This window comes from Barbatula barbatula, assembly GCF_947034865.1.
Source record: "Barbatula barbatula genome assembly, chromosome: 23".
Classification (NCBI taxonomy): Eukaryota; Metazoa; Chordata; class Actinopteri; order Cypriniformes; family Nemacheilidae; genus Barbatula; species Barbatula barbatula.
In genome coordinates this window covers 770,447-841,559 of record NC_136786.1, presented here as the reverse complement: position 1 = coordinate 841,559, position 71,113 = coordinate 770,447, and the positions used below count along the sequence as shown (strand labels likewise).

Genomic DNA, 71,113 nt, shown 5'->3' with positions numbered 1-71,113 from the left:
TTGGACCTGTGTTGGTGTGAGTGTGGCCGGTTGTATGTTTGGGTGTGTGTGTGTGCCTGTTGGACCTGTGTTGGTGTGAGTGTGGCCGGTTGTGTTTGGGTGTGTGTGTGTGCCTGTTGGACCTGTGTTGGTGTGAGTGTGGCTGGTTGTATGTTTGGGTGTGTGTGTGTGTGCCTGTTGGACCTGTGTTGATGTGAGTGTGGCCGGTTGTGTTTGGGTGTGTGTGTGTGCCTGTTGGACCTGTGTTGGTGTGAGTGTGGCCGGTTGTATGTTTGGGTGTGTGTGTGTGCCTGTTGGACCTGTGTTGGTGTGAGTGTGGCCGGTTGTATGTTTGGGTGTGTGTGTGTGTGCCTGTTGGACCTGTGTTGGTGTGAGTGTTGCCAGTTGTTTGTGCGTGTCTTTGATGGACCTGTGTTGGTGTGAGTGTGGCTGGTTGTATGTTTGGGTGTGTGTGTGTGTGCCTGTTGGACCTGTGTTGGTGTGAGTGTGGCCGGTTGTATGTTTGGGTGTGTGTGTGTGTGCCTGTTGGACCTGTGTTGGTGTGAGTGTGGCTGGTTGTATGTTTGGGTGTGTGTGTGTGTGCCTGTTGGACCTGTGTTGGTGTGAGTGTGGCCGGTTGTGTTTGGGTGTGTGTGTGTGCCTGTTGGACCTGTGTTGGTGTGAGTGTGGCCGGTTGTATGTTTGGGTGTGTGTGTGTGCCTGTTGGACCTGTGTTGGTGTGAGTGTGGCCGGTTGTGTTTGGGTGTGTGTGTGTGCCTGTTGGACCTGTGTTGGTGTGAGTGTGGCTGGTTGTATGTTTGGGTGTGTGTGTGTGTGCCTGTTGGACCTGTGTTGATGTGAGTGTGGCCGGTTGTGTTTGGGTGTGTGTGTGTGCCTGTTGGACCTGTGTTGGTGTGAGTGTGGCCGGTTGTATGTTTGGGTGTGTGTGTGTGCCTGTTGGACCTGTGTTGGTGTGAGTGTGGCCGGTTGTATGTTTGGGTGTGTGTGTGTGTGTGTGTGTGTGTGCCTGTTGGACCTGTGTTGGTGTGAGTGTGGCCGGTTGTATGTTTGGGTGTGTGTGTGTGCCTGTTGGACCTGTGTTGGTGTGAGTGTGGCCGGTTGTATGTTTGGGTGTGTGTGTGTGTGTGCCTGTTGGACCTGTGTTGGTGTGAGTGTGGCCGGTTGTATGTTTGGGTGTGTGTGTGTGTGTGTGTGTGTGTGCCTGTTGGACCTGTGTTGGTGTGAGTGTGGCCGGTTGTATGTTTGTTTGTGTGTGTGTGCCTGTTGGACCTGTGTTGGTGTGAGTGTGGCCGGTTGTATGTTTGGGTGTGTGTGTGTGTGTGTGTGTGTGCCTGTTGGACCTGTGTTGGTGTGAGTGTGGCCGGTTGTATGTTTGGGTGTGTGTGTGTGTGTGTGCCTGTTGGACCTGTGTTGGTGTGAGTGTGGCCGGTTGTATGTTTGTTTGTGTGTGTGTGCCTATTGGACCTGTGTTGGTGTGAGTGTGGCCGGTTGTATGTTTGGGTGTGTGTGTGTGTGCCTGTTGGACCTGTGTTGGTGTGAGTGTGGCCGGTTGTGTTTGGGTGTGTGTGTGTGCCTGTTGGACCTGTGTTGGTGTGAGTGTGGCCGGTTGTATGTTTGGGTGTGTGTGTGTGCCTGTTGGACCTGTGTTGGTGTGAGTGTGGCCGGTTGTGTTTGGGTGTGTGTGTGTGCCTGTTGGACCTGTGTTGGTGTGAGTGTGGCCGGTTGTATGTTTGTGTGTGTGTGTGTGTGTGCCTGTTGGACCTGTGTTGGTGTGAGTGTGGCCGGTTGTATGTTTTTTTGTGTGTGTGTGCCTGTTGGACCTGTGTTGGTGTGAGTGTGGCCGGTTGTATGTTTGGGTGTGTGTGTGTGTGCCTGTTGGACCTGTGTTGGTGTGAGTGTGGCTGGTTGTGTTTGGGTGTGTGTGTGTGCCTGTTGGACCTGTGTTGGTGTGAGTGTGGCCGGTTGTATGTTTGCTTGTGTGTGTGTGCCTGTTGGACCTGTGTTGGTGTGAGTGTGGCTGGTTGTATGTTTGTTTGTGTGTGTGTGCCTGTTGGACCTGTGTTGGTGTGAGTGTGGCCGGTTGTATGTTTGGGTGTGTGTGTGTGTGCCTGTTGGACCTGTGTTGGTGTGAGTGTGGCCGGTTGTATGTTTGGGTGTGTGTGTGTGCCTGTTGGACCTGTGTTGGTGTGGGTGTGGCCGGTTGTATGTTTGGGTGTGTGTGTGTGCCTGTTGGACCTGTGTTGGTGTGAGTGTGGCTGGTTGTATGTTTGGGTGTGTGTGTGTGTACCTGTTGGACCTGTGTTGGTGTGAGTGTGGCTGGTTGTATGTTTGGGTGTGTGTGTGTGTGCCTGTTGGACCTGTGTTGGTGTGAGTGTGGCTGGTTGTATGTTTGGGTGTGTGTGTGTGTGTGTGCCTGTTGGACCTGTGTTGGTGTGAGTGTGGCTGGTTGTATGTTTGGGTGTGTGTGTGTGTGTGTGTGTGCCTGTTGGACCTGTGTTGGTGTGAGTGTTGCCAGTTGTTTGTGCGTGTCTTTGATGGACCTGTGTTGGTGTGAGTGTGGCTGGTTGTATGTTTGGGTGTGTGTGTGTGTGTGCCTGTTGGACCTGTGTTGGTGTGAGTGTGGCTGGTTGTATGTTTGGGTGTGTGTGTGTGCCTGTTGGACCTGTGTTGGTGTGGGTGTGGCCGGTTGTATGTTTGGGTGTGTGTGTGTGCCTGTTGGACCTGTGTTGGTGTGGGTGTGGCCGGTTGTATGTTTGGGTGTGTGTGTGTGTGCCTGTTGGACCTGTGTTGGTGTGAGTGTGGCTGGTTGTATGTTTGGGTGTGTGTGTGTGTGCCTGTTGGACCTGTGTTGGTGTGAGTGTGGCTGGTTGTATGTTTGGGTGTGTGTGTGTGTGCCTGTTGGACCTGTGTTGGTGTGAGTGTGGCTGGTTGTATGTTTGGGTGTGTGTGTGTGCCTGTTGGACCTGTGTTGGTGTGGGTGTGGCCGGTTGTATGTTTGGGTGTGTGTGTGTGTGCCTGTTGGACCTGTGTTGGTGTGAGTGTGGCTGGTTGTATGTTTGGGTGTGTGTGTGTGTGCCTGTTGGACCTGTGTTGGTGTGAGTGTGGCTGGTTGTGTGCGTGTTGGACCTGTGTGTGTGCATGTGTGCATGCGTGCGGGCGAGTGGGACTGATAGCCGGTCCCCACAATTCAAATGGACTATTGAACATACTAAATGTAGTTTATCTGAAAATGTAAAAATGCAGAACATTTTCTGTGATGGTTATTTGGGGAAGGCAATAGAATAAGCAGTTTTTCCAGTATAAAAGAAAATTGCGTCCCCACAATGTATAGAGACCTGTGTGTGTGTATTTGGCATGTCTGATTTATAGCTCACTACACTCATCAGGCGACATCCTTAGGGGACGATGTTCTATTCTGTTCTCTAATGACTCGAGCCGAAGCATCTCATCTTCTCCCAGTCCTACACAACACAACACAACATCACAACATCATGAAGAGCTGATTGATTTATAACACACTCCTCTGCAGCAGTCAGACCTGTTACTACAAGCTTCTGTGCATTAACAGAGAAGACTTCATTTAATATAAAACACTCCATTAACTCCCAGCTCAGAGATTATACTCCTTCAGAGTTTATTGGAGTTTCCATTAACAATTCATTAACGTTTTAACTGTTGCAGAGTCTTTGTCAAATATAAAACAGAACATTTCAGTCATTGCTGACAAGGTTCTAGAGACATGTGGATAACATTCTAAAATAATTCAGATGATTTGATCAAACTGAGATCTCAAACTGTTGATTGCACACTTTGACAACTTGGAGTCTGAGACAATGTTGAGATTGTATCTGAAACTGAGTTTAGACTAGGACTTGCGTAGAGTGCTCTGATAGGAAAGGTCTAATTTTCCTAATGTTGTAGAGGATGAATCTACATGACTTGTGAGGTTAAGTCGATCATCGATCACCACCCCCAGGTTTCTGGCTGTGCTGGACGGTGTGATAGTTGATGAGCCTAGTTGAATGGCAAGGTTGTGGTGAATCTTTGGGTTGGCTGGGATCACAAGCAGTTCCGTTTTTGCAAGGTTCAGCTGCAGGTGATGATCCTTCATCCAAAGCGATGGCATGCCGCGATGCGAGCAGAGACCGTCGGATCGTCCGGTTGAAATGACAAGTAGAGTTGTGTGTCATCCGCATAGCAGTGATAGGAGAACCCATGCTTCTGAATGACCGAGCCGAGGGATGTCATGTAAATGGTGAAGAGTAGCGGTCCAAGCACTGAGCCCTGTGGCACCCCGTGTTGACCTGTTGGGACGCGGAGACCTCAACACTCCAGGATACCCTGAATGACCTACCCGAGAGGTAGGACTCGAACCATTGCAACGCCATTCCAGAGACACCCATAGCACTGAGAGAAGACAGGAGGATGTGATGATTCACAGTGTCAAAAGCAGCAGACAGATCCAGTAGGATGAGCACAGATGACATGGATGATGCTTTTGCCAGTCTCAGGGCTTCGATGACTAAGAGCAGTGCAGTCTCTGTGGAATGACCGGTCTTGAACCCAGACTGATTGCTGTCCAGGAAGTTGTTTCGCATGAGAAAGGAGGAAAGCTGGTTGAACAACTTGTTCCAGAGCTTTGGCAATGATCAGCAGCTGTTAACTCCGACGAAGGTGCGGGAGCAGGCAACAGAGGAGAGCAGAGAAGGTTTCGAAGAGCGTGCAAGAGTCCGGAGAGTTGCAGATCTTCGAGTGGTAGTAATCAGTTTTAGCAGAGTTGACGTCAACAGAGAAAGTAGAGAGGAAAGACTAGTAGAGAGAGAGGTCAGCAGGGTCTTTTGACTTGCACCATTTCTCTCAGCTGACCGGAGGCTGGCGCGATGCTCACGCAGTACATCCGATAACCAGGGGGCCGACAGGGATGCACGGGCTGGTCCAGATGTAAGAGGGCATAGGTTGTCCAAGCAGGATGTAAGCGTGGAACACAGAGTGTCTGTGGCACTGTCTGTATTCAAAAGAGAGAACTCATCAAAGGGGGGGAGTGCAGGTGACCATCGGTAAGACATCTGCGATGTCAGGATATATTGTATAAGATGTGTTCCTTACAAGACAATAGATGTCTCGTTCTCTCGTCTCTTCGGTGCATACCCCCAGGGGATAGTCCACCAAGGTTGGGCGGCCTCGGGGTACCCCGGCCTGTGAGGGGCGATGGGGGTATGTAGTGAGGTAGGCAGGACAAGAGCTGGGATTCGAGGCCTCAAATTACGGAGGAGAATGGGAGCATAAGAGGACGAGCGACCGGACCGTCCGTGAGAGAGGAACAGGGTTGTAGTTTATGTCGTGGTTTGTGTGTGTCTGTTTACGTTTGATTTTATTAATTAAAAGTTATTTTATGTTCGCCGGTTCCCGTCTCCTTCCTTCCCTTTTATGGATCTTGTTACAAAGATATTTAGAGAAACGTCTCAATGGTTTTGTGTTCATACAAAGGAAGTCAATGGAGTTCGACATTCTTCAAAATATCTTCTGTTGTGTATTGAAGAAGGAATAAATTCGTACAGACATGATATGTAGATGAAGAAATGGTGAAAGAATTCAAATTTTCAGGTGAACTATCAATTTAATAAAATTCATGTTCGTGCCTTTAGTAAATCAGCTTATGAAACTTGACAAAAGAAGATTTATAATTTCAGATATTCAGGCTGACCCCTGTTTTCAGGATATGTGATTGTTTGTTTTGAATGAATCTGCTCTTCATTTCTGTCAGTATGCTGCATGTTTGCAAATATGTCAATCTGCTTTCGCTGCTGGAAAAACGACATTTACTTCAAACAAATTCAGAACTCAAAGCGAGTAACATAAAAGCAGAAATGAAAAGATTTCATCACACACAGAAAATCAATAACAAACACAATAACAAACACACATCATATACATGTGAAACCTTCAGACCGAATCTCTTCACACAGCGCGTCTCATATCTATAAACAGAAACATAGAGTATCTGTGTTGTGTTTAATGCACATCATCATGAGTGCACAAACACATGTACTGACCTCACGCCGTGTGGGTTTATATGATCAGACATGGATGATATCGACCTCAAAGCCTCAAACACACCGACAGCATCTCAGGACATTCGGCACGGCTCTCTCTCTCCGGCTCGCCCGCACACTTTGACACAGATCATACTGAATCTGATCATATGAGTCACACAAACTCTTATCGTCTGCAGGTCAATGTGAAGTTCATGAGGAACAACACTGATGTGGCCATCACATACAGCAGACGCTTTGTTTCGAGTCTCGTTCAACTCTATTCACCACCCTTCTCTCATAACTTCATTTCACTTTATTTCTGTTAACGCAATGAGTGTGCTTCATGTGAAGCATGTGTTTGTGTTCCATAGGAGGTCTACTGCAGTCTGGCTTTACATTAATGTACCAACATTATCACTGCAGACTTTATTTGCATTCTCTGCCCCCCCTCCCTGATGTATTGTTATTCAGGATGCTTATATAATGCAGACGTCTTACGTAACATGTTTAAGATGTGTACAATATGAGCGGGTGTTGACTAAAACCGTACAGGAGAGCGTCTAATCCTGCAGGCTATAAATATAACAAATATCACAGCCACATGACTGCATATATCATTATAGGACACTTTTTAAGTGAGCGAATTGAACTATATGCTTTTGCACAGAAACAAATAACAGAACACAGGTTTAGAATGACATATAAATCATAGGGTGAATAAATATGAAATAATAATACATTTTCATGAACTATTATTATGTTTTCAAATGCACCGAGCACCTATGAAATATAAGGAATTGCTATTATGTCAGCGTGTTTTTCCTCTTCTGATACAGAGCAAATGAACCGCACGTGTCAAACGTGTCGCTCTTGTGGGAAGGATGAGTGATTATCATAGAAGATTTGAATGTTGATTTATGCTATTTTTGGTTCTTTCACACGAATAACGTTTCATAACCATACATCAGCTCATATCTTTTAAAAACTAAATACATGCATTGAGCATTCATTCATGAATCTCACTGAATTGAATTGACAGCAAACCATCTACAGATTCACAGCCCTAGATTTGTGCATGTGAAAAGCTATTCTCAGCCCATCTATAGAGAAACACACGTGAAGACTTTTTTTTACCCTTAAATCAGTGTGGATTTACACTTTCAGTAAAGAGGTGGAAGGGTAAATATTATTCTTGCTGTGAAACAGCGGCTAAAATGATTTTTACGAGTGTCAAGCTGCTTTAAATGCACAGCGGTCAATCTCAGAGCTGCAATTACGCTTGTGAAATGACATCTATTCTGATCGCCTTCAAGAGAAAATAACAATACAGGAGTTTTATGGGGAGATAAAAACCATTTCCATGTGAGCTTTTACCTCGCTGAGCAAACACACGAGCAGACCTGATACGACACTCCGGGGAAATCAACCTTTCATAGATGAAAAGTCAAAGTCACGTTCTCCACAAAACTGCACGTGTTGTGACCGTATGCATAAATAATGTATAGGACTGGAATCTTTATGTGTGTGTGCGTGTGCGGAGACGATCATGAGGTCTAAAGCATGTGACGATCACATACTGAACTCAGCTTTGTGAAGAGAAGATGCTGCTCCTGGAATAAATGCAATGAGAAAGTTGATTTTACAATATGAATTCAAATCAAACCATTTTTGTTATTTGTGAATCCAGAGAGGGCGATAGACATCAAATAAACCCCACAGGCCACAGAAACCATTTTGAAAAAAACAGCATATGCTGGTTAGGTAGGTTTTGAAGCATGGTAGCTGGCCATGTGCTGGTTTAAGATGGTCCTAAACCAGCTCAGGACCAGCTTAAACCAGCACCTTTTTCTAGGCGCGTCAACACCAGATCGAGATGGAAATATTTCACATTTTCAGAGTGCCGCAGGTCATTTGACAAGAGAGCGCTGTTTTAGAAGCGAAATGTGAACCGTTCCTCACACACTTCACAAGATGTGCTGTAGGTTCCACAACATCAGCTGCCATGATGCATTCTGGAGTCTGTTCGAGAAAAGCCTATTAACATCAAAATCACAATAAAGTCACAGAAAATACATGACAAACACACCCCATGAGATCCTGCTCAAACTCATCCTTTTGTCCTCAACATTTAACAGCCTGCAGTCATGTTTATTAATGAGATCTTTACAACCACCATTAACATAAAGATCGCATGTGTAAGATTTCACGCTAACGGCCTCCAGTTCATAGCTGGACATTCAACTTTAGAATGGAAATGTGAGACAACTTTCATGTCATGATGAGGACGATATCTTCACCCGCTTCCGAAGTTTTTATTTTTATGAATGAGATGAAGAGAGCCCATTACATTTATCCTCATCTGATGCCCCACCGTATAGAATTGATTGAAAAATGCTTGAACTTTTCAAGCGCATAACCAGCTAAACACGTAAATTATTTAGCCCCAAAAAAAACCTTTTAAAATTCCTCACAATAATCAATGATCACGACACAAAGTGGAAATAATTCTGCAGTACGGCCGGTTAATGTTACTGCGGCTTCATGCTGCTTTCCAAAAGCATTAATAGCCCATTGAGAATCAATTACCTTCCTCATGTGAAGCTAAACATGAAATGTCAAGATCTCATTGTACATTAGGCTAATGCTGTCAGCATTATAATCAAATCACTGCTCTTTATGGGAAACTACAAAGTTGGATATGTTAACCAGCTATCAGTGAAGCACGAGCAAAACTCTCACAGAACAATACATAAAAACATGTTATCATTTACTGTACGCATTGTAATGTGGAACACAAACATATCATATGTTTGAATTTGTATAATGTGAATAATACAAAAACACGTGATGAACAGATAAACAGAATAATGAAGCTCTGCTCATGAACCTTAACATCACTGGAGTGAAAGCAGATCATATTGAGATTCATTCTGTACTGTGGTGTTCGGCACCTTTAAATAAAACTCAAAAGTCAATTTCCTCCCTAGTGTCACAGTGACATAAATGTTTAATGCCGAAAACGTTCTGCACATACAGCTGCACGATCTTTTAAAACTTTAATGCCAATCTCTCGCTCACAACCCAGACAGACGGTACAACATCACCATTCAGCTCTGTTTCCATGTGTCCTTGTCTTCTCCAGCAGAGAACACAGAAAAACTTCATCCCGTTCTTTCTGATGTTAAAAGGAGAACGCAACAAGTGTCCGGACACCAAACATGGTGAAGTGATGAATTTGAATTATATATCACTTCTGCAGATTTATACAAAGTGTCAAACCTTAAGTGTCACACACACTCGGTCATCTAGGGTAACACACACACACAGAGAGAGAGAGAGAGAGAGTCACCTCTGATAACGGCCATCAGTCATATAAACGTCTCTCTCGGCTCATGTAGGTCAGTGGATGAGAAGGTAAAGGGGCGTCTTAATGGTCTTAATGCGCCGGCGGCTCATCGGCTTCGATCTGGAAGCGGGTAAAACAAGGTGAGTCAAAGAATCAACAGGGTAACGAGCGTCATTATGACACACTCGTCTACAGTCGTCCTTCATGTTAAACACAGACATGCCCGCCTGTCCTCCACATCACCCCACAGCTCTCTGACAGCCTCTGGACGGACGCGTGCATGTCTTTCTAGAGACCTCATCAGTTCATCACGGCAGTTTCATAGTGTAGAAACACTTCAGGTTTGGTGAAACAGACACCTGGTGTGATGTCATCAAAACATTTTCTTTGAATAACAATATAAAATCTTTCGTCTTCGGAAAACCTGAATATATGAGCTACATGGGGCAATGGTCCTTGTTTTCTCCCATTGACCAGCAAACATCCGCTTCTGTGCTTCACACAAGAAATGAAGTCAGACATGAGTAAATAAGCAGAGGAGCATAAAATATGTTAATATACAAATTTACATGGACATGCACATGTTAAAATATAAACTATACAGAAATGAGCGTCATTCTCAGTGTTTCAGAGGCTCAGCATGTGTGTTTGGCTCAGAGACATCAGATGAGTGGAGATGAGATCCTGCTCTTCTCTTGAGGGAGAGGTTGCTGTACATGTCTCAGCGGGTCAGTCACATACTGTAAAGGCATATTAACAGCAAACAGACAAACCCGAACGTCCCCTCTGCTACCGTACATTCAGAAGGATAGAAACTGTCAATGTCAGTATCCTTTTCACAGTACTGCGTCGAGCACATGAAAAGCATTCAGCGCTACTGTATATCAGCGGTATGGATGAATATATGACATGGGATCTATCCATCCGTACAGTTATTATAAACACGTGAGAGTGATGAAGATGTGAAGTAACATGAAAATACAGCTCATGGAATAATGCTTCAAAGCTGAAGTCATGATTCACAACAGTTGACACGGGACATCTCATAACAGCGACTGAAACTTCATGCGTATAATCTTTCATCTCCATTCCAGATATTTTATGAGGGATAAATCAGTCACTTTTCAAATGCGTTGAGCCTTAAAAAAGCCTGAGCTCTATAAATCAAACTTTTAAAACATGTTATTGGTTACCTTATATGTTTTGTTTTATAGTATTTTCACACTTGTAGTGTATTGAAAAAGAGGTAAGATTTGACTCTTTGATGAGATTCCCCGTCACTGCTCATGTAGAGTGTGTCATTATACATCAGCTCGGGCTTTTATCCTTTATAGTTCCTCATCTATCAGTAAATCAGCAGACACCATCATGAAATAATCCATATTTCCCACTCAGAGAAACTCACACAGCAGCTTTCTTCATATCGATGCTATCTGATGGATTGAGAATGTAATGAAGTCTGACATCTTTTCAAAATTCTTGAGCAAGTCATGATGATATTTATAGCTCTCTGACCCCAATTACAGAACGAGAAACTCAAAGAAACGTTTACATCATCAACATCAATAATATCCAACACCACACTGCACACTTCAGATCCCATAATCACACAGGATTCCTCTTTAATATCTCAATTGTTTCTCCTAGACATCAATCAGATGAAGTGGAGACCAAGCTGAAACTCATAAATCATAAATCTGACAGATGTGTCTGTCATGAGAGTTTGAGAAGAGACGTCATCAATGTGTCACACTGAGCTCAGATTTGTCTCGTCTGCGATCGAAAATCAATATTAGTGAAGATCTCAACATCAACTCAAATCCACATTATTTCACCTCAAAAATCCACCTTCGCCTACACCTCCAAACCCTTCATGTGTTCACACATTTACATTCTCATGTGATTCTCTTGTGATTTCTCCCCAGCGGTTTTGGGGAGACAACTGAGAACTCCAAAGTACACAACAGTAGTGAACATTATTTGTAGATGAAGTGTTGTGGTGTGTGACAGTAGTGCATGGAGAGCAGAATTGGTTAATAACTGCTTTCTATGTAAGTGCATCAGCTACACGTGAAGTGTTTCAGAGGGTTTGTCTGCTCAAGCGTGTCCAATAGAAATGTGTTTCACTGCAGATTGAGAGAGAAACAGAATGTCTCTCACACAAACACAAACTCAATGATTCTAAATGAGAGAGAACTCACTTGGTCTTGTGCGGGACGGTTCTGGGGTGAGGCTGGTGCCGCAAGGTCCATTATTCCTCAATCTGACAGTCTGACAATACAATGTGCCGCATCAGCATCAGCATCAGCATGACGGTGACATTGATTTATCTAGAACGGCATTCCGCCCGTCTCACGCGCACATGACACGCTAATGCATCAAAATAAAATCAAACGGGACACTTTTATTGATTTGGAAATGTATGATGCACGAGAGAGGATTATGTCATACAAGATTTGCACACAAATACACTGAGAGACAACACGATAAACTGCTTCACAGATACACAAAAATATCCATCACTGATATATAGCAGATCTCAGATATATGAGTGCATATTGATCATTTTTAGCTAATTTAATCTCCATTTGAGACACTTTTGAAATCTCATGGGAAACCTTAAAGCAGAGACGTGTGAGATTACCAGGTTCTATATTTACATTCAGTCATTTAGCCGATTCTTTTATCCAAAGCGACTTCCAGATGAGGTAAACAATGGAAGCAATTGGAACAACATCAGGACAACAAACAGCATAAGCGCAATCAAAAACTAGTCTCATATCACAATATACAGAGCAAAGTTGGAAGGTTTCTTTTTTTTCTAAAGAGTAGAAAAGAGATAGAAGTCAGAAGTGATGGGTCAGGTGCTGACGGAAGAGATCTGTTTTCAGATGATTCTTAAAGATGGCCTTGAAGCAGCGGTCAGATCATTACACAAATGTGGAACCGATCCAGAGAAGGTACGTGAGAGAGATTTTTTCACTTTCTGGGATGACACCACAAGACGTCGTTCGTTTGCAGAGCGCAGGGATCTGGCGGGTACATAAGTCAGTGAAGATAAGGGGGTGCTGAACCAGCGGTGGTCTTGTAGGACAGGAGCAGAGCTTTGATTTTGCTGTGAGCGACTGAAGGGAGCCAATGTAACTTAATGAAGAGAAGAGTGACGTGAGCTCTCTTCGGTTCATTGAAAACCTCTGTAAAGGTTTGTTTGTGCAGGCTGGGAGTCCAGCCAGAAGCGCATTGCAATAGTCCAGTCTGGACAGAACACAATCCTGGACTCGGACATGCGGAGCATTGCTCGGATAGGAAAGGTCTAATTTTCTTAATATTGTAGAGGATGAATCTACAGGACCGTGTAAAAAGATATTTTCATATTATAAAAGCTCTTGATATATCAATGATTCAATGGTAACTTTTGCTTTTCTCCCTGGAAAAGAGACAGAAATCTCACAAGTGTCTCCATTAGTTTCTGCATTCCAAAGTCAATGTTATAATAAAAGATCTCAATAATACAGTTGTAAAAGTATCCTGTCAATCTACACATTTAAAAACAGAAACAACACTAATGACATTGTTTTTATGAATCAGTTTGAAATCTCATAGACAGAGAAGTATTGAGATCTTAAATTGTGCTCAGAGATCTCAATATGACCTCAAGATGCTCTGAGTTATGATTCCACGAGTCCTTCTATACTCCTTTACAAACATTTAATTTTTCATGTGGTCCACAAAACCCTTTTCTCTGATCACACACAATGACCTTCACATAATCTGCTCTAAATATACTCTTCATTCTGTCATATCAAACGCACACAAGACAAAAAACCATCTCGTATATCAAAGACAACAGATTTCATACATAAATACTTGTTTCATTAGGAAAGTCAGACGAGGGATTGCTGTATGTCATCAATACACAGAGTTATTGAAGCGGTTTAATCATAGAACAGTGCAGAAGATGTGAAATAGAACAGCACTGAAGACAGTGTGAATCTTTGTGGTCCTGAACTCAACAGGTTTTTTTGACCCCCGCTGTAGTGACCATCTGTGTCTCTCTGAATCATTTCTGAACTGCTGTGATGTTTATGCCTCATACATCAGAATGAACATTACAGATCTTTTTGTTTTATTTAGTTTGATACATGATGGGGAAATTGATTGAGACGCTTACCTTTACATGAGAGGATGACCGGAGGCGAGGGCTTCACTGGTGATGTCATCTAAAAGTCCATTTATTACATTACAGTGAGTTTAAAGATAATGTTTTTACCTCAATGTCTACTGATAAACCATCGACAATAATCATGTGTATTATTGAAGTGAACTAGCTGGTTAAACATCACAACATTCAGTTGTGATCAGAGTCAAACGCATTGCATTATGGGACAGTGTGCTCTGGATTTTACTGCAAAATGTAACGCATGTTATTAGAAACCGAGCATTACATGATGTATAGTCCAGAATGATTGACAGGATTTCTGCATTAACGTCACTCCTACACATACACACACTGAATGTTTGAGATGTTGAAACAGAAAAACCTGGAAATGTTTGATCCCGGATCTCCAGACGATGAATTTGTTCCTCTTGTTTTTCTTTTTGAAGTTCCTCAGCTCATGAATGTGCAGTCAGAAGAATTTGATCTGATCTACTGTAACATCCTCTCTCTCTGACATCCCGATTCATTTTGGACAATTCAGGACAATTCAGAACTTTGAGTAAAAACACATTATGAGAGATCAGAAAAAGTTATCACATATCATTAAATATGAGGTTTTCATTCGCGTACAAAGTTTTTTACATCAGAAGAGATTTTTCATTTTAAACTTCTGCATTTTTACTGGCATATGTCCGTTTTTAAGATACAACTATAAAATGAATTGAATTAAAGTATTACTGTAAATCTGAATCATGGGAAAATCCATATATTTGAGGTAATCAGTTACATTTACATCATTTAGCAGACACTTTTATCCAAAGTGACTTACAAGAGTTCAGGGAGCAATAATCGATATGGCATAAAAGAGCAAGAGTACATTAGGTGCTAATACAGAGTTACTAGTTTCAATAAAAGCCAGAACAACACCTGTTGAGAGAAGAGAGAGGGTTAGTTTTTTTTCTGTCAAGTTTTTACAGAAGAGATGTGTTTTAAATAGTTTTTTGAAAGTTGTAAGAGATGTGTTTGACCGGACCGAGTTAGGAAGAATGTTCCACCAGGAAGGAATTGTGAAGGAGAATGAACGGGAAAGAGTATCCCGTAGGAAAACATCAGTGACTTGAACATTTAGTAAGTTAACTCCTTTATTTAAGGTTAAACAAAAGACAACCCAAATTTCCACAAACCCACAAACTTCCTTCACGGAGAGTGATGTCACACACACACAAGACTGCTATGGCTCCTCCCACAAACTAAGCATGAGCACCACTCTTCTGAACGACTGCAACCCCAAAAGTGATAAAAACAACAAACTCTTCTAAATATCCAAAATTGATGAACATTCATCATAACAAGACTATAACCTTTCTAAAAAAAATCATAAAACAACACGTTATTTCAAAATGTACTCTCCTAATGCAGTCACACGCAAAGCATGCTGGGAACTGATATTCATCCTCGATAAATTGCCTCGAATTCTCAAAAGTAAGAATTAGTTACAGGAACTCAGAATATTTAAGTCAGTAAAATTTTTAAATAAAATTAAGTTTACACTACTTTAACTATTTAATTCCTTCTATTTAAAACGTTTGGGTTTACCGTCACATGTTCTTTGTGTATTTATGTGAAAGCCAGTTATTGCTATATTTGGGGATGTTGTCACTATAGATAGAAATAATAAACAGAAACTATCACACATATCACAAATGACATGTCAAACATCCTTGTGATTTGTCGTCTTTAAATCATGTGAAAACACATTCTCATCAATCAAGTCATCGTGTAGTTCATCTTAAGAAACTTTTATCCGTGTCTCTCACAACTGACCTCGAAGCCTTAAAGCCCCGGAGATGTGATCGTACTATAGTGACATCACACAAGGACGTGCAGCTTATACACATCCATAAAAAACAGATGACAGAGATGCTGACAGTTGTTTATTCTCACAGATCAACTGTTCATGAAATATTCACACATGTGAGCGTGTGCAAACCACGTATAAATATACAAAAAACTGTATATTTACCCAAAACATTAATGATGAAACAAACTCGATGTATAAACTCATCAGACATTATTTGTATTGTTGTGACACAATGCCATGCACTATTGAAATGAATAGGAACGATGCCTGTATGTGTTTTATTACACTGGTAACATCATGTATTTGATCAGTCAGGGGATTCTGATCCAATGAGATTTTAATGTGACCATTTCAGCCCAACAGCACATACATTAAAAACAATTGCATTTATTTGGACTAAGATCATTTCTTTGTTGCAGTCAATCACACGAGTTTAAAAGATAAAAGGTTTACCAACGATTAGGTATCATCTGTTGAAGTCTATGTTTGTATAGAAGAGAACAGATTGACGTTTCAGATTCATTTAGGTTTGTTCTCGAGTATTTCTGCCTCCAGCTCCGCGAGTCTTTGCAGCATCGGCGCATAAACCTGCAATGAACACAAACACATAAACACAGATCACAGAAACACACCAAACCCTTTACACCCGTCCAGATGACAATAAAAACATCACACACCCATCAGATGTGCTTAATCCAGGATCTTCATTTCACCTCCAGAGATGTTATCATCCTGTTCTGTGTATCATTTACATACTAACACCCCTACAGTTCCCAAATGAGAGAACTCATTTTCAAAAATCATGTTTTATATTATGATATCATGTTTTGATTGTGTTAGTTAATTGTATTTTTTACTTAAACAAACCAACTTCGGTTTGATTGATATTCATTGGAATGCACAATAAAAAAACACAATTTAAGAACGGAGTTGTCTTACAACATATGTGATCAGAGAGAGCAATCAATCCCACAGTGCACTGTGGCAAATGTAATACTGGAATTATAAACATGAATATAAAAATGTACAAAGAGCACTTCTTGTGCTGAGCATTTTATTATATGCCCTGTATAACGAAGAAATCTGTGAAAAACAAGCGCACATTATTGATATGACTGACTATGACTATGAAGACTGCTTCAGTTTGATCACTATCATGGTGACTCGGATGCTGCCTAAGAAGTGGTCTGGGAAGACAGCAGATGCAGAGACAGATTGAATGTAATGCGAATCAAAGTAATCATTAGATGTATGAACACATCAGACGGTGAGAAATGTGAAGCGTGTGGTCTGTTCTAGATGGGTTTGTGTGGTGAAGATTGTGAAACTGCTTCTCTCGTCCAAATAGCTTTCTGGCCCTTGACATGATCCATCCATTTACCAGCACATCCCTCGAGTGAACCGAGAGAAACGCACGTGTGTGTCACAGCATCCTCGATTCTCCTTACATTTTGCAGAAACACACACACACGTGTTTATCTAGCTTCGGTCTATTGAGAAAAGATATCGTTGTGCTTTCTCAAACTTAAAGTCCTTAAAGGTGTGTCTTAAGTCAGAAGTGTACTTCAGGTACAGTAAATGAAAGAGGTCTTGTGTAAATCCGGTCTGACCGGCTCAATTCATTCTCTTCACTGTGTCTCTGTGTGTCAAGAGAATGAGAGATTTAATGAAGATTCAGCGAGTCGTGAAGAGGGTCCGGCAGGTCAGAACACTGCAGAAGCGATGGATTCATGTGACTTGAGTGTGTTCAGCAGCGTGAAAATGTCACACACGTGTCTACAGTTTCATAGATGTATTACTTGACTCTCTGAAACACTAAACACAGCAGATATAGCCGGTAGAGTGTTTTGGTTCAGTCAGTGACCTCACAGCCAGTGTTTATGTACATTTACTGTTTAAAGAGTGAAAATGCCGTTGTGAGATATGGTCATACCTCTTCAGCTCCTGGAGTCGGCGTGGCGGCCAGCTGAGGATCTGGAGCCGTTCTGAGCACCTCGGAGAAAGACACCGACTGCTCTGCCACAACACCTGGACAAAACAGATCTCATGATATTTAGTCTATTTCATCTACACTTGTTCAAACTGTTCTTCTCTATACAGTAACAGTAAATATGCACCATAACAGACTGAAATCTAAGTCATCTGTTCAAGAAACTCAAACATTTCTCGTCAAATCCACATTATTTCACCTTTACAATCTACATTTATTTACACCTCCAAGTGTTCCATTACCGTCTCATTTGTTTCTCTTTTTATGTTCTCAATTCTACGAGAAACATCTCTACGAGTTGCTACTACAGACAGACAGACGGTCCAAGCGCAGTGGACGTGTCTGGTGTCTCTAGGAGAATGAGAAGGACATCTGAAGGTCAATAAGAGAAGAAAAAGCGCCTGCATTTGAAAGAGGAACTGAACTAAACATCTCTAATAGAACATAGAAGTTCAGTATCTACAAGCGAAGCTCGGCTTTGTGATTACATGAGACCTTCAGCTCTATACACAAAATGAAGTAAAGAAATCACAGGAAGGAATGAAAGACCTCTGTCTCCCAGCTTCATCACGATCATCATGAAGCTGATGATGAGGGTCAGATCGCATGTAAAAGACATTCGCTTCGGTCAATGAATGCTCAACAGACTTCACAGAACCAGTTAAGAGATGATTTGTGTCTTAATGGCAGTGAGGTGAACAACACCATCAAAACTCATTTAACTTCATGTTCTGTTATTGAAACAATTAAACCACTAAACCATTGCTGGAGACATCAGGGTCTGTATTGATCAAGCTTCTGAGAATGACTCACAAGAACACTGCGTAGAATTGACTTAAAAGTAAAAGAAATCTAAAGCTGCGATTAAAAGTTAGCTATAAAGCAGCTCAGTCGCAGCATTAATGTCATGTATGGCCTGCGTGCCTTTTATCTTGCCTTTTAAGTTTATTAAATGTAAATTAGATTATGAAAAATGATGTGTAGATGTTCTTTCATGAAGTGATGCCTTTTGCGAATTCATACTTCATACAGAAAAAGTGGTGGGGACACAATCAACTTCCTGTCCCTCCAGCAATTCCGCCTATGCAGAGGAGTACCGAATTTATGAGTGCATAATGCAGAATCTACTCTTCCACTGGTCAATCCCTCTGTCCACCACATGTCTCTGTCTCCTCATGAGAGCCGTCACAAGCCCCAATAGTGACAGCTCCTAAACACTAGAGAGACCTCTCCAGCTGTCTTAACACATTGGGAGAGGAAGAGTAAGTCTTCGCTTTAAGAAATGTGACAATGTGCTTTTATACTAAAGTTTGGAAGTCGGAGTAAATCTCATGAATTCTCAGCACTTTGAGAAGCTTGATTAATAAGAGGCCCAGATCCAAAGAACCCAAACCAAGAGGTTCATCAGTAAATAACCTTTAGGAAATTACAAGATTTACACCTGCTTAAATAACTTTATAAACCCGGTATATTACTTGAAATAAACCATTCTCTGCTCTAAACACACTCACTGTGTCCCACAATGCAACACAACATCACAAAAAGTCTACCCAATAAAATATTTCACAGCTTGACAAAAACTGGAAAAGTGTTTATTTAATTTAGAAATGTAAAAATAATTAGAAACATCTTGGTTTTTAAGTTTAAAATTATTAGTCGATCCTGAGGCCCCCTTGTGGGCCCGGACCCCCTGTTGAGAACCACTGGTATAGACCATGAAAATATGTTTTCAAATGTAAGTCTTCATAATGTTGAAGCTATAATCTCTGACATTACTGATATAAGACTCATTGGAGGATGTGTTACCATGCAGAGCTCTGTAAGCACAGCCCAGACAGGCAGAATTCATCACATCAATGGTGTAAACCGGAGCATTGAAGACATCACACAGAACCTGAAGAGTCGAGAGGAGATCTTAACATGATATCAACATTACAACACATCAGTCTCACACACATGACTCTGATCAAGTGTTGAATAAAGCGGACAACACGCACACATAACTGTAAACACATCTGTATACATAATCTTAGACTTTTGTATCAATAATAACAAACAATATCCAAACATCTCATCCCATTAACTCACCTTTGGACACGGATTTACACAAAAATGAATATGAAAATGAGAATGAGAATTCACACTTATTTTGTCCATACCTGTAAAATCTCCTGGTTTGATGAAGCTCCACCTGTCGCCAGCACTCGAGTGCCTGGAACTGTAGAGAAGAAAAAACACTTAAATCCAAGATGCACAAACTACTTCTTAAAGGAACTGGGCCATTCTGTGAAAATGTCAACCTTACCCTGAAAACATTCAGTTTTGACCTTGGTCACAGCACAGATATTAACATTCTGTGGTTCAGATCCCCGTGTGAGATCTCTCTTCAAATTTGTGAAGCATTTGTATTATTTTTACTGCATGATTTCTCATAGTCAGGTAAGAGCCCTTTTCAGGATTCTCATATCCCTCATGAATGGACACTATATGAATGGAACTATATTATGTCCTATAGAGAGGCGTCTCTTCTCCATTCTTTGCTTCAGGTTTGTGCATTTTAATTCACATAAATCCTTAAAAATGTGTTGTCTCCCCAAACCCACGTCCTTTTTTGGTCATGTTTATTTCCCTTTATTAAAAATACAATATATATTATATACATAAATAGCTATATAACTATATACTGTATATATACCTAATCAACAGTCATTCTCTACCAATTCATAATAATATTACTCCTAAACTTTCATACACGGCACAATTCCCATTATTACATTTGTGACTAAAAAACATCAAAACTATATTCAACCATCTTCTCTTTGTGGAAAGTTAACAGAAATATTCTCTTGATTTTTCTTCTTCATTATTCAGTTCAAGTCATCCAGTACAAAAACATTTTTTAGTAACGTTAGTATTATGATAAAACAAATTCATATTTTCACAATTATATTTTTGTCTAAAACCCCTTTAAAGTAAACAATTTTCAAGGCCAAGAGACAAATTTCAGTCAAGTGATCCTTAACTTTTAAACAGCGGTTTATATAAAATGACCCATGTATATAAATGTATAAAAACATGTATTATCTACAGTAATAGTACCCACAGTACAGTATGTGTTACCATGATGAGTGTTCAAGAGCACCGAAAAACATCTTCAAGGTTTTCATGATTTTCTCTCAATGTTTGGATCTAAAGGAAAGAGCTTTTAAAGCCGACAGAACATCACATAAACAGCAGATAAATCGGAAGTCGGCCTTTGCTTTCTGGTTTCTATAAATGAAACACCAGCAGAGTGGTGGGTTTGAGTGGTACTGTATGTGATTTTCTCAGCCTCATTTACATTCATGAAATATTCTCGAGACACTTTCCTGAGAGTCTCTAATGCACACACGTGTTCAGACCGACACACAAACACACACACGGAACAAAGAACACTCCACGGTTTACTTGAGAGGTTTAGCTCAGGTAAAGTTGGCTTGTACATCACATCCGTGTCCAGCACTGCAGGTGAATTATTAATGGTTATTGACAATGTGATTGTGGTCAAACCTTCATCACAACACGACTGACCTTCAGCAGAGACTCACGTCAGTAAACCACCCAGAGACAAAACCAAACATCACACGACACAAATCAATGAACGAACCAAACGTTTGATTATTATTAAACATGATATGACGGGATTCGTTGATCTGATACACACATGCAGTGAATATTAAACATGTGAATGTTAGTGTAAGCAGGTCAGTTGGTGATCAGGGGAATTTCTTTCAGGAGAGAGGAACATTCCCTGAGCTCAGCGGCCAATCACAGTTTAATTAAAGTGTGTTTGTTTCAGCACCTCCTGACAGACTCCCTACATAAACACACACACACCATAAAAACAACATCAAATATACCATGATAGAGACACACCTGAACACAACACATGCACACACACACATCATGACAAACAACACGCCACGGAAAACATGAAATGTTCACATGCTGAGAAATAGACACAGAGCACTTCATATACACCCAATAAAGTCAGAAATGAGAGGAATGCACTTCACACTCACTGATCTTATAGCCCAGCCTTTCAGCATGAAGCCGTTTGGCCAAGAATTGTCCTTCAACCAGCGCTCGAATTTCCACCTCTGGATCAAACACAGCAACCTGAGAGAGAACAAACATAACCAGAGACGAGCTCATCGATGAGAAACACACACTGACTTTAAGATCAATAAATGACGTTTTTATGAAGAGAAAAGCTGTAATCTTTAACATGACTGACCTTCTGACCTTCAGCATCAAACCTGTGAACACCAGACACAGGTGGAGTGATCTCCCTCACATCAAAATACATCCCTGAAAAACACACAACATCCTCACAGAACACACATACTGATTCAACAAATATATCGCAGCGTTTGCCAAACACCTAAAAAGGTCAATAAATAAAGACAAATAAATTAAGTTGTTTATGTGATGTTGTATGATTAAGTGGTTAGTTGCGTTTCCAGTGTGTAGTTTATTTCCTTGTTTGCCGTGACCCACCGAACCTGCGGTGACCCATCGGTTGTGATGTCTCAGATTAAGCAGACATCATGAAATGTCAGTGTTTGATTGGTCAGAAGTGTAATCACCTATGTTCCCTCTGTTTCCCATCGGTGTAGACTTCAGTGCACTGGAGAAACATTCCCATGATCCTTCAGCAAATTCATCACGGATTCTCTCTCGGGTGAAAGAGCCGTTTTTAAAACTGATGACACATAAAAATGATCTCAGGTTAAACACAGACGACATCATTTCCTCTGCTCGAACCGAGAACAACATGATGAGAAATAAAGTCGATCAGTTTCCAGAAAGATCTTGGGTCTCTCGTCCAGTGTGAGTGCGTTTACATGAAATGTGTCATTTCTATGTATTATATCAGATTATGTTTTCAGTTAATCAGAAAAGCAAAAGTGCACTCAACAAGCCTTCAAAGAAAAACGGTTATATGAACTTTTCATAACATTTTATGCAATCCTGTATCTGTTTCCTTTACTCTGACAGTGTGTGAAGTCAAGTTTGTAGAGATCAAGTGCTTTAAATGTGAAGAACTACATCCAGACAAGCTGAGCACAAGTACCAAAACATCATCTCGTTTTATACTTTCAACCTTGCAGCACAAAAAAGTTGCTAGAGAAAAGTAAATATAAAAGCTCTAACACAAAAATCAAACTAGAGGTCAGAACAGGTGGAGCTTCACAAAAAGAAGAGTTTTATAATTACAACATTAAAGTCTCTTAAATGTGCCATATAATGGAAACGTCTGTGTAGAGAGACTGACTGGTGTTTGACCTATCATCTCCGAGATTAAATTTAAAACACCAGTGGGCTTGGCGAATGCATGCGCACGCCAGTCTCCGCCCCGTACATACGGGTATAAAAGGAAGAAGGCGGCGGTCATTCACTTACCCTTTGTACTGAGGAACCTGAGAGGTCACTCCCGCTCGCTGCAGCGGTTCGGCGAAGCGTTGTGGCATTCAGTCGGTCTCTCTACGTTGTGTAGAGAGACTGACTGGGGATATCTCTACACGTCACGGCGCTGCGCCGTATCACAACCTCCAATGGGGCTACACTGAGGAGACATGTGGAGACACTAACATGGTCTCACCGGTGGGGAGAACAACATGCAACAAAAGGTGTCAGCCCGAGTAGGGGGACAAATCCAGGTGGGACTACCACTGGCAGGTAGGTCACAGATTCACCAAGTCACTACATATGGGGCACTAGTCCTAGTATAGGGGTCTACCTGAGTAGGGATGACTCTACCAATACTGGATCTGGTTCCAACAGGTGGCACCGCCCAGTCTGTTACCAAATGCCAATGCATAGTGATGTATGGAATGCCTGTACTTCGCCCTGAGAGGGGGAAAGTAGGGAGGCTAAAATAGCGCAATAGTCTCACCTGAGGAGGAGAGAAGGCACTTTCGCAGGCGTACGCCCAATCCAGGAGCCCGTTCTATACGGGGAGGTTGTAAAACCCTCCCCGGGGGCTGTCCCCCATAACAGACAAAGAGGTGCTCGGAGCTTCTGAGGGAGAAACATGGGATTTGGTCACTGAGGTGTCGGGCGAGTTGCGACAACTGCCATGAGCATATGCTGCCCTGGCGATTGATGTACGCCACGGCAGTCATGAGGGAAAACCCCCGCTCGGAGAAAAGTCAAATCTGCTTGATGGAAACGCTGCTGATCCTTCTCCGACCCAGTGTTGGTAACGCCAGGATCGGGCCAGATGTAATCTCCCCTGGGTTCGTACCATCAGGATCTCTTGGCGGCTTGCTGACTGGGGACAGATGCCATCTTCCGCAGGAGATCTGCGCCTCGGGTGGGCCGTCCTCTGGGAGGGTCCTGGAACCAGAGGGGCCGCCGCAGGGGACTGGGCTGCTGGGAAGCAGGCTGCGCACAGGACCATGACAACCTGTTGGTAGCCACATCCCGGCGCGATCTGCTTGATCGCCTCAGTCTGCTTCTGTATCACGGAGAACTGCTGTGCCAAGTCCTCCACGGTATCACCGAACAGGCGGACCTTCTGGGTGTCGCTCATCTGCGCAAGATTGAGCCACAGATGCCTCTCTTGGACTACCATTGTGGAAATCGACTGACCCAGGGCACGTGCGCAACTCGCTCATGCGGTCGGCGTCCAGATCCTTCAGGTCTTTAGCCTTAAAAACCCTGAGGACTGCCATGGCATGTAGAGCGGAAGCGGCTCGTCCAGCGGCATTGTAAGCCTACGACACGAGTGGACGGAAGTCTAGGTCAACCCCTCCAGGTGGCAGCTGTCTGCGGGCACAGGTGTCCCGCGACTGCATGTTCCACCTGGGGGATGTCAACATACCCTCTAGCCGCCCCACCATCCAGGGAAGTCACAGCTACCGAGCCCTCCAGCCTGGAATGCGCCAAGAAGGGGGCATTCTAGGACTTGGTGAGCTCATCATTCATCTCCGGGAAGAATGGCACCGGGGCGGCGCATGGCTTTTGACCACATCCCGACTCCAGAAAACACGCATCCAGCTGCGGGTGTTTAGGGAGGGTGGTGCCACACACTACAACCTGATGCACGCGGCTGCCCGGGAAATCATGGCTGACATCTCAGCATCGGTCTCCTCCAGAGCTCGACCGCCCAAAGACAGGAGCTCAGAGGAATCCTCCACATCCGATGCCAGAAGGTAGCTGTTCGATGCGATGACAGAGATTTCGTCATCACCCCTGTGAGGAGTCTTTCCGCTATGGGACGGCCGACTGCCGCCCATAGGGGAAAAACCAGGTGAGCTTGTAGGGGTATGGGTGGTCCGCGAGCCCAAAGCTGACAGAACATCCATAGGAGTCCCCAAATCACCCCCGCCGAAGCGGTCAACCTCACCGGCGCGTCAGTCGAACATGCCTGGGAAGCAGACGGGGTGGCGGCAGCATTCACAAAGAACGTAGCTAGCCATGACCGCAACACCCTGATTGTTGGGACATGCCGAATCAGTGAAACCCGCCTCAGCATGCCTGAGCCCAAGCAAGTGACACAGGTATCATGGCCGTCAGACTCAGGAATGAGTCTGTCACATCCAATGACACAGCTACGAGACATCCTCGTAGCCGCGGAAACGTACCTCTTAAAGGTCTATAGCTCTCTGCCTAAACACCCAGGGGAAATCCGCACCAGAAGGAGAATTTTTAAGTCTCGAAGACGAAAAGTAAGACAGCATGTCTCAAACAGGTTCCGAAGAAGAAAGCATAAGTGAATGACCGCCACCATCTTCCTTTAATACCGTATGTACGGGACAGAGACTGGCGTGCGCGTGCCATTCGCCAAGCCCATTGGCCTTTTAATTTTAATCTCGGAGATGATAGGTTCTCAAGATCAAACCCCAGTCAGTCTCTCTACAAAACGTCGAGAGACCGACTGAAGGGGAACTGTATTTATCTAGGCATAGATGAAAAATAAGAGGAAATGACACATCGTGAGCCTAACAAAAATGCAAAATACCACTGAAAAAGAACCCAATCCCAACATATCACCGCCCATGTTCTAGGCCAGCTGGACGTGCACAGACGACTCATTGGGAGTTCTGCAGGTATTGTGAATAGGGTTGGGTGATGTCTACCAACTTGGCATGATGGACAATAACATTGTTGTCTTCTTTGTGCATTTACTGAATGAGCGAGCACTGTCAAATGTCCCAACTGATTGCACTGCAATTCATGTTTAATCATTGTATTCTTGTATTGTTTTAATTATTTTTATGTAAGGTACTTTGAATTATCATTGTGTATGTGTGTGAATAAGAATTTGAATTGAAATGTCTGCAAAGGTCATAAAAGCGTGTTTGTATCAGGGGTTTGAGTGTTTTACCATATTAAAGCCATGTATGCATCAGAGTCCACAGGATTACAGAAGATGTGTCCTTCTAATGCGGGTTTGGGCTCTTTGATCCACAGAAACACAGTGTCACTCGTCCCTAAACTCACCTGAACGACACAAACATACATATCATTCATTCGTTCACATCCATTAAGACACAGAGATTAGACATCACACACAAAGGCATAATGTATATTTATCTATCGACAGACTGATATATTACCACCTGCTCGCTCTCCAGATTCACTGGACACATCATTTAAAGGGATAGTTTTGGTCATTCATATATCTGTATACTCACAGTTACATCGCCTTCACAGAGTTTCATACCAGCCAGTGATCCTGTAAAACACACAAAACAACACAATTCAGACATCTGAACCTGCTGTTGTTTGGTAGAAGAAGTCTTGAAGCCCTAATAAAACATCACGGGTTCTGTGTTGTGGATCCTGAAGGGCACAGAGGCATCATGGGAGTGTAATGATGCTTACTAATGCTGAACACACGTTTACAAAGTTTTATTTGGAGTGCAGTTATTCAGGACCAATGTTGTTCTTTCAATCTGGACGGAAAAAACAATTCAGCACCTTTTGGGAAACCAACAACAGATGTCATCATATGCTGTACATAAATGTTTCATAAAGTCAAAAACACCAGCTAATGTTATTTGTATTTAACCCATGAGCACCTCAAATTGTATACAATCCTGTTGAATGAATGTTGAATAGACTTGGCCTTACATACATTAATGACAATCAGAAGTAGATTTATAATTCACATGATCAAGTTATTGAAAGACATTCAGATCTCGAATCAAATCAAACATTTAGTAGGTTTTGTGTTTCAACTTAATTCTGTTCACAGCTTCAGCAGACAGACGGTGTGATGCTGGTGCCCTCTACAGTCATCAGATATACAGTACAAGAGATCAAAATCAACATCATACATAATGTTTGAGTCTTTACCAGGGTTATCTCCAGTAAAAGCCACCACTTCACAGTTCTTAGAAAACCCGTAGCGGTCAACGAAATATGGAGAAATGCCACCCTGTAAATACCGAAACAAGAAATAAACATTCCAGGTGTAAAACATCTTTGTAATTGAATAAATAAGAGCGAAGAAAGAAATCTGACCAAAGCTGAGGTGGATGGCACAGGATCACAGAGTCTTCGGGTCAGCTGCGGCGCAGTGGCATTCAGACACGTCTGAGACCAACGTTTGCTAAAAATATCCATCAGATTCATTCCAGACCCTTTAGGCAAAGAGAAACAAAACATCTCCAGAGATTAGAACTGAAATTAAATCTTATCTTTTATTAAGAAGAAATGTAATCTTATTAGAAATTCAATCTGAAAATGCATTCATGCTCAACTTTCAGTTTCTAAGAGCTCTTTAATAATTCACAGTTTAATATTCAGACTCATAATGAAGAGCAAACTTCTCATCGTCTCATATTCACAGCTAATTCAAGAGGGAAAATAATAAACATCAAGTTATTTATAATGCATCATCTCTTGACAGAGCGATGAGAACTGAAGGTCACAGAGAAGAATCAGATCAGACGACACATGAAGGTGCTACCCGGAGTCATTGTGTAAAGAACAGAGAAATAAATGTACCATCACTGTAATCGATCGGTGCGTAGTCACCCAGAAACACAGAAGCAGCGAAACTACTGACCAGTGATATTCTCTGTAAATCACACCACATTACATGTCAAACATTTACACTTTCATGTGTTCATTTAAGCTTTCATTCATGCTCAGACTTTCATTGTGAGCTCGACGCTCTTTCAGTCCAGCAAAACAAAAGATAAAGTGCCAAGAATATTTGATCAATAACCCATACAGAACGTTTTAAATGTGTCTTAAAGTCCCTGTGAACCGGAAGTAGTCATTTTCAGATTTTAAATAATGATTATGCGAGAACATGAATTTTAATAAGAGAATGACACACATTGATAAACTCTTTACAATAAACGATGAATATTTCACTGGTACTTTAAATGAATGGGTATTGATGATTTACAGTACTGTATTTCCTACTGAAACGGTTTGACATCGTAAGTTGACTACTTTTCAGGTGGGAAGCAACTTACAACACATTCAAGTCCCATGTTTGTTCCCTGGGATTAAACCCATGACCTTTGCTCTATCAGATGAGCTACAGGAACACATGTGAGGGCATAGAAGTTTGTTTTGTCAAATAAAAGCACACAAGCATATAGTTAACCTGACGCTTAAAACTGTACCTCTGTTTCGCTGTATTCACTTGGCTTCAATCGAGACATCTTGGAGATCTGATTCCCAGTAAAGCGCTGAAAACATATCAAGAGATTATTCTGTGAATTATATTCAATGTGAAGCAGTCATATGAACGGAGCAGGTGTGAAGGACACCTCATAAGCCCTTGAGCCGGTGATGTCAGCGAGATTCTGAGCGCCCCCTACTGCAGCCTCCAGACACTGACACTGTTCTGAGGTACTCGAGTCCATCCACACCGGACTGTCCCGAACCGAAAAACACTCCTACAGAACATAACCTTGTTAAAGAATGAATTATAGTTTGGAATTGAGAGAATCTAAGAAGCTCATTTTACATATTTTACATACACATATTTATAATAACACATGATTGAAAATAATTGTAGTACCGCCTTTAACTTATGAGTGTTCGTTTTAAATAAAAGATAAATAGATTTGTGATCCACAATTCTCCTGTCATCATACATTAGGTAAAGTATTAACCCCTAACTGCTGGACATTAGACTCTGGACAAACAGTGAGAAAGAGTTGTGAGTACATGAGAAACAAACTTTGTCACCTGTAAAACAATGTTTAAAGGTTCCTTTGGGTCGAGATGATTCAGGGTTTGTTTCGCACCCGTTCTCCAGTACACACTGCCATGTTGCTAGAAAAAGATCAATTACAGATTTCAATGAACACACACATGTTGACATCTTTCAATGTCATTTTCCAGACCTGCACTGAAATCGTATGAGATTTAACCAGAATAACAGAACTCAGTGAAAGATGAATGGTGACGTGTATGCAGAAGTCACCTGTCCACTGCCTGAGATGGCCCGGACACGAGAGAAGTCAAACCCTGAGTCGCTCATTTTCTTCAGGAGGACATCGAGTGCCTGCGGTCAGAAAACAAACCGCTGATTTGACAATTACTACAATCAGCAGAAATCTCAAAAGGTTTTGGTATAAAAACACAAAGGACGGGGTTCATCATCACACAGCACACAGACAATATTTTTGATGGTGTTAAACGGTGACATTGCTATACTCTTACGGAGAACTGAATTCATTCACTGCATACTTTAAATCAACTGTAAGTCCCTTTGGATAGAAGTGTCTGCCGAATGAATTACATGTTAAAAATGAATGTTTGCACCAGCTGTCAAAGCTTTGGACAAACATACTCCTTCTTTATCATAAAACTATTTTAAATCTAAACAGCCAATGTATAATATACATTCTTTAAGACTGAAGTGAAGTATTTGATCATGAGATCACTGGGTTACCTTCACCCACATCAGTACAGGTGATGTTACTGTAAGTCTATCATCATGAATATGAACTCCCCCACGAGTCCTGTGAAAACATTGCTCTGTATTTACAGTCTGTATGTTTCTACAGTGATAAGGATTATTGAAGCAGTGTGAATGCATGATGATACCTGAACTCCTGCAGCTCGCTGTCGAAATGAACAGCATTCTGATGAATCACCTCCAGATTTCCATCAACTGCGATCACTTTCAGCTTAAACACATCCAAACAATCACTCACACAACATCAGAACACCGTTTCGTCCTTACAAAATATATTCACCATTTTACCATAGTAACCATACATTTCCCACAGTCTCACTACAGTAGTTTAACCATTACAAATGCTGATGAATCCGCCATGATGACCAAACTTTAAGAGAAATAAAACCAGGACATGACACATGACAACCCGTCACTGTACTACAGTATCACCACAGTACTTTAGACAGTCCACTGATAAACAAATCATCACTGTGATACACACACACACACACACACACACACACACCTGCTGCGTGCTGAAATCAAAACCGAGGAAATAATCCGCACGCGAATCCATCAAACATCCCGCTGAAAACTACAAACACCATCGACAACTGTAGCAGATCTTACGTCACGGATGAGACGTCGTGACGTATGAGGTCAACTCAATGGACGGCCTGGGCCATGTGATTCTGTTAATATTCATGAGTCAAACCTCCGCCAGCCAATCACAAGGGTCTTTAGGGTACCATCGTTGAATGTTATGAATATTCATAAAAGCGCGTTAAAGGGACATTGACCACGTTTTACGTACCAACGTACATCTAACCTGCGGCTCATGCTGTTTCAGCTGTTTAATTATTCTCATGTTCTCTAGACAAAACATGTTTGAAACAGCTTAAATTATGTGCAAACTAAGCTTGTTGTCATTTCAGCACTTTTCAGGAAATGGACGAATGTCTGAGAGACAATTCATGGAAGTGCCAGTGGGCGTGTGCAAGACACAAACTGCTTCACAAGAAAAAACTCAATTTCAAATCACATTTACAAAGTCATATACATATACATATCACTTCACACCTTTCCTGGTAGTGTTTAAATGATCTCAGTCTAATAAAAGAGCACATTGAACAGCGTTATTCAAATGGAGATGTAAGCGTTGCATATTGCTTTATTTTTAATACTGGGAGAAAGGCATAAAATAAATGTTTGCAAATAAATCCTAAACTCAACACAACGAGGCAGCCGTTAGAATGATTGAGTTTGTTCACTTCACCCACTGTCAACATCACTGTGTAAACATGATGACAGACATCCAGAAACTCACAAGAGCTAAGACTGCACAGCTCAGTTACTTTATAACCCAAATGAATGCAAAGCTCAAATTTTGCAATGCAAGAAAAAAACGAACCAACAAAGTCTTCCTATAATTCCACGTTTGCATTAATAATATGATTGCAAATATCTCTTCTAAATACTACTCGATCAGCTCCTTGCAAACTCAAGAACAACATTGAATGGCTCTTTTGTTTGCACTTTGTCACAACTCTGGCTGGCAAAGCCCACAAAACACATAGTGCAGCTGCACAACTCTCCAGCTGGGAATACTCTATATCAAGCTGTGTTTTATGATCATGCTTTAATAAAAGCACAGTTGACAGGATGTTGCCATGTTGTTGCGGTTCATGTCTGACGTGTGCAGAGGTTTGGAGAGAGATGAGGAAATCTTTCTCAGCAGATGAAGATCAGAGCAGCATGGACATTCGGATGGACATCACACTCCTTAAAGAGCAATACAACTCCATCAGAGACAAACAGAGACGAGAACCTCAAGTGCTGTTGTTCAAGAAAGGTGAAGAAATCTTCTGAGCGTCATTTTCTGAATAAAGCACTAGAACAGTTATTATAACACAACTTAAACTGCTTGTTTTGTTGCATTCAAAATACTTAAATCAGAATTACAGTACCTGTTAATTACTTTTTTTATTTTGCATTACTTTGTTATATTTTTAAGATGATATTGTATATAAAAATAAATCGTAATGTATCGTTGCAAGGATATTTTGTGTTGTTACTTATTTAGTTAATGTTTAACAGAAGTCAGGTTCTCGTTGTGATAAAACCTAATAAGGTCAGTGTGTGTATCGTTATTTCTGGACGCGAATGACCACAACAGACAATGTTTGATGTGCAAATTGTTTTTTATTAACTGGAGAAAAACATTCTCACAATTATGTTTTGTTTCCTTCTTTTCAGTTTCTCATATTGCATAAACAAACAGTTTGCTAAGAAGAGAACTTTCATTGATTTCAAACGGAACAGCCGTCTATTTGTCATGTACTTACAGATGAACCCTTTTTCAATAAAGAGACTCAGTGGAGTCCTGGAGCTCAACTGGTAGATAATAGCGTTATTATATTATGGGTTAAGCCGGTCACTTTAAATAAATGAGTGCCAAATACACGTGTTAATGACATATTCATTATCTGCTGTAACAGAGCATGATTTTAACGAAAGTCACACACACACGCACACAGCACAAACTGATATTGGATTTACTGAACACATTCTGTTATTTATTCACAGATGTAAACAGTGAGGAGATATGCAGCAGAACTCTAGTGGACGTGGTTCCTGTAACCCAGATCAAACAAACACCTTTATCAGACACTTCTGTCCCAGAAACACAGTTTAACTCGACTGAGGACTCTAATAGCGGCCTGTGGCGCACACACCTGGACGTGTACCGCACGACACACACATCCAACACGTCAGACTTCAGTGATGATGTCACAGATGATTCTGTGTCCAGCGCTGAGTCCAGCACAGATCTAAGTGAGTATGTATCTCAGGACAGAAGTCTCAGTCTCAACAACAGCACGTCAATGACCAGCAGCGGTCTGAGCTCCAGAAAGATGTCCTCACCTGCACTTCTGTCCCGTCAGCTGAGTTTTGGGAGCTATCGGTCCTGTCCCACACCTGCAGGATCACAATATTACCCCTTCCCTCAGAAGAAATGTCTGAAGAAGTCTGAGACAGCCAGGAGGCTTGGCTTGTATTCTTCATTTTAACCAATAACGCACTTAAGTCAGAAAATCTTATGATGGCAATGAGACGAAATTCAAGAGGCAAGAACAAAAATTGAATTTTAAAAGCTTCATAAACATCGGAGAGTTCAAAGAGGGTCTACAGGCTATAACTGTGTGAATGATATTGATTTGTACGTTCAATAATATATATATTTTGTAATAATTAAAGCACAATGTTCTCACATGACACACACCGTTTATAAACTGAATGTATTAAAGGTTTCTAAAGGGGAGATTGTTTGATGTTTTTCTTTAAAGACTGATGGTGTATGTCAAAGTTTATGGTATAGAAAATAAACACCACATATTCATCCGGAGTCTGTTGTTTCGTGTTTCAAATGTATGAATCTCATACAGCAAAACAACAACTATTTCTACTATGGAGAAATGGAGAGCATCTTCACCTCTATCTGTGAAGCAGGCCTGGTGTTTGGAGCAGAAATTACTCTTCTAGATGTCAAGATCCGTTTTTCATCTCTGTCAAAGGCAAGAAAAGTTACCAGTAACACACAAGCTCAGGGTCATACAACTGTAGAGAGTGTGTTTTCATAATGTTACAGGATTAAGTCAAAAAACCTTTAGAACCCGAAACAACAAAACAATGACATCTGATCCAAACGATGATGAATCATGAAGCTCAGAGTATCACTAGTGTGGATCTGTTCACCTCTGCTAGTATATCTATACATTCTGCATCTGCACTCGAGTTTATGTGTATTGTACTTTCTTCAGTCAACCTTGTATATATCTTGACTTATACGAAAGTGACTAAAAGTCAACTTAATTTATATAGCGCAAAACATATAAGGTTATACAAGTCAAAACAACAAAGCGGAAACACAGGTGAAGATAGACACACGCACTAACACACACGTGCACATGTATGGCGTTCCAAAGGGTCCAAAAAAAAAAATGACTAGCCAGCACACACACGTCTCACTGAACGTCTAACTCCGCGTCTTAACTTTTTTTAAATTCTGCTATTTATTGCATTGAATTCAAGACGCAGACGTCACGTTCAGTGAGACGTGTGTGCGCTGGTTAGTCATATTTTTGGACCGAATGGGACGCCATACTAATGCGCACACACAGAAGAGAGAAACACAGGTCTAATATTAAACACACTATAAATTCCTATATGGAGTATCAATTCAATAAAACTACATTTCTAATTTTCACGCTGCGGTTCAGTTCTCGCGGTTCACATGACTCTGCGCGCGCATACCCATAGCATGATAGCAAATATCGCGAGACTGTCTCACGTCTCCCGAGTCACCGGAAGAGAAATGAAATCAAAACAACCGTCACATGGTGCGCGTCGCCCAGCAGGTTAGACACGCACATTAGACATTTACAACAATGGCATTCATATATAAAGACATATTTTAACATATTGAAGTATTTGTTATCCGCGCGTGAATGAGCTTTAATGCTGAGCGTTTAGATTGAAATCCGACTTAGACTCTGTACGCACTGAATAAACGTTAACTGTGGCTTACATACTGTATGTTATGTGTAGATGAATAAACCCGCAGACAGATGCTGGACGGGTTAAATAGTTCATCTTGTATGTGATGTGTCGGGGTTTTCCATGAACAGGCGCGGCTTTCACTTTCTTTTTCAGTCTGAGTAACCCTGTTCTTCTCTCTCTCTCTCTCTCTCTCTCTCTCTCTCTCTCTCTCTCTCTCTCTCTCTCTCTCTCTCTCTCTCTCTCTCTCTCTCTCTCTCTCTCTCTCTGTCTCTGTCTCTGTCTCTGTCTCTGTCTCTGTCTCTGTGTCTGTCTCTGTCTCTGTCTCTGTCTCTCTGTCTCTCTGTCTGTCTCTGTCTCTGTCTCTCTCTCTCTCTCTCTGTCTCTCTCTCTCTGTCTCTCTGTCTCTCTGTCTCTCTGTCTCTCTGTCTCTCTCTCTCTGTCTCTCTGTCTCTCAGTGTTTTAAAGGATGGATGAACATCTTCAGGCTCGTCTGATCGCTCAGCTCAGACAGGACAACATTCGTCTGTGGCTCGAACCCTTCACCATTGACCATCAGCACATACAGGTGACACACATTCACCCTTTAGCCTCAAATGGATTCAATGGTTTTAATGGGAATGTTTCTGGTTTATAATATGAATTGGGACCTATGAGCTTCTACTGGATGTGAATTTACAGTTTGATTGTACACCCAGCAACCACAAAACCACCTCCCTTTGTAAAGTTGATAAGCCTATTTATTTTACTGTCCTGACTTTGTATGCATATACAGATAGTAGTTGTATCATTCGCATTACAGATTGTGTCCCAGTTGTCTGTCAGAAAAAGCTGTAAACCACCAGAGTTTGAGCTCATTGATGCTGTTTGAGTTTTGTATTCAGGATCTGGCTGTCAGATATGCTTCAGTCACTGGATTTGCAGTGGATGTTGTGCGATCAGCTCTTGAGATCATCCAGTCAGACACCGTGATGAAAGGTGAAGGAAATAAAGAGTACAGAGAGACGTCTGTGGCCACGCTGGAGCTTCACCTGCCTAAAGAAACTCAGGTGTCAGACAACATCTACATTTACATTGAGTCATTTAGCAGATGCTTTTATCCAAAGTGACTTACAAAGAGTTCAGGGAGCAATAAGTGATATGTCATAAAAGAGCAATAATACAATAGGTGCTAATACAAAGATACTAGTTTCAACAAAAGCTAGAACAACACCTGTTGAGAGAAGAGAGAGGCTTAGTGTACGTTTTTTTTCTAGCAAAACAAAGAGGACCCTATTCATTCTTTCAAAACATGTTTCTTATTATGATAAATACACGAGTGCACACAATATTCTTATAACCTGGGGCCTGTTTAATAAGGAGGTTCAACCAACCTTGAACTCAGAGTTGGTTTACTTAGAAATGAGAAATTTTGAGTTTTTGGTTTCAGAACAGCTGATTTGAGTTAGTTCTATAAACTCTGGGTAATCTTACCTTGAGTGACGCTCAACCTCACATTCTGAAACTGATAACCCAGAGTTTCCCCCATTTCAGGGTTAATATACTCAGAACTTTCCCTAAACCTCCTTTCTGAAACGAGCCCCAGATGTCTTCAGTACCTGTTTAATATTTAGGTCAAATAGATGTTTCTTGTTGACTTTAAAGGTGGTGGAATAATTTTTGGTCGGTTGTATAAATGCCGTCACGAGGTCACATAACATCATTTACTCAAGCAGAACGACATTTAGGAAAGGACAGCTGGTCACATGTTTGGAAATTATTATGTTTACTGGGTTCTCTTCTGATATTTGTGTATTTATAAAGATGAGGAAAGATTCTATCAAAACCAAACTGGACATCACCGCTCACGAGCTGAGGAAAGAGTAAGTGTGAATGTGTTTGAGATTAAAAATGAAGGGGATTTCTGATGGCATTTAATGCGATCTCTGTCTCTGTGTTCATCCTGAAGGATCAGTAAACGGTTTGGATTAGAGCACTTCAATCTCATTCTGAAAGGAAAAACATTGGCCCCGGGTACAGTATTCATATTTTCTATTGACCACAGTACAGTATTTGTGTGTTTAGCGTCTGTAAATTACTTTATTGTGTTTTTCACATGCAGACGTACAGTATATGAAAGTGACATATTGTGTGTTGTTCTGTCTTTTGATGTTGAAGAGAAGAGACTTGATGAGCAGAACGTAAAGAACAACAGTAAGATCATGGTGCTGAATGTGTCGTCTGTGAACGAGAGGAATGAGATGCTGGAGGGAGAGAAAGAGAAACGCTCTGAAGACGAAGGAGTGGAGAGAGCTCAGAAAGGCTTTCAGATTCTGTCAGAAAGAGGTGACCTAGCGTGTGGTTTACTTCCGGCTCTGAGATTTTTATCAGTATTATGTGATTCATCATGTATTTTCTCTTCAGATGGTAGTGAAGATCCGGCCACCACTCCCTTCCTGGAGATCGCTGATCAGAAAGGCAATCCGCTCCAGATTCCTGACACTGAGAGAAAGGTCATTCACTTCAATCTGTCAAAACCCTTTATACCATCATTCATCACATGTGGGAATAAATACATCTGATGTGTGTGTGTGTGTGTGTGTGTGTGTCAGGCTCTGATCATGGCCATGGGTTTCCATGAGAAAGGACGAGCGCTGATGAAGAAGAGAAAGAACAGTTCTGCTCTGTGGTACCTGCTGAGGGCGGATGAACAGTTTAAGTACGACATCATCGCACCCGTCAAAGTCAATCTCTGTCCGTCTTTCTGTCTCTCATGTTCTCTGTCCATGTGTGTTTGTGTTGCAGTAAGTGTGACTCATCGATTCTCAACACGGTGGATAATTTTGCGGTTCTTCAGTTGGATATCGTGTGGTGTTATCAGTTGCTGAATGAACTCTCGTGTCTGGATGACGCCAAAAACAGACTTCAGAACGCAGAGAGACGTTTTCAGAGGTGTTACGGAGATCAGCAGAGCAGACTGCAGCAGATCAAGGTCTGAAACACACACACACACACACCTTCTCAGCATCATTACATGTGTTTGTGCACTATGATCATGTGTTTGTTTGTGTGCGTGTGTCAGGTACACACCGGAGGAGAGGACGTGCTGTTTTTGAGGCTATATCTTCTTCAGAGTTCACTGGCATATCACACTGGAGATGAGAACAAAGCATCTCACCTGCTTAACAAAGTAAGAACACAACATCTCATCTGAATTACACATCACAGACACACGACACGCTACATGCTTACATCTATGAATCACATCATCAACATTTAGACAGGCGTCTTTTAATGTCTGTTCTATGGGACATTAGAATCTATGTGGCTCATATGGCAGATGTTTGAAGGAAAAGATCATATTGCCGTTTATTTCTCAAATATTTATTTACACCTAGACATCTTTTATTATGTTGATGTATTAGGCTATAGTGGCGGTGTTTGATACTGAGCGGATGTTTGCACAGGTTCAGGATCTGTACGGCCGGCTGTGTTTAGATCCAGAGAAGCTGAATCAGCTGATGAGTTTGGGATTTCCTGATCAGGAAGCTCGACTGGGTTTGAGAGCGTGTCGAGGGAACATCGATGAGGCCGCGCTCCACCTCACACAGAGGAGAAAGGTCTCTGAACACAAACGCTTTAAAAGATCATTTCTTCGTCCTTGTGTCAAACCTTTGTCTCTTCTTCAGAACACAACAGAAGATATATTGAACTACACTGAACTCCATTGACTAATAAGCATTACATAGATATAATATCCTGCTGTAAACACACCGCTTTCCGACCACTACGGTCTTTAATTCTGACATAAAAGCCTGTTGCGATCACCAACAGTCAAACATTATCTACCAGAAACTACAAACGCATGAGAGAGAATAAATGATGAGAATGTTGATGTATGTATGCATCTGTCTGTCAGGAGAAAGAGGAGATGAAGGAGAGAGAGCGTGAGAAGAGGAGACGGCGTCTGCTGGACATTAACACGCTGGTTGAGTTGGGTTACAGTAAGAGAGACGCCACTAAAGCTCTTCATCAGGCCAAAGGAGATATAGACAAAGCTTACGGGGTAAAAAAACAAAACACCAGTGATGTGTTGTTTTATAAATGTGAAATCTCTCCGAAACTCACTTCACCTGTTATGTCTTTGCGTCCAGACTCTGTTAGATCGCGCTGAGGTTCAGACTGCACACACACCGGATCAGGTGAGACCTCCAGAGGAATCAAAAGTCTCGTGTTTGTGAACGCATCTGACGTTGTGTGTTGTTGTGTGTTGTAGACAGAAATGTGTTATTCATCTCTGACGGGTGATGAGGGGACGTCACAGTCTCCACCTTCACCTTCATCAGAAGAGCCCAGCACCTCCTCAGACCCCCGTGAGCATCTGCACCCATTACACTTCTCATATTCTCACTGAAGGCTCGGTGTGTCTTCAATGAAGACGTTTATGTCTGTGTTCATGTCCAGCATCCGTGTCAAGTCCCCTGGATGAGGAGCTTGTGAACGAGGTTTTAGGAGACATTCCCAGACATGAAGAAGATTATCTGGACCTGAGTCTGGATGAGGAGCAGGAACTCATCGCACAACTGCGATCTTACCTGGAGAAATGACCCACATGAACGTACAGAGAAGAAACGTTCTTTAAAGGTTATTCCAGTGTTGCCTGTTTATTAATAACACTGAACGGCAAAAGAACATTTGATGATCTTTCATTTATACATTTATATAATAATATTATCAAGGAAATGTTCTGTGAAGTTCTTCCTTGTGACAGCTACTGCAATAGAAATAATGTTTTTCGATTCTTTTTTGATTCATTTCTCACGCTTGTCTTTTGAAGTACATGATGTAGAATGTGTTTTGCTTTCACATCAGATCAGCTTTCATGCAGAGATTCGGTTCATTTAAAAGCATTATATCGATTTTTACTTTGTTCAAATCTTTACGTTCAAGTTCATAAATCATATCCAAAGGGAATTTGCAATAAAGGTTGTGGAAGGTGTCTGTGTTTGATCGTGTGATTTAAGAAGCAGTTTCTCTCATTAATTTGTTAAAATATCTCTTCGTAGATTGTCGGTCAGAGTCCGGATTGTAAAAAGCTTTAGTTTGTGTTGATCTGTATGTTATAATAGAGCTATAAAGCAGTGTTAGGATCAGCTGTTAATACTGTGATACTGAAGGATTGTGTACTGTAGTATTTCCAGCAGAAAGTGAAGTGGAAGAGATGGACACGGACGCTGTTGTGTGATAAAATAGTTGAGGTTCAGTTTGTTGTGTTTATTTGACATGTTCAGAGAAAGGGAAGGGTAGATGATGGAGGGTTAGAAGTAGTTGACCACCCTGCGGATGGACTGAATGTTGGGGGTCTGCGCCTGCCATTCATTATGACTGCAGTAGTTTCCCCTCTCCACGATGTACATGCGACCTCTGAAGTTTGGCTCTTCATACATCACCCAGCTGAAAAACATGATTTCATGATCTCATATGATGATACACAGCTTGAATGAGATTATGACATTTTTGTATCTGCAAAAACATAACTCATCAAACAGCAGAACTACTTCAGTAAACTGCAAATAAAGATGATCAAATATTTAATTAAATTTATATTTAACGCTCAATAATTTAAAGTCAGAATTAGCTATAAAACATGTTTCAGGTCACAGATCATAGTTTCAAACGCACAGCTGTGTTTACATATAAACCACCAAGCTTTGTGTGTGAATGTCACCCGTGTGATAAATGGGTGTGTGTGAAATGAACTTACGCTCCGTCACCGAAGACTCTGACGGAGTTCACACAGTTAGTGTTGAAGCCGCGGCTCTGGAGGAATGGACAGTCATCACACAGCTGCATACACTGACCGCTGTAGTTACAACCCTCGAAAATCTCCATCCTGTAGTGCTCACCGTGCTACAAACATCAATGTGTATAATGATTACAAATATACGGATGATTCATCCCATTCTGAAACTACTGATCAAAGCTTTAAATGAGATCACTTCAACACAATTGAAACATTTTCAAATGAGCCTACTTGTGATTCAACACAAAGTGCACTTCTCTGGGAGTCATTTTAAATGATTGAAGTTTACGGAAACATCCTAGATATTCAGAAAACTCACTACTGTACATCGTTCATTTAGGGTAAAGGCATCAGAACCTATGACTGAACGCTTCTTGGTCTGTGGCGTGACTGTGAAGTCTTTGTTTCTAACTCCTCACAGGCCAGAACACACTTCAACGATCTGAAATGGTTTGTTTCTCACCATCCTGATGGGTTTACAGGAGCCCATGTGATCATTATGGGTGTTCCAGCGCTGGAATTCTGGGTATTCTCCACGCTCCAGAATGTACTGCTGACCTTTAAAGTCCGGATGATCGTAGCAGATCCAAGCACCGCTCTCCACACGGATGGAGTTCACTCGGTTCATAAAACCACGATCCTGGAAGTTATCACAGTCTCCATAAACCTCCAGCCTCTGTCCGGTGAAGCACCTGCCTTCATAAAACACGATCTGAAAAATCACAAACACACACACCAGGCTTTAGGCTTTCAGGAACATCAGCTGTGGTTGTGGGTCAGTCAAGTCCAACTTAAGTTATACAAGCAACCAACAGACTGTTAAGCGCTTACACAAGTTGCAAATCACTTTTGTTTGAGAATTATGACAAAGCTTTGCAAAACATCACGTTTGCTTTCGGAAACCTCATGACACTCTTTAAGAAATCTTTAGGCCAATTTTGCTGAATGACATTTTTATTTTCAGGCCCTTTATTAATACATTATCAGTGCTGCTTTAGACCTCAGTTCATCTATAGCATTATTAACAGTGGATCTACATCAACTCGTGACTTTAATGTTGGCCATGACCAATCAGGTTCTTACCTTTCCAGAATACTGTGACATTTTCCACTGGATTGTGTCCAAGCCGACCCACGGATGTGATGAGTAACAGTGAAAAATTTGGACACCTCAATATATACGGCCGGCGGTGAGCGTGGAGATCTCGCGAGATCAAGCCAACAAAAGAATGACAATAGAGGGTTTAGAGCTTCTGCTTAACACACACTTTCTGTTCTGACTGCTGATGTTGACATTCACATCACACCACAATACATTTTGCTTTGCTGGACTTTGTGAGGACGCTTCTGTTTCGCTCACGGGAAAGAGACGATTCAATCTCTCGGTTTTTATTCTTAAACAACAAACGATTTATTGATTTCTGTACTTAATGAGCTCCGTGACGTCAAGATCACAGCCGGAGGTTCGAAAACTGGAAGATTTCTCCTCTGTGAGGATTTTAAGAATTAGTTCTTAAAGAGTATAGTATATAATATATAGTTATATATTTAGGGTGAAATTATCACCATCGAACTATTGTAGACTTGAAGAGTGAAGTTTTGGAACATTTTACTACAAAATATTTAGTACATTTTAAAGCTGTGAAATCAATAAAAAATACTGTTTAAATTAAGTCAATCTAAGTAACTCAATATTTTTGCTGAATTCTAATAGAAACATTTAATTGTATGTTACAAATGACTTAAATAATACATGTAAATTAGAAATGATGGATAATGTTGGATTTAAAAAAAACACTGTTAAATGATTTTATAAAAGGTAATGTAGCTGTGATATTCACTAAACCCACAGAATTATTTTTGAGTGAAGTAACAGTATGCATCACCCTGACAACCACATGGATGACCATAGCAACAGCTGGTGGATCATTACTGGACACCATCAGTTCTGAATCAAATCTCCCCATCATGATATAAACTGTTTCTTCATTATATGAAACCGCATCAATCTCCTCCTGTTTTAATGTCATGTAAAGCTGCTTTACAACAATGCATAATTGAGAAAATCACTGTTCAATTCAGTTTGATCTTTTTATAATGTCAAATTTTTGACATTTGAATCTGAATTGATGACAGTAAACTAATAATGATACAGTAAACTCTACTGAGAACACATTGTGGAACATTAACGCTGCTTTGCATCCATGCTAAACCTTGAATAATGCTGAAGACGGAATCAGTCACCTGATATGACCAATATCAAATTCATAAGTAATAATTATAGGGCAAGTCACACTTATGACTCACACAAAGCCTACAAACAGTTTGACTAAAAGAAAAAGCTCATGCTTAAACTAAAATACGACCTGAATGAGTTCGGCTAGATTCACGTTCATAAGATGAATTCAATAACAGAAAGTTGAACACATTCAAAAAACGGCTCATCAAATCTTTAAAAGTGCGTTTAAATCTCTGGTTAAAATGGTTCACAAGAAAATCAAGACAACAGACCGGAGCTGTAGTGAAACAAAATGCATGTGTTTATTGATTTTACAATCAAAAAAGTTCAACAACATTCACTCCTGAACGCTGAGACTTCTTTGGCTATAATTACCGTTTAAGAAACACAATATACAAATTTGTCAGGGTTTGAGACAGCGAGGAAGATGAGAGGTAGAAAAGAGACATAAGGCTGAAGATTATGATGAGGCAGAAAGCAGACGCGTGTTAATGCCGCCGAATGATTTTCTCCCCAAAGAATAAAATTGAAAGAAAATGAAATGAACCAACTAAAAAAATTTAAATGAAGGTGATATGAAGTATAAAAAAAGGTTTAAAAGGAAAAGCCAAACTCTGGAGAAAAACAGGCAGTTAGCCACTTCAAGTAGAGGGATTTCCCAGTGTCCATTGCTGTCGTGCGGCCGGGGGGAGAGAGGGAGAGAGAGAGAGAGAGAGAGAGAAAGGGGTGCGGTGGGCTCTGTAAACAGACTTTTCTAGCAAACATCTCATAGTAAGTGTCTTTAACCCTGTTCAAATTCTGTAATTCCAAAGCTAAGCCATTTATTCACCATAAAATAGACCAAAGAAAACAAATCACAGCTGCTATATTAACCCCAAACACCAGAAAACAAACAAACAAACAAGCTTGCTAGAAAAGTTTGTGCTGTTCTCCGGTGGGTGGGGCAGACTGTGGGAGAGGGGCGGGGCCATGTCAGGAAGGGCGGGGTTATCTACATCACGACGCAAGACGTCCGACCCTGTGGAGCTCCACCGTCCATCTTCTCGGCCTCCATGATTATCCTCTTGAACACCTCCACAGTGGTCTGAAAACACACCAAACGCATTCATTTATCACACGATCTCACCACAGACAATAGGACAGAAATCACCGGAGCAGCCCGGCTGAAACAAACAAACACCACCGCTAATGACTCCAGATCTCACAATAAAAGCGGTCGTGTCCAGAGGCATCTGGAAACACCTGAATCAAGTTTACCGGGTGGTCAAATTGTATGTTATAGACCAAAAACTTATTGCTCCCGAACTCTTTGTAAGTCGCTTTGGATAAAAGCGTCTGCTAAATGACTAAAGTTTCAAATAACCCTACATCAGGAATCAGGAGCTACATGTTTTTTCTAAAACTGTATTGTCATTTTCTTCAGGCTTTTGGCCTGCACACGTTTTTTAAGTGCAGAACATGACACCTGTGGAGTGGAAGCTAATCCCAGGACACTATTTAGGGAAAATTATGGAGATTTTCATCAAAAATAAATACATTGGCCATCATCTCACAAGCCCAAATGCTCAAAGTCGTAATTAAATATCTAAAATGACCTTCATTGGTTTGCGCTTTCTGAAAGGCGCATCTCCCCAAATCTTTCCCAATACAAACTGGATGCGTGTCCATCGGAAGCAAAGTGCTTGTGCGTCTGAGGTTTACGCTTTAAAACATGTAGGATTGAGAAAAATAAGTGCTGGACTGATGTTAAGAGAGTTATTAAGAGAGATAAAGTGCAGGACCTGATTGATGCGAGTTATAAGAGTTTTTAAGAGCTTTCATAAAAAGGAAAAGTAATCCCGCGGCTCCTGAAGACATATTAATGTTTTATGAGGCAAATTAAACAGCCTCTAAAATAATGATTAAATACCATCTGTTAACTCCAGCTTCCAATCTCAATCGCACCCAAGTGTCTTACTAAGATGGGCAGAGAGCTCCAGAAGTGGAAATTCTAAATGTCTCTCATAAGAAACTCGTTTCAATCACAGGGTGAACTAAATGATAAATATCAACGGCATGTTCTCTGTGAACGACACCTCGTTCATCCCTTTCAGCAATGCTCTTCACAGGTGCAAACATGACTGTTAGAACGTGTGATTCTGTTATCTTCATTCTGGTTGGCCAAAGGAATCCAGGTGCTGGACCAAAGATGTTTCAGACACTGTAGAGTAGACGCATAAGACCGCCCACTTATGGTAAAACTCTTCGGATTTATATGATTCACATAAATGAACCATTTTTTATTTTGCAGGTACGTTTTATCTACAAGGCAAAAACTGAAGACATTTATATTAAAATATAAATCTATAACAGTCTGAATGACTTTATATCTGATGAAGATTGAAACATTAGACAGAAAACATCTCATCACCTGGTTCTCTTTTGCTGAGGACTCCATGAACGCTGCGTTCCATGAATCTGCCAGCGCTTTACCCTCTTCACAAGAGATCACACTGTGAGAGAGAGAGAGAGATGTCAGTCATCCATTAAAACTAGAAATATTTATGTGACCCCAAACCCACACAGTAACACAACGTAAAATGAGGAAAGTATTTGTATTCTATCTGCTATAAAGAATCACCAGAAGGTTCTCACACACAACACCACATTCTGACACTAAACTCACGTCTCACACACTCAAAATAAGACTGAACGTCTTCACCTGGTCTGTGACAAACAAGCAGAACTTCAAAATGAATCCCAGACGTTAACCTGAGCCGTAGCAACACCTGACAGTTACTGCACACGTCTCACGATCATCTCCACAGAGCTCAGGTATGTGACCAGCAGTAATATTCACATCCTGTGGAGCTAACGATCCTTTGACTTCCTGTTCATTCCCTGAGGATAACTGGGATTTATATTCAAATAGGAGAACTACACTGGATTTACTACATTGACCTGATGTGTAGTAAGTGTGTTGATAGCAGCTTGTAGTTTCAGTACAATTCTGTGGGGTTGCTATGGCATTCTGGGTGGTTTCTAAGGTGTTGCTCACTGCCCATGTTTGCCTGATGTGTGTCTGTAGAGTTGGGACACCTGCTTTATATCACTTGGACATGTAGAACAAACACGTCACTCACAAAACATCATGTTCACCACACTTCAAAATGCATTCTGGGTAACAAGACTGAGATCCGTTAATCGGAGCACTAAAACATCTGTTCCAGAGAGATCAAGTCATAGCTAATGCTAATCAAACACACACACACAGGCATTCATGAGAGATGTGTGGTCCGCTGGTTCCCAGTCTGAAGAGTTCAAAGGTTTGCAGTGGGGCGGAAGTTTAAGGGGTTGTGGGAGATTTTGATAAACATGGAAGGTTCAAACAGACGTCATCTGAACCAATGACATCACACGACCTATAAAAGTTTACGTCCGTTTAATTTTCCTCCAGTAGCAAAAGACCCATAAATAGATCATTAAAGACACTAAACCACAGCACATCACACTTTCATCTTAATGACTGTACTTTATTCTTCTCGTGTGGAAACATCACATTCATCACTGATGACACCTACCGTTCCATGTGAAGATCTTTCTTATTGCCCACCAGCATTATGGGAACTCTGCCAGAAAACACAAGAACAGTCTGAGAAACAAAAAACATCTGATAAAGATCTCCAATAATCTTCAGGTGGGGTGGCACCAGACATTGGTAAGATCCTTCTTGAATGAGAACGTTAAGTCCACACTAGAGGCTTAGTAACTACTAGCTAGTTTGTAACTAAGGTAGAATGTAGCTCCGTAAAGTAATGCCTATTAAATGACATGTGGTATGAGCCATTTGATTTTACTGCCAACTTTTGTTACACTAATAGAGTAATGTCATCACATAATGTTTTAAAGGTACGTACTGTTAATGTCAGCAAGATCATAATGTGTAAAGTTTTGAAGAATGTGGAGTGAAACTACAGTTTATTCAGTGAGTCTGCTATTTTATTCCTACACTTACTTCTGACGGGTAAATATTTCGTTTATACGTAACGTTACGCTTCAACTAAGTTGAACTCAAAAATATTTGGCAGCAGCTGGTGCAACCGGCCCCAGAAGAACAACCATAGTCAATTATTAAACACAGAACACAAACACTTACTGTACTTTCCCAACCATATCCAACAACTTCTCATGGATAGCTTTTATTACTTCAAAACTGAAACAAGACACAGACAGACATAAGGGAAAAGGTGATGAATCTGTATGTGCATGCATATTTGTTTTTCAGCCGTTTGGTTGTGAATAATTGTATGAATGTACCTTTTATTTGATGTGACTGAATACACCAGAATGTAACCGTTGATGTCTATAGAGTAACTCCGTGGGAAGATGGAGTACTCATCCTGGAGAAACACAAACACTTTCTCCTCAGTGCTCACTCAGATCAGCTAAACATCCACAGAAGAAAAGAAAACAACAGAACATCTATTTCACGTGAAGGTGTTCTCACCTGACCGGCTGTGTCCACCAGCTGCAGTGAATACTCCTGTCCGTTCACTGTGATCATCTTAGTGAACGCTGATGAGAAACACACCAGACGCAGAGTGAGAACACGCTAACAGCATCTCTCAGCTTCTTTCATACACACGTGAATTTATGCATGAAGGTTTCCAACTTCATACTTAATCAAATACATGAGCAATAAAAACATGTGCATCTGGAAAGGATGCTGAGCCGGGACACAGCTGCGTCATACGTCTGGAGCACTGTCCACACACCCACAGGCTTCGACATAAATACTGATTTCTCAATCCAATAAAAACTTTGATCCGGAATTACAGTACACGGTTCATCCATATGAGTGCATACCACAGTCCAACCTAAAATATGATTATTCATATCACTGTTGACGGTTTGCTCTATAGACCCCTTTAAGGTTGAAACAAAAGGAAAACTGACGGCGGCCAATATAAGTACAGATTCGGCTACATAAGGAGTTTAAAATATCATCTTGTTGTGTTGTTTATTGCCACAGTCTCCAATTTGATATTGTAACACATACAGTACCTGCTGCCATTGCCAAACAAAAACACTGACGACAGCTGTAGTTTAACACAATAAAACAAGCAGAGCAGTGAAACGATCCTCAAAAATGCTGCCTTATCACCGATATCACTTAAGGTTAAATAAACTCCTGTCTTTTGTTTATATGGATTATGATTTGGGTATGTGTCAAAAAACCAAATCATGTCAGCCCACCTAATCACAACAACAGGGGAACAACCTTACACAGTCAAATTCGTTTAGTTATCAAGGGAACCTATCTAACAAATGTTTTTAATTACGTTTCATATTTATTTTTTGCTTTATGTGCGCTGTGATTATTTTGTACGGTCTGTGTTTAATATAAGCAAATGTTATTGTACTTTTCATAGTTGTCGTCAAGTCAAGGCAACTTTATTTATATAGCACTTTTTACAATTTTCAAGAAAATATTGACTATAAGCAACACATATAAGGTTATGCAAGTCAAAACAACAAAGGGAAACAGAAGACAGACACAAACACAAAACACTCCACACACACAGGGGCCATCACCCAAGATAAGGAGAGAGAAACACGAGTCAAATATCAGACTGTAAATTCCTACATGCAGTGTTCATTTAATAAAACTATAAAAATCTAGCAGCCCCTACGGCCAGGCAAAAAGTATGCAAACAGTGGCGAGGAACCCAAAACTCCATTGGAGGAAAAAAGGGAAACCAGGCCTAACCAGGGGATTCTAGTTCCCCTCTGGCTATAACTGCAGCCTCAACAGTGCTTGCACAACAAGGCAAAATATTTTTTTTATTTCATTAATCTTATTTTTGTGTGTTTTTATTAGGTCAGAACGATACATCGAATCTTCATTGCAACAAACAGCCTGACACGATGAATAAGGGAAAACAGTTTATTACATGCCCCGCATGTAATATATATTTGACCGATCACGTTTAGCGCGTTCATGCGATATCCCACACCAGAGCCCGATAAGGCAGCGTGGAAGAAGCGCCCGCAGATCTCCGCAAGAAACTTCAGCACGGCGTTATTGACAAATATACAAACACAAGCCCATTACTATGATGCGCTGTTCGCTGTGACAGATTTAGTCTGAGGACGAACAATGTGATATTTGAGATGTTTCAAACGAAATGAACCACGGAGAAGTTCAGGGGACGTCATTTATCTGTCTATTACTTGACACCACTGGATCATTTCAAATGCAAATTATCTTGTTAAGTTTTATTTAAAGTTATCTTTATATTGTGTTGTGAACATGAGGAAAAATGTCATTATTACAAACTAAAATCAACATAGTAACGTATTAACACAACCCCTCTCTATTTGCTTTAAACTCTATAAGCAATAAAATGTTTACTCTTTCATATAGTATATATAATATATCAATATGGTCTTGACATGCACATTTTTTTTTTTGGTTCAAATGTTCTGGTGTTTTCAGAGTCAAACAGTCGTTTTAGCATCAATCAATAAAAAAGCTTCTCGTCTCTTTTTAAAAAGCAGAACCAAATCTGCTATCAACAGCATTAAAGTATACAGTATAGACAGACAGCGTTTAAGACTATTTCAACACATTTACACACAATTATATTTGTGGACAAATGTAAACACATATGATACTATTCCACAGAACTTTCCCAAATTTTCGTGCAGAATTAACATGAAAAGTCTGCAGATTCCGTATGTACTCGCTTATGAGGAAAAACAACAAACTTTATGTGAGCAGAACCTATGACGGGGAAGATGAACATACAACAGGATCACTAAAAGTAGTTTCAAGTTCATGTTGTGTGGCGCCTGGTTTTAATCTCCATAGTAGCCTATGGATCCTTAATAGATTTTTTGTCTGGAGCCCTGGTGCATCCCGAAGTAATATTTTTGTCTACATAAAAATAGTGTAGTATACTATATACTTGATTCAGTGGGAATAGGCTATTCAGTGTTTAGATTCGCAAAGAACCTGTTAAAGCACCAAGACATGGGAACAGTATAGATAACATTCACATTTAAATATTTATCGCACAACGCAGCTTTTCCTCATATCGTGCAGCCCTTGTTTTTATTAAGAAAGAAATAAACCCACCATTCATTCAAGCAATTGGAGTTCCCAAATTGCCATTATTTAAAAACAAAGTAAAATGCGTCATGCGAACAGCCACCTCACAGCAAACCCCTCAGCCGCGGGGTCACCGGTACAACCTGTGTTTTTACACGTCGATTAACCGGTGGAAAAATTTCATCAGGGAAACATCCCTACTGTGAACATAAATATTCTTACTTGCAGGTGCACCAGACCCTGATCTCATGGATTAACAGTTTTTTACAGGACCGTCCACAGCATGTAAATGACAAACAGTCTGAGAATGTGGTTTTAAACACTGGGGTGTTTTATCAACAATTTTATTTTCTATTTATACAAATGAAATGTCCTGTGATGACAAACGGACGCTTATAAAACATGCAGATGATATGGCACTGGTGGGATGTGTAACGGATACTCCATCATTAGATACTTAACTTCATTTTGTTCATTGTATTACAGTTTGGACAGTTTTTGCTGCTTAATCTTAGTAAAACTAAAGGACTGTGTTGTGGGGCTAATAATGTACAAGCCCTTTGTGAACCTTTTCCAGTTAATGGAGAGGAAGTTGAACAGGTGGGATCTTTCAAATACTCAAGTATAAAGATTGATGTCCAAATTCTATTTGGTAATTGTTCATTCAGATAATGTTTTTAAAAAGGCTCATGAACATTTAGGTTTACTCAGAAAGCGGAGGAGTTTTAACATTGAAGTCATGATATCTGGACCGTTGTATATAAATCACTTATCAAGAAATCAGTTCTTACTTTTAATATTGTATCTTGGTTGAAATCTCTGTTAAAAGCAAAAAATAAAAGTAAAATAAAAGCTGAGAGACAAACTCTTGTCATGGATCTCTTTACTGTGGCTTTAAAAAGAAATCTTCTGCTATAGTGGGACACTCTTCTCATCCGCTGTGTGGTTCTTTCCAGTTTCATCCCTCGGGCAGATGCTATAAAGTACCTTCAGGGCCTCACACTACCAACAGTCCTGACACACACACACACACACATCATCAAGTGAATATTGACATGTTTGTCAGGAGGATCACTTACTGTTTTCAATGGTGGGGTCATAAGAGTCCACAAACAGACCATCCACAAACTGTATTGACAAAGAGGATTTCCCTGAAACACAAACAACACAGATTTGTTTTCTTCAGTTTTAATGTGTGTCTGAGAGAGAGAGAGAACAGATCACACGCAAAGATTTTTACAATATCAAGGGCTCAGCCTAGTCCAGGTGAATTGAGCTTTCGTTCTGGGTTTTGGGTTAAAACGAAGCTCGAAAACAATCCGACACTTCTTTGTTTCTGGAGGCGGGGTTTAACATGACGTATGCAAACAGCCTCTGCAACGCGACATTCAAAAGCATTCACGCTGCTCCAATGTTTTCGGGTATTTAAAGAAAAAGACCTGACCTCACCTCAGCTAAATAAAATGATGCGTTATTTCCCACAGACCGGGTGGCGCAACATAACACACCCACATATTACGTAATGGTCATGGACCAAGGAAGGCTCGAGGGCCAACACAAACTTTCCCGGAGAGTTCTGTTCGGTTCGGAGCAGATTTTGTTCTAAATCAGGTCACAGACGGTCGTTTTTTGTTTCTGAATGTAGTATGCGGAGCCCTTTACTCAGATGTAGTTGTGAACAGATCCTGACTCTTACACTGGATGTTAGAAACACTTGCTGTACAGCTTCCATTCAACAAAACATTAGTGAAAACACACACGAGCATGAGAGAGCGTGTGTGTGTGGGCAGATTTGCCCTGCAGTCTGTTGCTATAACAACACTTGTTTCCTCTCAGCATCATCTAGCCAGCGTCTCACTCACAGTAAAGAGCGTCAGGATCTCTCGTTCACAAACCTCACACTGTCACGTGAGGAAAACATCATCGATCTACAGAAAGAGCTGACGCTGTCAGATGAAGAACCCTGAAATAACAACAGAATCATCATCTCTAGGTCTCAAGAGAAACACAATGTGTGATGTAGAGCAGTAAGAGTCTGGTGTCTGATTTAATGGACACAGATCAGATTTACAGCATCTTCCTCATCTGATCCATAAATAGAAAATGAAACCGGAGGAGAGCCGTCAGGAACAAACACGCAGTTCCCATCAGCCCCATGAACATATCATGACCTTCAGTGAGTGACCGATGAGGTACTATCACACATCCAAAGCCCTGAGATTGACATGACGAAATACAATCATACACCAATTCTGACTTCACTTGAACTAAACTATCAGTTATTCTGAAGAGGTGAAAGAAAGTCGTCGTATTTGGATGTAAAAAAGAAAAATCTAACACTGGACTCTTAGAGATAACACGAACATCACCAATGAACTCACTCGACTCTCTTTCACATGAAAGCTTTGATTTGTTGAGCTTTTTACAATCCAAACAAGGACATAAAACTCAACATCATCAAGCGTGTGATGTCACTGTGACATCACTCATGTGCACACTAGGGATGGGCGATATATTATCGTTTGCGCTATACCGTAGAAGAATTTGTCTCATCGCGATAATAACGATAAGTCTAGTTGATGATATAGTTTTGTGTGCGACTGACTCACTGTTCACGTGCGGAGTGAAAACAAGCATAGCGGAGGGCGGACGTGAGGTGGAGGAGGAGCTTGTTGTTAAGCGAAGATCTACGTCTACAATTTGGAACTGGTGTGGTTATAGAAAATCAGATGCGGAGCAAACTACCGTAATATGCGAGGTTTGCAGAAAAACGGTGGTTGCAAAGAGTGGAAACCCGTCCAATTTGTTCCACCATCTAAAACACAAACCAGAGTATGAAGAAAGTTTAAAGCTACGTAATGCTACAACTACACGTGGACCTAGGGGTAATAAAAGTCCCAACCAGACGAAAATTGCTTATGATAAGCAAAGTAAACGATGGAACGAATTGACGTTTGTCATACAATCCGTAAAGGAAGGAGACGGAGAGAGGAGATTTATTTGCAGTTGTACTTGTAAATTTGAAACACAAGACGTGTTTGGTGATTGTTACTTTTGCTGTTTGCACTATTTTTGCCACTGTTGCACCATGAGAGTATAAAGAAATACAGAAACTTTATTTACATTTTAAACTTGTAATTGATTTGAATTATTATTGTGTAATTGCTTGTGTGTGATGTTTTTCAGCACAGTCACTGAACACAAGTTAAACATAACATTAACTGCAATTTTACAGAAGAAAATAATTTATAATAATAATACATATAAATGTATATACATTATCGTCAATGGTATAGTTATTGCAATAAATACCTGAAATTATGGGGAAACATTTTTTCCCTAGTGCACACATTGGTTAGACTGGTAGAAGGAACATAAATACAGTAAAACGATGAGTCCTGAACATTACAAACTATTTGAAAGAATAAGAAAGTATGCCTTGGGTTCAGAGGTGAACTTTGTGCCACTATATTTACTGTAATATGACCGAAAGAAAGAATAAAAGATGCGTTTCGCGTCACAGGCAGAATCCAGACATTCATATAAATGATTTCACAGCCCCTCATATCTGTTCCAGCACTGCTTTCTCCACTAGACATAAAGATATATCAAATAAACATTTACAGAGTTTCTGTATGATTTATCTTCTATACACTCACACGATAAACAACAGCATCTCTTACTTTAATATCCCACCTGTGTAATAGACATTAAAGCAGTCCTTCCTCTATACGTCATATATATATATATATGTGTGAATACACTGAAGTTGAGCGTGTGAGGGGACACGTGTCCTCTTCATATATTCAGACGTGATGAAAACACAACGCGTTTACTGCACAGATGCGTGTTACGCAAACACATTCCGACTCCACGTGAACACGTTTAAAACAATAACAGTCCGTACTGCACCTTTACACCGAGGCCTGCGCGCGCTCGCACGGCGTCGTTCATGTGTATTCGACGACATCATTGATATAAAGCGCGCAGTTTATCGCTTAAACATCGTGAGTACACAGGCGCTCGCTCGCGCACGCTATAAGAGGATGCGGTGCGCACTCGGGGGTGACATTCAGCTCACGCGACCGCGCTCGAGCCCTGCGCCATAACATGCAGATTTCAACGATATATAAGCGCCGCGTACTTACCGACGGATCTGTATCCCAGGATGGCGATCTTTCGCGATTTCGGCTGCGGCATGTTTATTTCGGGCCTACCGCATCAATATCGACATGTGAGAGGGTCTCTGTTCCTGCGGCGCTCGAAATCAGATCGACTTGATCCCGTTCAGCGGTTCTGCGTCTCGAAGCTCAAAGAAATCAAAGTAATGGACTCGATCGAGCGAACGCGGCGGATTTTGTGTAATTTACCGAGAAACTAAATAACGCGACTCTGCGTCACTGCCTAGCGCGAGCCTGCGTTAATTGTGCAAGAATGGTTGAACTCGCCTTGAGAGGCGGGACTAACCGCGATGTCATTGGATGAGGGCTTCTCGTCGTCCCTGTAAGAGCGAACGTGATTGGGCGATCGAAGCGTCCGTCGCGGCATCGAAGGTCAAATAACAAACGCAAAGGAAATACGTCACGTAATTTGCTTCCGCATTTCACATCAAGGTGGACAACAGACATGGCGAGGAGAAGCAGACATAACGTCTGGGTCATACATGTTTAAAAATGTTCGTTGGTCTGTTGCGTCACAATATCGTATCGTATCGAAGTGACTATGGACCCTCGAACACGAAGAGGAGGAGGAAGAGGAGGAAGGACCCTGATTGTTTACCTTTGCTGCCCCTGGAAGACTACGTGCATGCCCTGATCTTCTTATTTAACTGATGGATCATCATGTATTCAGTCAAGTCTTTGCCTTTTATGAAGATATGAAGCTGAATTTAGATTTGTAAGCTTTAACATATATTAATATTATTTTAGTCAGAAGAATTGGTGTTAAAAATGACTGTATATATTTCAATGTATTTATTGAAACAGATTTGAACTCAATTACATTCTTATGCTAATAATTATTCACGACATACTGACAGATTGTTTAGTTTAATGTGTGCTTGAGATACAGTAGATGATTATAAACATTCAGACGTCTGTAGATTTGTTAAAGGATCATTATCTAACCTTTAAACACATTAATGGCGATACTTATAATTAATATATCTTTATATATAAAATCGCTGGATTTGCAGTATTCTGAGGATTATGAAATCAAACCAAATGACATCTGATAGAAGATCAAACCTGTGATGATGTTCTCTCATGTTTATCCTTTAAAAGGACAAGAGAGTTGTTTTGTGACATCATGACTCACAGGGAGCGAGAGCGTGTTATCACAAGTGCATCCCAGTTTAAAAGAGCCTTTTATTTTTGATCAGCTTTTGTCCGACTGATAATGCATAGATGTTTCTCAAACATGTTTATTGAATTCTTTTGACTTCATTGAACGTAATGAAAAGACAGTTCTCCACTCATCCGAGGCAGTGCTGGACTGGTAATCTGGCATACCGGGCAAATGCCCGGTGGGCCGACGCACTTGGGGGCCCATATAATATAATATAAGATTTTTTTAATCGGCCAACGACTGGCCCATAAAGCAGGGACAGCGGCCCATTGGTTCATTTTTCATACTGACACTGGGCTGGCCCAATCATCTCTTAACAGACTCCACCCCCCCAGTTTCTCGTGTCAGATGCAGTCAGTGTCTTATAGAGTGTTCACACCAAACGCAGTAAATCGCGCTATTAGCGTCTAGTTGGACGCTTGAACATTTTGCTTTTACTCGCTTCATTCGCGTCATGGAGGGGCTTCTGTCAGGCGCCGCCTGTCTAATTGCGAAATGACGGACATGGATTTTGTTGAGAGGATAGCTGCGCATTATGTGCTATGGAAGGCTGAAGAACGACGTAGACTCGTGCGGCGCCATGTCTGGGTCCATCAAATCCTTCAGAGGCGCAGTCCTTCATTGTTTTTTCGGATTCCTGCCTCCGCTCGCAATGTCAAAATCACGCCCCACGCAAGCTCCTAGTTCGTAAACGCGGCGCGAATTTTCGCCAAAATTCAGATTTTTCAACTTGCGCGAACTATGGGAAGCCAAATAATCCAAAAGTTGGACGAGAGAGCGGGTATTACAGAGCTCGCGCAGAGCTGACATGTCATCTGCGCGATTCAATCGCTCAGCCAGCCGACTCCTCGTCAGCGCACACGTTATTTAAACAGCGCAAACCGTACACTCAAATGTACAATAAAGAAACCCCTCATTCCTTAAAAACATTTACATTTGTTTACATTTACACAAGTCTTTCAGTTTTTCCCTACAGAAGACAAAGGAAATCAGGATGAAATGCATAATATTTTTTTATTATTATCTATAATAGTGTACAAGTAAACGGTAGTGTTTTGCATCAATACTTTGAAGAACTGAACATATGTATAGACTCTATACTATAGAGGCTACGGAAAGACCTGTACAAAGCAGAAACTTCAATGACTTCCAATATTGTAGTCTTGAGGAGCATGCCAACCTCCTGGAAATTATATAGGACAGTTTACATGTTCAGGTAATTTATTTTATTATTGTAGTACGTTTTGCGCCTAGCCATTTTACCTCAACTATTTATGTTAATAATAGCAGAGGTTTATGGGTAAAATGTAAATGAGTGGCGCCAAATGAACATTGTATATGTTTTAATTGGTCAGTGCAGCGGATTGGTTGGTGCCACGCTGCCCATCGGTTGGCGATAGGAAATTGAATCGCGCAGATGACATGTCGGCGCGGCGCGAACTCTGTAATACCCCGCTGTCTCATCCCACTATTGGATTGTTTGGTTTCCCTTACTAACGCTCAATTTGCGCGAATCACACCACAAGTAGGTATAGGTCTATCACCAGAGAGTCAGTCAAGAGAGAGTGAGTACACTGGTCCACTTGCACTGGTACACTGGTCCATGGCACTTAGTTCTCAGCTTTGTAGGTTTTTGGGGGAATGGAACAGTAGATATGCATATCTACAGGGACCACAAGGATGGTGTACTGGTTGGTTGTGTCCGACCCATTGTGGTGGGCCGGTCTGAGTTAAAATGCCAGGGCCCTTTTTTTGTCTCAGTCCAGCCCTGATCTGAGGTGAGACACATGTTATTATCTTTGAGTGACCCGAGCAGATATAAATCACTGCATCAGTTGAAGTCTTGAACTCCATTTAGCTTCATTTAAGAACATTATAGATGGCTTTAATACTCTATAGACAACATTTCTAAATTGTAAATTAATTACATGATGATATATACATGAACTTTATGTACAGATTATGTCTTTAAAACTGTGACACCTTTAACCAGCCGGGGAATGGATCGGATTAGAGAGGACACTTCATCATGTCCGGTGTGAGATTATAACTGCCCTGTTTTCTATGGAGGGATTTTTCAGTCACAATGTAAACTAAAAGTCTAAAACTGAAAGTTTTAAACCAAAACTAAAAGTCCAAGTTGAAAATTAATTTGGTATATAGGATTGGGCATTTTGTATGTAGGATTGGGCATTTAATCATTTAGCCATTTAGATTTGAGGATTTAGGATTGGGCATTTGAGGATTGAGGAGTGTATGCAAATTAGGGGGCGTGGCCCAAATACCGGAGGCTGGGTTTGAAATGGCTGGTGCGCAGAGGCACCTTATGGACAGCAGCTCCCAGTGCTAAGAGCACACTGTAATGAAACCAAACAGAGCGAGTGAGTGGCTGGAGCGAGGATATGACTCGCCATATAGAATTTAAATCAAACTGTGATTATGAATACATATATAAAAGCAAGCATACACACATACATTGCTCACATATACATGTATAGTATTGGATGTTCAAGCAAACACATATGAAAAACATGTGGGCACTAATGTAAAATCCATACCAATACATATTATGTTACTAATGCATACATGTACACTGTCTCCGCATACATATAAACTCGACGCATGCAAACACACCTAAACAACACTCGCACACAAACAACCTGCACACACACGTCTGTAAAACACTCGCACATACATACAAACTCTGCACACACACGTCTATAAAACACTCACACATACATACAAACTCTGCACACACACGTCTATAAAACACTCACACATACATAGAAACTCTGCACACACACGTCTATAAAACACTCGCACATACATACAAACTCTGCACACACACACACATCTATAAAACACCCGCACATACATACAAACTCTGCACACACACACACATCTATAAAACACTCGCACATACATACAAACTCTGCACACACACGTCTATAAAACACTCGCACATACATACAAACTCTGCACACACACACATCTATAAAACACTCGCACATACATACAAACTCTGCACACACACGTCTATAAAACACTCACACATACATACAAACTCTGCACACACACACACATCTATAAAACACTCGCACATACATACAAACTCTGCACACACACGTCTTTAAAACACTCACACATACATACAAACTCTGCACACACACACACATCTATAAAACACTCACACATACATACAAACTCTGCACACACACATCTGTAAAACACTCGCACATACATACAAACTCTGCACACACACACATCTATAAAACACTCACACATACATACAAACTCTGCACTCACACATACATACACAAACTCTGCACACACACGTCTATAAAACACTCACACATACATACACAAACTCTGCACACACACATCTATAAAACACTCACACATACATACACAAACTCTGCACACACACGTCTATAAAACACTCACACATACATACACAAACTCTGCACACACACGTCTATAAAACACTCACACATACATACACAAAACTCTGCACACACACACGTCTATAAAACACTCACACATACATACAAACTCTGCACACACACGTCTATAAAACACTCACACTTACATACAAACTCTGCACACACACGTCTATAAAACACTCACACATACATACAAACTCTGCACACACACGTCTATAAAACACTCGCACATACATACAAACTCTGCACACACACACACATCTATAAAACACTCACACATACATACAAACTCTGCACACACACGTCTATAAAACACTCGCACATACATACAAACTCTGCACACACACCAAACTCTGCACACACACATCTATAAAACACTCGCACATACATACAAACTCTGCACACACACGTCTGTAAAACACTCACACATACATACAAACTCTGCACACACACACACACACATCTATAAAACACTCGCACATACATACAAACTCTGCACACACACGTCTATAAAACACTCGCACATACATACAAACTCTGCACACACACGTCTATAAAACACTCACACATACATACACAAACTCTGCACACACACATCTATAAAACACTCGCACATACATACAAACTCTGCACACACACACACATCTATAAAACACTCGCACATACACACAAACTCTGCACACACACACATCTATAAAACACTCACACATACATACAAACTCTGCACACACACGTCTATAAAACACTCACACATACATACAAACTCTGCACACACACGTCTATAAAACACTCACACATACATACAAACTCTGCACACACACATCTATAAAACACTCGCACATACATACAAACTCTGCACACACACACACGTCTATAAAACACTCGCACATACATACAAACTCTGCACACACACGTCTATAAAACACTCACACATACACACAAACTCTGCACACACACACACATCTATAAAACACTCGCACATACACACAAACTCTGCACACACACATCTATAAAACACTCGCACATCCATACAAACTCTGCACACACACATCTATAAAACATTCGCACATACATACACAAACTCTGCACACACACATCTATAAAACACTCGCACATACACACACAAACTCTGCACACACACGTCTATAAAACACTCGCACATACATACAAACTCTGCACACACGTCTATAAAACACTCACACATACATACAAACTCTGCACACACACGTCTATAAAAAACTCGCACATACATACAAACTCTGCACACACACATCTATAAAACACTCACACATACATACAAACTCTGCACACACACATCTATAAAACACTCGCACATACATACAAACTCTGCACACACACATCTATAAAACACTCACACATACACACACAAACTCTGCACACACGTCTATAAAACACTCACACATACATACAAACTCTGCACACACACGTCTATAAAAAACTCGCACATACATACAAACTCTGCACACACACATCTATAAAACACTCACACATACACACACAAACTCTGCACACACACGTCTATAAAACACTCACACATACATACAAACTCTGCACACACACGTCTATAAAACACTCACACATACATACAAACTCTGCACACACACGTCTATAAAACACTCGCACATACATACAAACTCTGCACACACACACACATCTATAAAACACTCGCACAAACATACAAACTCTGCTCACACAAGTCTATAAAACTCTCATACATACATACAAACTCTGCACACACACGTCTATAAAACACCCGCACATACATACAAACTCTGCACACACACACACATCTATAAAACACTCGCACAAACATACAAACTCTGCTCACACAAGTCTATAAAACTCTCATACATACATACAAACTCTGCACACACACGTCTATAAAACACTCACACATACACACACAAACTCTGCACACACACATCTATAAAACACTCGCACAAACATACAAACTCTGCACACACACGTCTATAAAACACTCACACATACATACACAAACTCTGCACACACACGTCTATAAAACAGTCGCACAAACATACACAAACTCTGCACACACACACACATCTATAAAACACTCGCACAAACATACAAACTCTGCTCACACAAGTCTATAAAACTCTCATACATACATACAAACTCTGCACACACACACATGTCTATAAAACACTCGCACAAACATACAAACTCTGCACACACACGTCTATAAAACACTCACACATACATACACAAACTCTGCACACACACGTCTATAAAACAGTCGCACAAACATACACAAACTCTGCACACACACACACATCTATAAAACACTCGCACAAACATACAAACTCTGCTCACACAAGTCTATAAAACTCTCATACATACATACACAAACTCTGCACACACACATCTATAAAACACTCGCAGAAACATACAAACTCTGCACACACACGTCTATAAAACACCCGCACATACATACACAAACTCTGCACACACACGTCTATAAAACACTCGCACATACATACACAAACTCTGCACACACACATCTATAAAACACTCGCACATACATACAAACTCTGCACACACACACACATCAATAAAACACTCGCACATACATACAAACTCTGCACACACACGTCTATAAAACACTCGCACATACAAACACAAACTCTGCACACACACGTCTATAAAACACTCACACATACATACACAAACTCTGTTTGTATGTGCACGAGTGTTTGTGTATGTAAGATGTAATTCACTCGTGTGAACAGAGTTTGTATTTACGATCGAGTGTTTTATAGATGTTTGTGTGTGTTCAGAGTTTGTATGTATGTGCGAGTGTTTTATAGATGTGTGTGTGTGTGTGCAGAGTTTGTATGTATGTGCGAGTGTTTTATAGATGTGTGTGTGCAGAGTTTGTATGTATGTGTGAGTGTTTTATAGATGTGTGTGTGTGTGCAGAGTTTGTATGTATGTGTGAGTGTTTTATAGATGTGTGTGTGCAGAGTTTGTATGTATGTGTGAGTGTTTTATAGACATGTGTGTGTGTGTGCAGAGTTTGTGTCTGTATGTGCGAGTGTTTTATAGACGTGTGTGTGCAGAGTTTGTATGTATGTGCGAGTGTTTTATAGACGTGTGTGTGTGCAGAGTTTGTATGTATGTGTGAGTGTTTTATAGACGTGTGTGTGCAGAGTTTGTATGTATGTGCGAGTGTTTTATAGACGTGTGTGTGTGCAGAGTTTGTATGTATGTGTGAGTGTTTTATAGACGTGTGTGTGCAGAGTTTGTATGTATGTGCGAGTGTTTTATAGATGTGTGTGTGTGTGCAGAGTTTGTATGTATGTGCGAGTGTTTTATAGACGTGTGTGTGCAGAGTTTGTATGTATGTGTGAGTGTTTTATAGATGTGTGTGTGCAGAGTTTGTATGTATGTGTGAGTGTTTTATAGACGTGTGTGTGCAGAGTTTGTATGTATGTGTGAGTGTTTTATAGATGTGTGTGTGCAGAGTTTGTATGTATGTGTGAGTGTTTTATAGATGTGTGTGTGATGAGTTTGTATGTATGTGTGAGTGTTTTATAGATGTGTGTGTGTGTGCAGAGTTTGTATGTATGTGTGAGTGTTTTATAGATGTGTGTGTGCAGAGTTTGTATGTATGTGTGAGTGTTTTATAGATGTGTGTGTGTGTGCAGAGTTTGTATGGATGTGTGAGTGTTTTATAGATGTGTGTGTGTGTGCAGAGTTTGTATGTATGTGCGAGTGTTTTATAGATGTGTGTGTGCAGAGTTTGTATGTATGTGTGAGTGTTTTATAGATGTGTGTGTGTGTGCAGAGTTTGTATGTATGTGTGAGTGTTTTATAGATGTGTGTGTGCAGAGTTTGTATGTATGTGTGAGTGTTTTATATATGTGTGTGTGCAGAGTTTGTGTGTATGTGTGAGTGTTTTATAGATGTGTGTGTGTGTGCAGAGTTTGTATGTATGTGCGAGTGTTTTATAGACGTGTGTGTGTGTGTGCAGAGTTTGTGTGTATGTGTGAGTGTTTTATAGATGTGTGTGTGTGTGCAGAGTTTGTATGTATGTGCGAGTGTTTTATAGACGTGTGTGTGCAGAGTTTGTGTGTGTATGTGCGAGTGTTTTATAGACGTGTGTGTGCAGAGTTTGTATGTATGTGCGAGTGTTTTATAGACGTGTGTGTGCAGAGTTTGTGTGTGTATGTGCGAGTGTTTTATAGATGTGTGTGTGCAGAGTTTGTATGTATGTGCGAGTGTTTTATAGACGTGTGTGGAGAGTTTGTGTGTATGTGTGAGTGTTTTATAGATGTGTGTGTGCAGAGTTTGTATGTATGTGTGAGTGTTTTATAGATGTGTGTGCAGAGTTTGTATGTATGTGTGAGTGTTTTATAGATGTGTGTGTGCAGAGTTTGTATGTATGTGTGAGTGTTTTATATATGTGTGTGTGCAGAGTTTGTATGTATGTTCGAGTGTTTTATAGACGTGTGTGTACAGAGTTTGTATGTATGTGTGAGTGTTTTATAGATGTGTGTGTGCAGAGTTTGTATGTATGTGTGAGTGTTTTATAGACGTGTGTGTGCAGAGTTTGTGTGTGTATCTGTGAGTGTTTTATAGATGTGTGTGTGCAGAGTTTGTATGTATGTGCGAGTGTTTTATAGATGTGTGTGTGTGCAGAGTTTGTGTGTATGTGTGAGTGTTTTATAGATGTGTGTGTGTGCAGAGTTTGTATGTATGTGCGAGTGTTTTATAGACGTGTGTGTGCAGAGTTTGTATGTATGTGCGAGTGTTTTATAGATGTGTGTGTGTGCAGAGTTTGTATGTATGTGCGAGTGTTTTATAGATGTGTGTGTGTGCAGAGTTTGTGTGTATGTGTGAGTGTTTTATAGATGTGTGTGTGTGCAGAGTTTGTATGTATGTGCGAGTGTTTTATAGACGTGTGTGTGCAGAGTTTGTATGTATGTGCGAGTGTTTTATAGACGTGTGTGTGCATAGTTTGTATGTATGTGCGAGTGTTTTATAGACGTGTGTGTGCAGAGTTTGTATGTATGTGCGAGTGTTTTATAGACGTGTGTGTGCAGAGTTTGTATGTATGTGCGAGTGTTTTATAGATGTGTGTGTGTGTGCAGAGTTTGTATGTATGTGCGAGTGTTTTATAGACGTGTGTGTGCAGAGTTTGTATTTATGTGTGAGTGTTTTATAGATGTGTGTGTGTGTGCAGAGTTTGTATGTACGTGTGTGTGCAGAGTTTGTATGTATGTGCGAGTGTTTTATAGACGTGTGTGTGCAGAGTTTGTGTGTGTATGTGTGAGTGTTTTATAGATGTGTGTGTGTGTGCAGAGTTTGTATGTATGTGCGAGTGTTTTATAGACGTGTGTGTGTGCAGAGTTTGTGTGTATGTGTGAGTGTTTTATAGATATGTGTGTGTGTTCAGAGTTTGTGTCTGTATGTGTGAGTGTTTTATAGATGTGTGTGTGCAGAGTTTGTATGTATGTGTGAGTGTTTTATAGACGTGTGTGTGCAGAGTTTGTATGTATGTGTGAGTGTTTTATAGATGTGTGTGTGCAGAGTTTATATGTATGTGTGAGTGTTTTATAGATGTGTGTGTGTGTGCAGAGTTTGTATGTATGTGTGAGTGTTTTATAGATGTGTGTGTGCAGAGTTTGTATGTATGTGCGAGTGTTTTATAGACGTGTGTGTGCAGAGTTTGTATGTATGTGTGAGTGTTTTATAGATGTGTGTGTGCAGAGTTTATATGTATGTGTGAGTGTTTTATAGATGTGTGTGTGCAGAGTTTGTATGTATGTGTGAGTGTTTTATAGATGTGTGTGTGCAGAGTTTGTATGTATGTGTGAGTGTTTTATAGATGTGTGTGCAGAGTTTGTATGTATGTGTGAGTGTTTTATAGATGTGTGTGTGCAGAGTTTGTATGTATGTGTGAGTGTTTTATATATGTGTGTGTGCAGAGTTTGTATGTATGTTCGAGTGTTTTATAGACGTGTGTGTACAGAGTTTGTATGTATGTGTGAGTGTTTTATAGATGTGTGTGTGCAGAGTTTGTATGTATGTGTGAGTGTTTTATAGACGTGTGTGTGCAGAGTTTGTGTGTGTATCTGTGAGTGTTTTATAGATGTGTGTGTGCAGAGTTTGTATGTATGTGCGAGTGTTTTATAGATGTGTGTGTGTGCAGAGTTTGTGTGTATGTGTGAGTGTTTTATAGATGTGTGTGTGTGCAGAGTTTGTATGTATGTGCGAGTGTTTTATAGACGTGTGTGTGCAGAGTTTGTATGTATGTGCGAGTGTTTTATAGATGTGTGTGTGTGCAGAGTTTGTATGTATGTGCGAGTGTTTTATAGATGTGTGTGTGTGCAGAGTTTGTGTGTATGTGTGAGTGTTTTATAGATGTGTGTGTGTGCAGAGTTTGTATGTATGTGCGAGTGTTTTATAGACGTGTGTGTGCAGAGTTTGTATGTATGTGCGAGTGTTTTATAGACGTGTGTGTGCATAGTTTGTATGTATGTGCGAGTGTTTTATAGACGTGTGTGTGCAGAGTTTGTATGTATGTGCGAGTGTTTTATAGACGTGTGTGTGCAGAGTTTGTATGTATGTGCGAGTGTTTTATAGATGTGTGTGTGTGTGCAGAGTTTGTATGTATGTGCGAGTGTTTTATAGACGTGTGTGTGCAGAGTTTGTATTTATGTGTGAGTGTTTTATAGATGTGTGTGTGTGTGCAGAGTTTGTATGTACGTGTGTGTGCAGAGTTTGTATGTATGTGCGAGTGTTTTATAGACGTGTGTGTGCAGAGTTTGTGTGTGTATGTGTGAGTGTTTTATAGATGTGTGTGTGTGTGCAGAGTTTGTATGTATGTGCGAGTGTTTTATAGACGTGTGTGTGTGCAGAGTTTGTGTGTATGTGTGAGTGTTTTATAGATATGTGTGTGTGTTCAGAGTTTGTGTCTGTATGTGTGAGTGTTTTATAGATGTGTGTGTGCAGAGTTTGTATGTATGTGTGAGTGTTTTATAGACGTGTGTGTGCAGAGTTTGTATGTATGTGTGAGTGTTTTATAGATGTGTGTGTGCAGAGTTTATATGTATGTGTGAGTGTTTTATAGATGTGTGTGTGTGTGCAGAGTTTGTATGTATGTGTGAGTGTTTTATAGATGTGTGTGTGCAGAGTTTGTATGTATGTGCGAGTGTTTTATAGACGTGTGTGTGCAGAGTTTGTATGTATGTGTGAGTGTTTTATAGATGTGTGTGTGCAGAGTTTATATGTATGTGTGAGTGTTTTATAGATGTGTGTGTGCAGAGTTTGTATGTATGTGTGAGTGTTTTATAGATGTGTGTGTGTGTGCAGAGTTTGTATGTATGTGTGAGTGTTTTATAGATGTGTGTGTGCAGAGTTTGTATGTATGTGTGAGTGTTTTATAGATGTGTGTGTGTGTGTGTGTGCAGAGTTTGTATGTATGTGTGAGTGTTTTATAGATGTGTGTGTGTGTGCAGAGTTTGTATGTATGTGCGAGTGTTTTATAGATGTGTGTGTGCAGAGTTTGTATGTATGTGTGAGTGTTTTATAGATGTGTGTGTGTGTGCAGAGTTTGTATGTATGTGTGAGTGTTTTATAGACATGTGTGTGTGTGCAGAGTTTGTATGTATGTGTGAGTGTTTTATAGATGTGTGTGTGTGTGCAGAGTTTGTATGTATGTGTGAGTGTTTTATAGATGTGTGTGTGCAGAGTTTGTATGTATGTGTGAGTGTTTTATAGATGTGTGTGTGTGTGCAGAGTTTGTATGTATGTGTAAGTGTTTTATAGACGTGTGTGTGCAGAGTTTGTGTGTATGTGTGAGTGTTTTATAGATGTGTGTGTGTGTGCAGAGTTTGTATGTATGTGCGAGTGTTTTATAGACGTGTGTGTGTGTGTGCAGAGTTTGTGTGTATGTGTGAGTGTTTTATAGATGTGTGTGTGCAGAGTTTGTATGTATGTGTGAGTGTTTTATAGATGTTTGTGTGTGTTCAGAGTTTGTGTCTGTATGTGTGAGTGTTTTATAGATGTGTGTGTGCAGAGTTTGTATGTATGTGTGAGTGTTTTATAGATGTGTGTGTGTGTGCAGAGTTTGTATGTATGTGCGAGTGTTTTATAGACGTGTGTGTGCAGAGTTTGTATGTATGTGTGAGTGTTTTATAGATGTGTGTGTGTGTGCAGAGTTTGTATGTATGTGTGAGTGTTTTATAGATGTGTGTGTGCAGAGTTTGTATGTATGTGTGAGTGTTTTATATATGTGTGTGTGCAGAGTTTGTGTGTATGTGTGAGTGTTTTATAGATGTGTGTGTGTGTGCAGAGTTTGTATGTATGTGCGAGTGTTTTATAGACGTGTGTGTGCAGAGTTTGTATGTATGTGTGAGTGTTTTATAGACGTGTGTGTGCAGAGTTTGTATGTATGTGTGAGTGTTTTATAGATGTGTGTGTGTGCAGAGTTTGTGTGTATGTGTGAGTGTTTTATAGATGTGTGTGTGTGTGCAGAATTTGTATGTATGTGTGAGTGTTTTATAGACGTGTGTGTGCAGAGTTTGTATGTATGTGTGAGTGTTTTATAGATGTGTGTGTGTGCAGAGTTTGTATGTATGTGTGAGTGTTTTATAGATGTGTGTGTGTGCAGAGTTTGTATGTATGTGTGAGTGTTTTATAGATGTGTGTGTGTGTGCAGAGTTTGTGTGTATGTGCGAGTGTTATATAGATGTGTGTGTGCGCAGAGTTTGTATGTATGTGTGAGTGTTTTATAGACGTGTGTGTGCAGAGTTTGTATGTATGTGCGAGTGTTTTATAGATGTGTGTGTGCAGAGTTTGTATGTATGTGCGAGTGTTTTATAGATGTGTGTGTGTGTGCAGAGTTTGTATGTATGTGCGAGTGTTTTATAGATGTGTGTGTGCAGAGTTTGTATGTATGTGTGAGTGTTTTATAGATGTGTGTGTGTGTGCAGAGTTTGTATGTTTGTGTGAGTGTTTTATAGATGTGTGTGTGCAGAGTTTGTATGTATGTGTGAGTGTTTTATAGACATGTGTGTGTGTGTGCAGAGTTTGTGTCTGTATGTGCGAGTGTTTTATAGACGTGTGTGTGCAGAGTTTGTATGTATGTGCGAGTGTTTTATAGACGTGTGTGTGTGCAGAGTTTGTATGTATGTGCGAGTGTTTTATAGATGTGTGTGTGTGTGCAGAGTTTGTATGTATGTGCGAGTGTTTTATAGACGTGTGTGTGCAGAGTTTGTATGTATGTGTGAGTGTTTTATAGATGTGTGTGTGCAGAGTTTGTATGTATGTGTGAGTGTTTTATAGACGTGTGTGTGCAGAGTTTGTATGTATGTGTGAGTGTTTTATAGATGTGTGTGTGCAGAGTTTGTATGTATGTGTGAGTGTTTTATAGATGTGTGTGTGCAGAGTTTGTATGTATGTGTGAGTGTTTTATAGATGTGTGTGTGTGTGCAGAGTTTGTATGTATGTGTGAGTGTTTTATAGATGTGTGTGTGCAGAGTTTGTATGTATGTGTGAGTGTTTTATAGATGTGTGTGTGTGTGCAGAGTTTGTATGTATGTGTGAGTGTTTTATAGATGTGTGTGTGTGTGCAGAGTTTGTATGTATGTGCGAGTGTTTTATAGATGTGTGTGTGCAGAGTTTGTATGTATGTGTGAGTGTTTTATAGATGTGTGTGTGTGTGCAGAGTTTGTATGTATGTGTGAGTGTTTTATAGATGTGTGTGTGCAGAGTTTGTATGTATGTGTGAGTGTTTTATATATGTGTGTGTGCAGAGTTTGTGTGTATGTGTGAGTGTTTTATAGATGTGTGTGTGTGTGCAGAGTTTGTATGTATGTGCGAGTGTTTTATAGACGTGTGTGTGTGTGTGCAGAGTTTGTGTGTATGTGTGAGTGTTTTATAGATGTGTGTGTGTGTGCAGAGTTTGTATGTACGTGTGTGTGCAGAGTTTGTATGTATGTGCGAGTGTTTTATAGACGTGTGTGTGCAGAGTTTGTGTGTGTATGTGCGAGTGTTTTATAGACGTGTGTGTGCAGAGTTTGTATGTATGTGCGAGTGTTTTATAGACGTGTGTGGAGAGTTTGTGTGTATGTGTGAGTGTTTTATAGATGTGTGTGTGCAGAGTTTGTATGTATGTGTGAGTGTTTTATAGATGTGTGTGCAGAGTTTGTATGTATGTGTGAGTGTTTTATAGATGTGTCTGTGCAGAGTTTGTATGTATGTGTGAGTGTTTTATATATGTGTGTGTGCAGAGTTTGTATGTATGTGCGAGTGTTTTATAGACGTGTGTGTACAGAGTTTGTATGTATGTGTGAGTGTTTTATAGATGTGTGTGTGCAGAGTTTGTATGTATGTGCGAGTGTTTTATAGACGTGTGTGTGCAGAGTTTGTGTGTGTATGTGCGAGTGTTTTATAGACGTGTGTGTGCAGAGTTTGTGTGTGTATCTGTGAGTGTTTTATAGATGTGTGTGTGCAGAGTTTGTATGTATGTGCGAGTGTTTTATAGATGTGTGTGTGTGCAGAGTTTGTATGTATGTGCGAGTGTTTTATAGACGTGTGTGTGCAGAGTTTGTATGTATGTGCGAGTGTTTTATAGATGTGTGTGTGCAGAGTTTGTATGTATGTGTGAGTGTTTTATAGATGTGTGTGTGTGTGCAGAGTTTGTATGTATGTGTGAGTGTTTTATAGACATGTGTGTGTGTGCAGAGTTTGTATGTATGTGTGAGTGTTTTATAGATGTGTGTGTGTGTGCAGAGTTTGTATGTATGTGTGAGTGTTTTATAGATGTGTGTGTGCAGAGTTTGTATGTATGTGTGAGTGTTTTATAGATGTGTGTGTGTGTGCAGAGTTTGTATGTATGTGTGAGTGTTTTATATATGTGTGTGTGCAGAGTTTGTGTGTATGTGTGAGTGTTTTATAGATGTGTGTGTGTCTGCAGAGTTTGTATGTATGTGCGAGTGTTTTATAGACGTGTGTGTGTGTGTGCAGAGTTTGTGTGTATGTGTGAGTGTTTTATAGATGTTTGTGTGTGTTCAGAGTTTGTGTCTGTATGTGTGAGTGTTTTATAGATGTGTGTGTGCAGAGTTTGTATGTATGTGTGAGTGTTTTATAGATGTGTGTGTGTGTGCAGAGTTTGTATGTATGTGCGAGTGTTTTATAGACGTGTGTGTGCAGAGTTTGTATGTATGTGTGAGTGTTTTATAGATGTGTGTGTGTGTGCAGAGTTTGTATGTATGTGTGAGTGTTTTATAGATGTGTGTGTGCAGAGTTTGTATGTATGTGTGAGTGTTTTATATATGTGTGTGTGCAGAGTTTGTGTGTATGTGTGAGTGTTTTATAGATGTGTGTGTGTGTGCAGAGTTTGTATGTATGTGCGAGTGTTTTATAGACGTGTGTGTGCAGAGTTTGTATGTATGTGTGAGTGTTTTATAGACGTGTGTGTGCAGAGTTTGTATGTATGTGTGAGTGTTTTATAGATGTGTGTGTGTGCAGAGTTTGTGTGTATGTGTGAGTGTTTTATAGATGTGTGTGTGTGTGCAGAGTTTGTATGTATGTGTGAGTGTTTTATAGACGTGTGTGTGCAGAGTTTGTATGTATGTGTGAGTGTTTTATAGATGTGTGTGTGTGCAGAGTTTGTATGTATGTGTGAGTGTTTTATAGATGTGTGTGTGTGCAGAGTTTGTATGTATGTGTGAGTGTTTTATAGACGTGTGTGTGCAGAGTTTGTATGTATGTGCGAGTGTTTTATAGATGTGTGTGTGCAGAGTTTGTATGTATGTGCGAGTGTTTTATAGATGTGTGTGTGTGTGCAGAGTTTGTATGTATGTGCGAGTGTTTTATAGATGTGTGTGTGCAGAGTTTGTATGTATGTGTGAGTGTTTTATAGATGTGTGTGTGTGTGCAGAGTTTGTATGTATGTGTGAGTGTTTTATAGATGTGTGTGTGCAGAGTTTGTATGTATGTGTGAGTGTTTTATAGACATGTGTGTGTGTGTGCAGAGTTTGTGTCTGTATGTGCGAGTGTTTTATAGACGTGTGTGTGCAGAGTTTGTATGTATGTGCGAGTGTTTTATAGACGTGTGTGTGTGCAGAGTTTGTATGTATGTGCGAGTGTTTTATAGATGTGTGTGTGTGTGCAGAGTTTGTATGTATGTGCGAGTGTTTTATAGACGTGTGTGTGCAGAGTTTGTATGTATGTGTGAGTGTTTTATAGATGTGTGTGTGCAGAGTTTGTATGTATGTGTGAGTGTTTTATAGACGTGTGTGTGCAGAGTTTGTATGTATGTGTGAGTGTTTTATAGATGTGTGTGTGCAGAGTTTGTATGTATGTGTGAGTGTTTTATAGATGTGTGTGTGCAGAGTTTGTATGTATGTGTGAGTGTTTTATAGATGTGTGTGTGTGTGCAGAGTTTGTATGTATGTGCGAGTGTTTTATAGACGTGTGTGTGTGTGTGCAGAGTTTGTGTGTATGTGTGAGTGTTTTATAGATGTGTGTGTGTGTGCAGAGTTTGTATGTATGTGTGAGTGTTTTATAGATGTGTGTGTGTGTGCAGAGTTTGTATGTATGTGCGAGTGTTTTATAGATGTGTGTGTGCAGAGTTTGTATGTATGTGTGAGTGTTTTATAGATGTGTGTGTGTGTGCAGAGTTTGTATGTATGTGTGAGTGTTTTATAGATGTGTGTGTGCAGAGTTTGTATGTATGTGTGAGTGTTTTATAGATGTGTGTGCAGAGTTTGTATGTATGTGTGAGTGTTTTATAGATGTGTGTGCAGAGTTTGTATGTATGTGTGAGTGTTTTATAGATGTGTCTGTGCAGAGTTTGTATGTATGTGTGAGTGTTTTATATATGTGTGTGTGCAGAGTTTGTATGTATGTGCGAGTGTTTTATAGACGTGTGTGTACAGAGTTTGTATGTATGTGTGAGTGTTTTATAGATGTGTGTGTGCAGAGTTTGTATGTATGTGCGAGTGTTTTATAGACGTGTGTGTGCAGAGTTTGTGTGTGTATGTGCGAGTGTTTTATAGACGTGTGTGTGCAGAGTTTGTGTGTGTATCTGTGAGTGTTTTATAGATGTGTGTGTGCAGAGTTTGTATGTATGTGCGAGTGTTTTATAGATGTGTGTGTGTGCAGAGTTTGTATGTATGTGCGAGTGTTTTATAGACGTGTGTGTGCAGAGTTTGTATGTATGTGCGAGTGTTTTATAGATGTGTGTGTGCAGAGTTTGTATGTATGTGTGAGTGTTTTATAGATGTGTGTGTGTGTGCAGAGTTTGTATGTATGTGTGAGTGTTTTATAGACATGTGTGTGTGTGC

The 71,113-nt window shown here is 40.6% G+C and overlaps 5 protein-coding genes across 8 annotated transcripts; 2 read left to right on the top strand and 3 right to left on the bottom strand.

Moving 5' to 3' along the window:
• Positions 1 to 15,461: 15,461 nt before the first annotated feature.
• xylb (xylulokinase homolog (H. influenzae)) lies at positions 15,462 to 29,970 on the bottom strand. The gene is made up of 19 exons (XM_079487830.1): positions 29,841 to 29,970; positions 29,461 to 29,543; positions 29,306 to 29,375; positions 28,835 to 28,915; positions 28,597 to 28,683; positions 28,173 to 28,301; positions 28,026 to 28,091; positions 27,394 to 27,466; positions 26,908 to 27,026; positions 26,740 to 26,821; positions 26,076 to 26,116; positions 25,766 to 25,881; positions 22,020 to 22,135; positions 21,668 to 21,741; positions 21,453 to 21,549; positions 19,551 to 19,609; positions 19,198 to 19,285; positions 17,335 to 17,429; positions 15,462 to 15,989 (listed from the first exon to the last, which is right to left on the bottom strand). Exons 1-19 carry the CDS (start codon positions 29,889 to 29,891, stop codon positions 15,921 to 15,923), a joined length of 1,596 nt encoding a protein of 531 aa, XP_079343956.1. The 5' UTR covers positions 29,892 to 29,970; the 3' UTR covers positions 15,462 to 15,920.
• A 686-nt stretch (positions 29,971 to 30,656) lies between these two features.
• Positions 30,657 to 32,719, top strand: LOC306912281 (uncharacterized protein). Of its 2 annotated transcripts, XM_079488301.1 has the most exons (3): positions 30,888 to 31,166; positions 31,901 to 32,149; positions 32,260 to 32,719. In XM_079488301.1, the coding sequence occupies exons 1-3, from the start codon at positions 30,977 to 30,979 to the stop codon at positions 32,346 to 32,348; spliced, it is 528 nt and encodes a 175-aa protein (XP_079344427.1). In that variant the 5' UTR covers positions 30,888 to 30,976; the 3' UTR covers positions 32,349 to 32,719. The 2 variants fall into 2 exon arrangements, with proteins under 2 accessions (XP_079344426.1, XP_079344427.1); XM_079488300.1 differs by having other exon boundaries at positions 30,657 to 31,166; positions 31,901 to 32,719.
• A 940-nt stretch (positions 32,720 to 33,659) lies between these two features.
• On the top strand, positions 33,660 to 38,849 carry nub1 (negative regulator of ubiquitin-like proteins 1). Of its 2 annotated transcripts, XM_079488297.1 has the most exons (15): positions 33,660 to 33,732; positions 34,330 to 34,439; positions 34,756 to 34,920; positions 35,675 to 35,733; positions 35,820 to 35,884; positions 36,029 to 36,196; positions 36,275 to 36,363; positions 36,463 to 36,569; positions 36,656 to 36,842; positions 36,933 to 37,040; positions 37,318 to 37,470; positions 37,770 to 37,916; positions 38,005 to 38,052; positions 38,127 to 38,223; positions 38,315 to 38,849. In XM_079488297.1, exons 2-15 carry the CDS (start codon positions 34,341 to 34,343, stop codon positions 38,455 to 38,457), a joined length of 1,635 nt encoding a protein of 544 aa, XP_079344423.1. In that variant the 5' UTR covers positions 33,660 to 33,732; positions 34,330 to 34,340; the 3' UTR covers positions 38,458 to 38,849. The 2 variants fall into 2 exon arrangements, with proteins under 2 accessions (XP_079344423.1, XP_079344424.1); XM_079488298.1 differs by lacking the exon at positions 33,660 to 33,732 and having other exon boundaries at positions 34,159 to 34,439.
• Positions 38,850 to 38,976: 127 nt separating this feature from the next.
• On the bottom strand, positions 38,977 to 40,798 carry crygn2 (crystallin, gamma N2). 2 transcript variants are annotated; one of them, XM_079488302.1, is made up of 4 exons: positions 40,737 to 40,798; positions 40,117 to 40,365; positions 39,615 to 39,760; positions 38,977 to 39,304 (listed from the first exon to the last, which is right to left on the bottom strand). In XM_079488302.1, exons 1-4 carry the CDS (start codon positions 40,755 to 40,757, stop codon positions 39,169 to 39,171), a joined length of 552 nt encoding a protein of 183 aa, XP_079344428.1. In that variant the 5' UTR covers positions 40,758 to 40,798; the 3' UTR covers positions 38,977 to 39,168. The 2 variants fall into 2 exon arrangements, with proteins under 2 accessions (XP_079344428.1, XP_079344429.1); XM_079488303.1 differs by lacking the exon at positions 40,737 to 40,798 and adding an exon at positions 40,485 to 40,693 and having other exon boundaries at positions 39,092 to 39,304.
• Positions 40,799 to 42,169: 1,371 nt separating this feature from the next.
• On the bottom strand, positions 42,170 to 53,546 carry rheb (Ras homolog, mTORC1 binding). The gene is made up of 8 exons (XM_079487567.1): positions 53,133 to 53,546; positions 50,064 to 50,135; positions 46,378 to 46,445; positions 46,188 to 46,270; positions 46,027 to 46,083; positions 45,452 to 45,499; positions 44,302 to 44,383; positions 42,170 to 42,975 (listed from the first exon to the last, which is right to left on the bottom strand). The coding sequence occupies exons 1-8, from the start codon at positions 53,182 to 53,184 to the stop codon at positions 42,883 to 42,885; spliced, it is 555 nt and encodes a 184-aa protein (XP_079343693.1). The 5' UTR covers positions 53,185 to 53,546; the 3' UTR covers positions 42,170 to 42,882.
• Positions 53,547 to 71,113: the final 17,567 nt, after the last annotated feature.

What these genes read in the sequence shown, in the direction of transcription:
- xylb (XM_079487830.1), bottom strand. Translation starts at nt 29,891, where the DNA reads ATGGATTCGCGTGCGGATTATTTCCTCGGTTTTGATTTCAGCACGCAG. An exon ending in AAGGCTGGGCTATAAGATCA is followed by an intron (nt 19,610 to 21,452) that starts GTGAGTGTGAAG and finishes TCTTCTCTACAG; the next exon opens with TTCCAGGCACTCGAGTGCTG. An exon ending in TGCTTACAGAGCTCTGCATG is followed by an intron (nt 17,430 to 19,197) that starts GTAACACATCCT and finishes TGTTTTGTCCAG; the next exon opens with GTGTTGTGGCAGAGCAGTCG.
- LOC306912281 (XM_079488300.1), top strand. Translation starts at nt 30,977, where the DNA reads ATGTTGCCATGTTGTTGCGGTTCATGTCTGACGTGTGCAGAGGTTTGG. An exon ending in AGTGCTGTTGTTCAAGAAAG is followed by an intron (nt 31,167 to 31,900) that starts GTGAAGAAATCT and finishes ATTTATTCACAG; the next exon opens with ATGTAAACAGTGAGGAGATA.
- nub1 (XM_079488297.1), top strand. Translation starts at nt 34,341, where the DNA reads ATGGATGAACATCTTCAGGCTCGTCTGATCGCTCAGCTCAGACAGGAC. An exon ending in TCAGATTCTGTCAGAAAGAG is followed by an intron (nt 36,197 to 36,274) that starts GTGACCTAGCGT and finishes TTTTCTCTTCAG; the next exon opens with ATGGTAGTGAAGATCCGGCC. An exon ending in CAGCACCTCCTCAGACCCCC is followed by an intron (nt 38,224 to 38,314) that starts GTGAGCATCTGC and finishes GTTCATGTCCAG; the next exon opens with CATCCGTGTCAAGTCCCCTG.
- crygn2 (XM_079488302.1), bottom strand. Translation starts at nt 40,757, where the DNA reads ATGTCACAGTATTCTGGAAAG. An exon ending in TGTCACAGTATTCTGGAAAG is followed by an intron (nt 40,366 to 40,736) that starts GTAAGAACCTGA and finishes GTGATTTTTCAG; the next exon opens with ATCGTGTTTTATGAAGGCAG. An exon ending in CCTGTAAACCCATCAGGATG is followed by an intron (nt 39,761 to 40,116) that starts GTGAGAAACAAA and finishes TGATGTTTGTAG; the next exon opens with CACGGTGAGCACTACAGGAT.
- rheb (XM_079487567.1), bottom strand. Translation starts at nt 53,184, where the DNA reads ATGCCGCAGCCGAAATCGCGAAAGATCGCCATCCTGGGATACAGATCC. An exon ending in CCTGGGATACAGATCCGTCG is followed by an intron (nt 50,136 to 53,132) that starts GTAAGTACGCGG and finishes TTTGTGTTTCAG; the next exon opens with GGAAATCCTCTTTGTCAATA. An exon ending in AAAGATCTTCACATGGAACG is followed by an intron (nt 44,384 to 45,451) that starts GTAGGTGTCATC and finishes TCTCTCTCACAG; the next exon opens with TGTGATCTCTTGTGAAGAGG.